This window comes from Mastigoproctus giganteus, chromosome 2 (assembly GCF_048544385.1).
Source record: "Mastigoproctus giganteus isolate SK-2022 chromosome 2, ASM4854438v1, whole genome shotgun sequence".
Lineage (NCBI taxonomy): Eukaryota > Metazoa > Arthropoda > Arachnida > Uropygi > Thelyphonidae > Mastigoproctus > Mastigoproctus giganteus.
The window spans coordinates 191,162,799-191,234,887 of NC_143576.1; the positions used below are offsets into that span (position 1 = coordinate 191,162,799).

Here is a 72,089-nt window from a genome sequence, read left to right on the forward strand (position 1 = left end):
ACACTCTTAATATTGTCAAACGGGGATAGTGCAATTTCTGTACCACCTCCGCGACAGAGTGACCCGTGGGTCGGGCACCCACTATCATCCCTCTTTCAAAGTCGATTAACTCACGACGTTTATCTATACTGACATCAAATTACCGTCTACGTGAATGCAGTGTAACTATATACCTGCCAAGCGGTGGGTTCGTCCACTGGTGAGAGGAGTGACAGCGTCGCGTTGCCCAGGAATCAGGTATCTCATGAATTCTGTCCTTTCAGTGTTTTTCTGCAAATAAATCGTTTCATAGTTGATTCTCTATCATTTCAGTATTTTGACTCTACGTTCACTAACTCAGACTGAATAGTTCTAACCATTGGCGTATCACAGGAGCTTGAGCTCTAGTGCGACGATACGTTATTGACTCTCAAAGCAATTTTATGTTAATTTTATTTTTATTTTTTTGGGGAGGGGATCCCTCTGAGCTTAGAGCTAGAAGCAGCTGCACTACCTTGATCATAGGATGTTACACCACTGGTCCTACCTCAGGAAGCTCATTTTCTTAACTTTAAACTGTAGCTATCACACCTGTGCAATAAACCTCTCCTCAAGGGTCACATGAAATGAATGAATGTTCTGTTTATAAACCAGCAGAACTACACAGGCGAGAAGAGTTTAAAACTAATTAAATTAAATTATTTTATATACAATTTATTGTAAATACCAAAATAATAAAGAACAATTCATTTTTGATTACATATTTTGGCGGCCATCTCTTTTAAAAACGATAGTCTTATCCTGTCTTCTGGGGAATCTCACAACTGTATATAACGTGTACTTCCCATCACTCCCCACTACCTGTTTATTGCAAAAATAAAAAATAAAATGATAAAATGCCGGCATACTTAAAGCTGGCTCACAGCAAACTGTGCGTCGGGTTGAAGCAGAAAGAATTAAAACCGGACAAAGTACGTTCAGTCTTAGAGGATATAAACTGGACACTGGATTATCTGGCCGAAAATTGGACGGTTGGCAAATGTTCCTTCATAACAAATTCCAGATACACATAATTTGATTAAGTTCAATAAACGATTATTGAAAATACATAAAAACACGAATTACTTGAGATACATGGCACTTAACCACATACAAAAGTACATAAAACTGTGCAACATTTTCAGAAAATGTAAATGTTATAGAACTCGTTTTCATCGAACAGAAAACATTAACCTAATCAGATATAAGGATAGTTGATTCACGGGATCTAAGACTTGTTTTTATACCAGTGGCTGCCAAGCTTAGTAACGTCGAAAGCAGAACAAATGATCTTGGAATATTTCCGATTCACATTTCTATATAATATTTCATCCTGCCTTTTAAAAGTTTAAATAAATAAAAATAACTAAATGCCATAAAGTGGGTTGTATCTAAAGAAATCTTTGACCACATAGTTTTCTTTAAATACAACCCATATACTGTATTGTGCTCACTGCCTGTTCCCCTACTGTCAAGTTTTTGATATACAGTATTTAGACTCCTTAGTGAGCACCAGACCTAGCATATTTGAGTCCCTTATAGTCTTCGGACCTGCTGAATTATGCAGCAATCTAGTTTTTTAAAATAAAAAAGGTAATTTTTATTCATTTTAAACTCTACAGGGCGGTGGTTTTTAAAGCTTTTATTTCATTAATGATAAACTTATTTAAGGCTGAATAACTCTTAGCTGAACTACAGTCTTCTCCACTCGAAAAGTATATTTTGGTCTGAATATAGGTGAAAGGAACATGAGTCATCTATCTGAGGTTCTCTTTATGGATCCTCCCCTGCCGTGCTCAATAGAATTAAGTTTCTTAAAGGAATATACGGATAATCTTGAGACGTTTCGTGATACTTCCTATACCACTTCTTCAGTGAGTGAATTGCTGTCTTTATTCCATCGTCAACTTCACACTCCAATTTCATCATTAAATTATCGCAATTAGAAAAGAAAGTTGCTTGTTTCTCCTGATATTTGGTCACCTCAGTCTATACAGATTTGTTAAACAGACACAAATTGAGCCAATGGAAGAATATGGTACAAAATAAGGAAGATAACCGATTTCTTTGATTTAATAATCATTGTGAATTGCAGATTTTTATTCGTTTAATTTTTAAAATGATGTTTACATCTGTTGCATATATTTTCTGTCCATTGCAATAATGCTCGCATCTTTCTATGAGAAAATAAGCACCAAGTTTTAAATAATCGCTTTATAAACAAACTTTGGGACTTCCGGTGTACTTTATTTCCAATACATATACGAGTTCCACTTAATGAATCTTCACGCTTATGCACCTTCCATTCCACAGACTTGATATGAATATAAAACAATTTTTTTTATATTTTTATTGTCTTCCAAAGACAGGCCACACGCAAACTCACTGATCAAGACAATCAGATATTCTACTGAGATTAATTTTGTGAGGAAGCCACTATTTTTACTTTCCTGACAAGATGACATGTTCTTCTATAAAAAAAAGTTTCTGCAGATTTTCATTTGGTCTAAGGATTTGCTACGTGGGTGGTTCCAAGCATGTTGAAGTGTTGTCATTAGTGACGGAGGGGAATGTTGTCACGATCACTCGATCTCTCCGAATATGTTCAAAAGTATGTCGAACAGAGAGTCAAAGAATTTGTAATATGATGTATTGGCTTTAGCCAAAGATGTCATTAGACACTATCAGATAGCTGACAGTGTGAACTGCCTGAGAAGGGTGGGACCCGTCACTCTTTGTAAGAAAAAAAATTTTAAAAAAAGTAGACTGGAGGACGCTCCTTCTGACGAGTGGCTGGTTGACATTTTGGCAGTTCAGATAAAGCCATCAGCATCTGCAGACTCCTTAGAATGTACTGGTTGGCAATATTATTAGAGAATTTGAATAGGAAAACAAAAATATTAGAATCAAACGAAACATAATGACAAAAGAAAGATCTCGAAACGGATGAGCACCTGTTGTTCCGTTTAGTTTCACCAAACCTTGAAAATACAAGTTTTTAAAGTTTTATTTATTAATATATTACTATTATCACTGCCCTTGTGTGGTTAGTTTGCTGTATAGGGACGACACAGACTAACTATAACTTCGTAAATTTTATTCAGATTTCTGTATCTCTACAGACTCGGCTTTCTTTCACTCTTTGGCACGTTTTACGTAACTTGGTATATTATTAGGGTAAAATTAAAAGTATTTTTAAAGTGTACACAACCGGATCACAACATTCCTTACTTAAAAAGCAACAGGTCAAACCGAAGAACTTGAAGAGGAACTTTCTGATGATGTGGATGTTACATTTGGCACAGATGGACTGTTGGGTTGCGAGAAAACCATTGGATAGTTCGGAGACATGCAAGGAAGCATCACGGGATGGTTATAATGGACATTAGAAGGGACGTTTTCTGTCGGGTAGCTGAACAACCAAAGTCTGTCACCTATGAACATTGGCCTGGCTGCATACAGACCGAGGGACTGATAGTACTGCTGGGCCAGAAGTTCCAAGTCGGTGGTGTACTTCCTTTTCCACTTGGTACGACGATTTTGAAACCATATTTTGATCTGAAAATATTAACGTAAGAAAATGTAAACTCAATTCTAATGAACATAATAATAATATCACAGTAACACAATGCTCATGAAACCGAGAATTTTGCTGAAGGTATTCAACCAGCTAACCTAAGATCTACAAATAAGACATTACCTACATTATTTAGCTCCGATGATTTCTCAATGCATATGTACACTGAAAGGACAGAATTCATGGGATACATGTTCCTGGGCAGCGCTTCGCTGTCACCCATCTCGCTAGTGGACGAACCCACCGCTTGGCGGGTATATAGGTACACTGCATTCACGTAGACGGTAATTCGATGTCAATATGGATAAACGTCGTGAGTTTACTGACTTTGAAAGAGGAATAATAGCGGGTGCCCGACGCATGGGTAACTCTATCGCGGAGAAGATACAAAAATTGCACTATCCCCGTTCGACAATATGAAGAGTGTATGGAGAATACGCCATTTCGACAACATCTCATTGTGGACAGCGCTGTGGGCGGAGAAAGATGGTGGATGAACGTGCCCGTCCACGTCTGTCTCGCACTGTTTCAGCCAACAGGAAAGCGACATAAATCACCGCCGACTTCAACGAGGAAGATGCCAGAAACGTCTCCACCGAGACCGTCAGGCGATCATTAGCCGCAATTGGTTATGGGAGCCACAGACCCACCAGAGTCCCATTGCTAATACCACCACACAAGACGCTACCCCTCAACTGGGCAAAAAAACATCGGCATTGAACCTTGGGTGATTGGAGACGGTCTCCTGGTCCGATGAGTCCCGTTTCCAGTTATTTCGAGCGGACGGGAGGGTATCTGGCGGAAACGGCACGAAGCTATGTACCCGTCACGTCAACAAGGAATTGTTCAGGCAGGGAGACGGTCGGTAATAGTCTGGAGCGTGTCAGTATAATCTGGCACACGATGTTGGGACCTCTGGTACGTCTAGACTCTAGACGCATCTCTGAACGGTCCAGGTTACGTATCCATCTTTGCAGACCATCTGCATCCCTTCATGGTCATCGTGCACCCACAGAGCAAAGGACTCTTCCAGCAGGACAATGTGCCTCCCCACAGAGCCGTGGTGACTAGAATATGGTTCGAAGAGCATTCCACAGATTTTTCGGCCATAGAATGGCCTCACTGGACATGAACCCTGTGGAGCATCTTTGGAATGTTGTCGAAAGGTCCATTCGAGCTTTGGATCCAGCACCTAGGAATGCGACGGAATTATGGACTGTGGTGCAACAAGCATGGATGGAATTACCTGTGAAACGCTTTTGTGACCTAGTGGACTCAATGCCTAGCCGTGTGACTGCCCTTATCCGGGCGAAAGGTGGGTCTACACGGTAATAGGTAAGTGTCCCACGTCTATTTCCACTCAGTGTAAAAAAACTTGCTTTCTAAAGGTGTTTCAGAAAACAAATCTGATTGTAAAAAAATAAATGTGGTAAATGTAAGAAACAAATAAAAAAATGCAAATAGGCTTAAATGACTGTCGGAGATGTTTTGAATCAAAAAAGTAAAATTTTATGTAAAAGTTATGTGAACATCAACGGACTTTTACGGAAAACCTTACTCCGATGTACAAAATGCGTCTCAAAAGTTCCCAAATTAATCGCATAAGATATTGTAAAATTTCCTGACCTAATTACCAATACAAGGATACAAGATACTCCTTAGAAACTGTTGATCCCCAGAGACTGTAATCTGTTTCTTTTTACTTTATTGCCGATGTAAAAGTTGAGGGAAACGTCCTTTCAGGAGTAAAACCGACTCCAACTCGTACATCGGAAGTAAACTAAAAACAAATGGTAACCACTATAACACAGTAGTTACGATTTTGTTCTCTCACACACATTATGGAAAAGGCCCGGGTTTCATTGTTATCACTGCCGAATTTGAAGAATAGCTTGAATTCGGGAGGAAAGGAATTTTGGGCTTTCTTTCTTCCACTTCAGTAGAATTGGTTAGCCTTTAGCGAGGGATGCAAACTTTCTTTATGGGATTAAGTGTGTTAAGCTCCAAAAGCAAATAAAGATATGAGGTGTGTATTTTCTTCAGTTGGTTTGCAGTTTGCTGAAAGAAACACTCGAGTTTTCGCGAGAAAACCATGCAAGCTTCGCATGAGACCAACTAACTCAGACACGTTTGAAAAAGTCTATAAAAATTCTTTGCATCATTGAAGGGATTCGAACTCAAGTGTTTTCGATCCGATGTAGGAGAACGTTGGTTATCCACTATACTAATACGTGAGGGACTTTTTCCCGTGAAATTCGCGATTTTCCATCCCAAAGAGGCAGTTTAACAGGAGGATACACGAAATTTATAAACACGAAGGGTACAATGCAGCCAGTTACAGGGTAACCCATAAAGATGACCTAGTTACAGGAGCCCTCTGCTCCCTTAACTCTCCCCATTTAGTTTCATCCTCCAATCATTCATTATCCGTGTAATGTACTTCTCCCTCCCCCTTATTCACAGACATTTGCTATCATTGCTTAAGTTATTGAAACAGCTCACGACATTCTAGTCGTCACAACCTCTATCACGGCTGTTCGAATGGTTTGAAATGTCTAACATTGGTGACTTTTCATTGCATGTTTAAGTTTCATTGCATGTTTAAAATAAATTTTAAACACAAATGCATCTAATATACGTCAACAGAAACAGAAATGAGTAAGTAAATCAAATAGAACCCTTAAGAAGGCTCAGATTCATGCCTAGACAGGTTTAGGACCTGTGACAACTGCCGGCCCTGGAAAATTGCATTAATTACATTTTCGCTATTACATAAGTACTATTGCATTTTTTGAAATTAGTCGCTTGTAAATTAGTTGCAGTAGAACAGTTCACTACAGTCGTTATACCATATTTAAGTAAAATATAGCCTCATATCAATATTTCGAGTATGATTATTTGAAAATCTTCCGGAGGATCCCTCTTTAGGGGCTCGTATCGGAATGCTGATGGAGAGAGAGAGAGAGAGAGAGAGAGAGAGAGAGAGAGAGAGAGAGAGAGAGAGAGACAGCAGAAATTCGAAAATTTAAACATCTGTAATAAATTACAGTAAACCTAAAAAAAATGCCTTAATCTCCATCTAGCGTGAATTCCCTAACAGGATAAAACTCAGAACAACACTCTTTCTTTCCTTACCTGCGTTTCTGTTAATTTTAGTATTTTCGACAGTTGCATCCGCTTAGATACAGATAAATATTTGTTCCTTTCGAATTCTGTTTCCAGAGCCTTTATCTGAGCCGCCGTGAATGCAGTTCGGGGTCGCTTTTTTCTGTCTTCGTGCAACAGATCATTTGTTGTAAGTTCTGAAAAGAAAAGAAACTGATTTAGTCTGAAATTATTTACAACCACACAATTTCTCTTTTCTTGATTTTTTTCATTGAAGAAGACTCAAATGGAAGGTGCTGAATTTTGACCAACTTTAAAACTGTAAATGATTATAAAAAGGTATTCCATACTGCCCTACATTTGAACATTTTAACTGGTGAACTAACCTACAAGACCGCATCAGACCAAATTCTCTCTAATCTGTGGATTTGCGATGACCGACCTCGCAATGCCAACTTATCCCTGGCCATTAGGATCTCTTCTTTCCCTACGCTCTTTTATTCCTACCACCTGGGCGGTTGTCTCCTTCTCCCACCGTGGGTTGCCCCCACACCCCTTTCGGAAAGGACCTCGGTTTTGACCTAAATACAAATGTCTATCTTTGAAAACTCCATACAAAAAGAATAGAATCAACAAAATGTTCGGAAAGGACCTCGGTTCAGTTGACTATGGTCGTTGTCATTTAAAATCAGTGTCTTTAATTACTCTGGCTCCTTCCTTAATTGACTTTCAGGTTACCATAGCAATCGATTCCAAACTGTCTTTGAATTGTAATTTTTAAAAACTACGCATTACGAACACTTAACACTGCCCTACAATTTATAACTAAAGGACCAAGATTCCTTATATCGACGCCTTTGTGCCGTACGTAAATTAAATAGACTGTGACGTTCTGGGTCACGTAATACGTCAGGCATGTGAGAAGAGCTGCAGTTCCTCGATGGAGTCATTGAAGATGAGCCATAGGAAACGCAGGCGACATCGATGGCCACACGAAACGCATGAGCATAGATGCCCAGGCAGGGGATGTATCTTCATAGACAGTAATGGAGTTCACCCATGTATCAACGCAAACAGTGTCTAGTGTTTTTAATCGCTAGGGCTGCTGTTGCCAAAACCAGCAACGAGAAGAGCACCGCCAGGCCAGAAGAAGATACTCCAGAATCGGAACCAAGATATCAGAAACACCACCATGCATGCAGAAATCGAGAAGCAACATTGCAGACATATCACTAAACCTTCAATATCGGTCGAAAAGAACCTATTTCCACCAGAAGAGCTGAAGACAACGGGTCTACGCAGTCTGCGTGTTTCAGAGGAACAGACGAATCCGTGTGCAGTGATGTCGGGTACTAAAGGCGTGTAATATGATCCAGCACTGAAAGAGACCCATGAGGGTATGGAGGAGGATTCATGAAGCAGTGGATTCTGAATCTATCCCTTTGTGCAGGCTGCTGGTGTTGTTCTTGTTCAGCGTTGTTTTCGTAGAGTGGAATTGCTCCTCCGTTATTTTGTACGGTGAGTCCGGACAACCAGGCTCATCCCTAAATGTTGATGGTGTACTGGACAGCGAGGGAGTGTTTCAAGATAACAATAGCGCAGTATAATGAATTGTAATTGAATATAAAGAAAATCTGTGGGATCATATGAACATTCCAGACAGGCCTCATCAACCGATGAATCCGACAAATATAAAGGTCATTCTGTGAATAGCATCAGCAGGGATATCTGTGCACAATTGGTCAAATCTACGCCACAAAGTTTTACCACTGTCAGCACCATTAAAAGTGTGAACCTGCATGCAATTAGGTATTCGGTAATATTTCTTAGGGAATTATTATAATTCCATATATAATGGAGTGAATTGTCTGTGAGTTTTAGCTTGTTAAAAAATAATTTGGTTCTATCCGAGTGTTCAGAGAAGATGAAAAAAAAAAAGTTATTCAAATTGTGATCATGAACGTGTAGGATGTAGTAGTAGTAGTAGTAGGGTTTTAGGAGCAGTAGCAACTGAGGCTATATTGCTCCGTGTATACTGTCTGTAAGTTGCGTGGTCGATTTTCTGTTTGCTGGAGGAAAAACAATGCTACCCTCTCCTGATACCGACTAACCCAGCTACGTTGTGAAAAGACTCATAAAAGTTCCTCGCGTCATTGACGGGACTCGAACTCTGGTCTTTTCCAGCAGGTGTGGGGAAGACGGCGATCCTACCAGCTGTACTACCCACGAGGGCTTTTTTGAAGAGAACATGGTAATGAAAGCGGAGCTCCTATCAGTATTTCATAATGTATTTTATTTATTCATTTATTTAATATATTTTATTATTATTAACTTAGTCTCCGTCCAGGAAGCTCAGGCGACCCCGGCGAAGACCAACTAGAGAAACAATCTCTACTGCCTTGCTCACCTCCTAGTGATGTGTACGAGCAACATGGGACCCACCAGGGCCCCACAGCCAAGTAGCCAGAAGAACAACGGAACACGACACAAAGATATATAAACCACACTTCCACACACACATACAGAGTACTGTATTCCTCACAAGAGTACTAAAGGCGTAGTTGTGGGAAACCACCGGTGGCGCCTCACCCCAAACACTGTAAAGCTGCAATAGTTTTAACTGTCATTCTTATCTCTTCCATAAGATTTTCGAAGACGACTATAGTTAAGAAGGTTTCTTGTGGGCGTACTAAAGTTACGACTATCACACAAAGTCCATTTACTCATCAACACACTGCAGATGATATGAAGGAGTCTGGCTATTTTCCGTCTCCTTCAATGCCTCTAATATGAGGAATATAAAAATTTATCCATTTACAGTTCAGTATTTTAGTACAGAAAACGGCGTATGCCGGAAGATAATAGATTTTTACGAAGATCCTAAAGAAACATCACTCGATATTTTTGATCGTATCAAAATAAAATTGTTGAGAGTATCGAATTTTCCCTGAAGAACATAAATGCTGACAGTGGCAGCAATGCGTCGGTCAACGATGGAATAAGTAATTCTGTATTCAAAAGGTTGCAGAAAGAAGTGAAGCGTGTGGTAAAAGCAAACTGTAAGTGCCAAATTGTCTTAAGAAGGGCAGCAGCAACTCAAAGTTATGATATTGAGTGTCTTGTCCTACTATTGTTTCTTCCATTATCAAATACAGTTAAGCCCATTAGTAAGAACCAGATCTAAAACATTAGAGCCTTTTGTACCCATTCGGACATTTCGAAATAAGTATAAATCGTTCAGTTTTTTTCAAAAAAAAATTGTTACAATATATGTTACTATATATTTCTGGTCTATATATACTGTATTACTATACATTGGCACGTTGAAGTGACCCATAATGAGTCAATTTTACTCGCTAGCCCTTTGAATTGCCCAAAGAGATTTTTGTTATACTCGTTATATTCATTTGGCCTGTGAAATACCTCAACTATCAACCATCCTTTTCTCCAAGTCATCTCACACCATGCTGACTCAGTATCCGTGTTACCTTCAACTGACTCAAGGAATATTGTTTGCCACCTCCAGGTAGTTTTGCTCGCTCTCTCCCTATTTTCCTTATCTCTCCTAAACACACAATATTTATCGAAATGAAAACTTCATCTTGTGTCTCTGAGTGGCATCTGCTTTTGTTGACTTGATCGAAGTTCAAATGTATTTAATTTGTTTACAGTATCTAAAGTATCTTCTTGTATCAAAGAGGGCTGACGCGCAAAATCACTTTGGTACCCTTGTAATTTTGGTTATTTTAGAGTCTAAACCACAGACGCCAATTCGTCATAAGCGCCGAGTGGAGATAAAGAATTAGCACATTTGAATTCATAATTTATTTTAAAAATACGACAGCTATTATCTAAATAAATTATTGTATTATGATATTATATTACTGATTTTATATAAGATAAAAGTCATATAAAATTACCATCTCAATGATAATTTGTTATATAATTTAATTAATATTTAAATTGATCCAAAATAATTAATCTTAATGTATAATTATTATATTTCATTATTTTTATGAAAACAAGGTGAATTTCTGATTTTGGCGACAGGTGTCAAAGTTCGCTTCTGTTCCCATGTCCATCGAATTTGGTAACTAGTTTATCAATTAAGGCAGAAACGTTTCCACAATGAATTTCTGACAATTTAGCGTCACTTCATCAAAAGGATCATCATCAGAAAAAGTTCTGCGTGTTTTTATACATTTATCAGTATTTTTTCTATTTCGCAACCAACCGAAACATTTTGTTTGCTGTTTACAAACGTTTAAAAATTAACTGGTTGCAAATTCACGTGGTCTTGCTGAGATGTCATTACTTCTAAAGCTGTTCCAAGTTCCAGGTTAGTTTTCTGAAGTGACACATTGGTCTTTATGTTCTCTAGTAAATCATTTCACATTTAAATCGAAAACAGTTTATCGAAAAATATAAATGGATATTTTACACGCATTTTTAAGTTTGTTTCGGGAGATTTTCGTACATATATATTACAGTATATTATAATTGTTTATTTGTTATTTTTACCGTATTTATTGAAAACATCAATAAACAGCAAGTGTCTTATGATTTATAGAAATATTCATTTTCGACATCATTGCGAGATTATTGATTTAAACTACTATTATGCCATATGGTAGATTTAAGTAATTTATTACTGAAATGCTACAATTTGGACGACTTAAACATCTCACTCTCAAACACTTGAACAATGTTGGCGACGTTTCGGGAACTCACAGTTTCCAGTCTTCAGGCCTGTAGGATTAGAAAGTTAGTGGGAGGTGCAAATTTCTAGAAAGTTTTACAAAATTCTATTAATAATCAAATTATGATAAATAATTAATTAGGTTAAGAAAGTTAGTGATGGGGTTACAGTTGCTTGCTTTACCTTTGGATTACAGAAGAATTCTTTATGGGCGATTTAATAACATTCGACATTATTATTTATTTATTTATTTATTATTTGAAATATATGATAACAATTGATAATAATAATTATTATTACCAAATTACCGATAAAGAATTATTCCCTAATCCAAAAACAGTGACTCCGTCACTAACTTCTTCTACAACTTAATTAACTTCTTCTAAAATGTGTCCAACCAGTGTGTTGCTGATATCACCATTCGCCGTCGACGATGATCAGCGATGAAGAGAAGCTGTCTATTGGGTCATCCGTTGTGGAAACCCCCCCATAACGTCTGAGTGGGCGGCATATCGTCGTATTCGATTTTGTTTTTTGCATCCCCCATATTGTATTGCGATGTCAACTGTCGCATAAGGTTTTGTCACTGAGTCGTACAACGCGCTGCACCCTTCGCTCAGCACGAACTTCTACCTTGCTTAATCGTTTACAGCTCTGTCTGGGGGGGGGGGGGGTTTGAACCGTTCGACACAATTCTTTGTGCACCTTAACCACAGTACGATATGAGAAACCAACCAACAAGACACGCTGTTTCTGATATGGAAACACCCAACGCACGAGTTTCCACAATTATGCCCTTTTGAAACTCAACGATACCTTTACTATGTCCCATAACTGCTACGTCATCACTTTGACTTGCACGACCAGATACAAATTACCGCTGCTCTAGCGTACGAAGCTGTTCGGTCTTTCATACTGCGAATTAATCAGCATAGTGCATTCCTAAAGGGGTCGTCATAATTCAGTGATCACTGAGTGTATATATATATATTTATTTCTTATTTTCAGAAGAATGATGTTTCTTTGAAGAACAGTATTCTTATAACATTGTTACGTTACCTAAAACAGAACTGTTTTAATGTTTCAATATTTTTTCAGTATACTGGAATTTAGATATTTTAATTTAAATTTTCATAAATTTAATTTAAAAAGTATTAATTTTTTTCTAAATAAAGAACATTACTTGTGGACCTCCGTCAAGGGCTCTGCGATGCCGTATGGGTTCGAGGACCTCACCTTAAGAAACGCTGTTCTACGGAATAAAGATGGGAAAAAAAGTCCCCTCCCAATCCCCTATTATTTCCACGAATTGTCTCTTTTCCATCTATAGTTTCTGTTAGCTTTGTGTCAGAGTGCGGGCCCTACATATTTTTTGTACGCTCACTTCGACTGAAAGATTTATTTGAATCGAATAAATATCTGCATAAATGTGGACAAATAATTTATTACCAGAGAAATGGGCAACTACAATAAAACTAATAATAAGAATAATTTTTCACGGTTTAGATTAATAACAATATTTTCTATGCTTTTCTCTTTGTTGAATTAATTTTTGGGACATCACCACAAGACACTTGGGAGGTGTTTTCACCGGAACAACCCTCTTATTTGTTGTGCCAACCGGAAATCTTCAGCCTTTGTCGTGCGACGGTTTGCATTCAACGCCATCCTGTTGGCAATTTCCAATAGCTCTACAGAGGAGCTTTCTACTATTTCCTGTAGGGCTATCATTGCAGCACGTTGGAAACGAGGTGCTTCGCCATATTTTCTGGTGTAAATGGTACGCGCCAATCGTTGGAAAGTCGCTTTCGGGATGAGGGGATCCCCAGACATCATGTATCGACGTATTTCTCGGCGTGCAACAGTGCCTGGCCTCCATCGGCGTCTACGATGGATACGACGGGGTCTCTGCCTAGCTTTGAATTTTCCTTTCTGTTTTTGAAGTTGCTTGGCTCGAGGCATTGTAAGATGGTAAGGCCTGCAAATACAGAAATGTAATGACAGTTAGAAAACTCAGTGACACCAGAATGTGAAAAGGTAATTCCACCTTTGACAGATTGGTTAAACGCCAGTTGTAAAAGCTATGGCGAAAGGTGTAATGTAAAATGTTTCAAAATAGACGTAGGGCATTGCATTCTGGAAAGAAAAATCTTTAAACGTGGAGGAGACAGTGTTAATAATACTACTAGACCCATATTAAGATATAAATTAGTTCAAGCAAGTAAAAGTCAGCCCATTAAAAAAAGACTTTTAATAAAATCTGATTGGTTACATTTGAGAAAACTTACCTGGTTCAAGCAATGTTCTCTCTTCGTAGAAAATTCTTCCCAATTCAGGGAGGCTTCTAAAGGCGAATGACACTGGCTTCATTGTGAACGATTGGCCTAATGAGGAATGTTAACCAACAATAAATTAATTGTTAAATGGCTGGAATTATTTTATTGTTTGTCTGACGTCAAGCTACCAGTGTTGCATTAGTGACATGAACTTGAAGCAAAGTGACGTAGGTGTGCCTCGTTTATAGACGAAATCAATTTTATGTCTTGCCAATATCAGGCAGTGACCTGAGTATTGATACAAAATTATCAACTAGGTGTGGGCAGTTCATGGTTCGATCCCATCAATTACTGGAAGAATTTCTAATGTTCTCGTCAACTGAGGCTGTAGTTAGCAGATCTCAGGAGGGATAGAGTTTCTTCCAGTGAGTTATTCGGGGTTTTTTAGCCCACAGTTGCCTAGTTGTAAACCGGCCTCTGAACACACAACAACTTCTAAAAACCCAGTAGAAGTGTGTATTCACGCACTTACAGATATGGATAACGCCGGAGACTGTTAAAATAATAATAATTATTATTTTCTGATGGGAAGTATAAAATTCTTCATTCTCAAAGTGGCAAAAACAGCAGGAAATCCATTTGGGTACTCGGGAGGCCAATATTAGAATGTCTAAACTAGGATACCTAAGTGTCTACTAGCTTTACAAGACACAGCACGCGCTCTTTTTCAAGATTTGATGATGTACTCCAAAGTTGAATTCTAAACCTCGCCATTATTAGAGCAAGAGTGTTAGTGTTTGCGTACTCAGCTTACTTCATTAAGTATTACAGAAATCGGCACATTTTATCTATTATAATGAATTTTATTCTTGTTTGAATATGTGAATAATTTATTTGGATTTACTGGAATGCATTTAATATTTTCGATAGTTTATTTTTTTAATAATTGAATTTAATGAAATTTGTTTAAATTTTATTTAAATACTTTATTCCCGAGACAGCAAGTCGGCTAAGTTTTATTGTCGCACTTTTTCTCCCCCTCATAAATGAGTGTTTCATCCTTCCATATAAAGTGCAGATACCGCAGTTAAATTGCAGGGATTCCGGAACTAAACGAAGTGTGTGAGGTTGAGAAGTTTTATGTTTTATTTTTATTTATTGTGTTAAGCGATTCCTGCCAAAATTTGGCATCACAGCTGTTCAATCTACAGATAATTTAGATAATTACACTGTAAAGTTTCCAAGTCCAGGTTATAAATAATGGTCATCCCGTTTCAAAGTCCACAGCATCATCAACGATTAAGATGGATACAACAAACCATAACAAATTACAAATCAAATAACGTTGAGTAAGGAAATCCTCACAGCATCAAGGAGCCATTTCAGAATCTGAATCCCAGAGTCTGTAGGAACCAGGTACTTCGCTGAGAAAAGCATGCCCACAAATGACAAGGTAAGACAGAACTGCCAACACAGGGAGCTGGAGCTCTGTAGTATCATGAATCAGCACCTCTTGGCAATCACAATAAAGCTGACAGCACCATGAACTGCCAGGGAATATCAAGAGAAAACCGAACACGTGAATTATGTGGTTGCGGAAGTGGAAGTGGACTCCCACCTAGATTCGGGAATAGAATCTGAATAAGAGTCCACATCCTTGTCCACTCCCACCAAAATAAAAAATAAATAAAAAACCCGAAATCAAACGAATTTATTCATTCTGTTCCATCATACAGCACAATCCTTCACATGAAAACTAATGGGCTGTGTAAGCTAGCCTTGTGACTACGATACATCTTTCATATCAGCATTCGCAACTGGGTTCCAAAGTGTTTCAAGATTCTCACTTGGAATAGGACCAGGGTATCTCTACAGAGCAGATATCATCTTTTAAGGGCACAAAAGGTGATACATCTTTCATATCAGCATTCGCAACTGGGTTCCAAAGTGTTTCAAGATTCTCACTTGGAATAGGACCAGGGTATCTCTACAGAGCAGATATCATCTTTTAAGGGCACAAAAGGTGATATATTGCACACGTTTGCACTAATGATATTAAGATTAGGAGATCTGAGGATTTACTTAACAAGTACAGGGCAACATTGCCAAAAAGTCGCGAGTTAGGATTGAATTTGAAAGTGTTTGCAATTCTGCCCAGACACGATAGGAGGGAGTACATGATGAGAACCAATCAATTCAGCTCTGGAGAGATTGTGCAAAGCTCTTGGTGAAGATTTTTCCGTAGCGTGGCCGTGCTTATTAACAGAAGAGACTGTTTTTACGGGAATGGGGTAAATTTGAATAGAAGGGATGCAAGGATATTTGCTGATGCTATCGAGACCGTGATAGATGGGTCGGAAACTGCTATCTGGGGATACACAGACTAATAGTTTAACTAGAGCCGCAGGCGGAGGTAAAAGTGATTCTTGTATTGCTACTATTCGTACATGCAGCAGCCTGGAAAGCAATATGTCTGGGATTTCTGGCCCTGCTCTGGGTAATCATGGAACAAATGAAGACATGGGCAGTGTTAGGATTACTAAGAGTAAGAACACGTGCATGCATACGTCCACGTACACTAATACTATAAGCATTGTAAATAAATTTGATGAATTTGAAGTGCTGATTAAGTCATCAAATGCAGACATTGTAGGAATAGGGGAAATATGGAGTCATTCAGACATAAGTGATGCTGAATTTGAATATGGGGACTACAGTGTATACAGAAAGGACATACAGACAGGAGAGGTTGAGGGGTTATTCTCTTAGTTAAGAAGTATATTAAATCTAAGGCAGTGCATCTATCCAGTTTACATAGATGGACAGTGCTGGACAGTTTTTAAATTGTGTGCAGTGAGACCAATTGATAATATTACCAACATCAAATTCTAAATAGGAAGTAATCAAAGAAGGTGATGTACATAGAGGTTTCTGGCAGCATCGAAAAACAGGGTCTGTCAGCAGCACGCTCTGATGATGGGTATCGGTAAGATGCCTGAAATGTCACCTTAAATGTGCAGTGGTTTGAGCGATTATCTTAATAAACTATGTTATTAATTTCACGTTGCATGTAAGTGGTTATTAAATATAGTAATTAATCTTAATGGATATGGGAACAGTTATGCTATATTCAGAAAATATAACAAATTGGAATTGATGTTTTCGCTTTATATGATGAATATTCGCAGCTTTAACTGTGGTTCCCTACTTCAAACAAAGAGAAAACCGATGATAAAATATGGGCTGAGTATTTCAGAAAGAATCAAACTTCGGGTCAGCTAACGAAAATTGTTTTCTTTCATGATGTCTATTCCAGCGAGAAAAGTCTATCCAGAAAGAGTTTTTAGTCACTTGAACATAGTCAGAGCTTCTGTTCCGATCTATCGAGCATAGACCAGACCAGAACAGAATAGCTGACTACTTGGTGGGAGCAGAATTGCAAGTCAGGTTGAATATAACTAAATCCTTTGCCGATTTCGCAAATTTTCTTAATATGGACTCAATTGAGAAGGAATTGGTAAAAGCAACAAAGAGTGAAAAACAATATATATGTATATATATTATTGGAAAAAACGTTATCTTTTCTGCTTGAACATACTTTTACATATTTTGAAGGATTTATATAATACAAGCAAATATATTCTGCAATGTCAAATGTTTTTACAATAAAATATTGCTGTATAAACTTTATTTTTGCAGATTATTTAATGTATCTCAATCCAGGATAGAAAGGTATCAAGGTCGGTTCTCTCTCTCTCTCTCTCTCTCTCTCTCTAGGGAGAAATGGCTTGAGGGCATATATGTACCTCAGGATTGGTGGAGACCGTCCAGTATAATAGAGCCCTCTCATGGGCAGCTATCCCAGAATTATCTCCGAAATAGTTGGAAACACTAGGTACAGACCGTGTATAGCTCAACAGTTGATATTCGATAAGAATTAAAAAGCTTCCATATTGCGATGCTAGATGGCAGCACTTACTGCCCTGTTTATAACGTGACGAAATTAATGAGGAACGAAATTATAAGCCATCCTGGGAAGCACGGTTGGTATAATCATCTCACGCTGGGTGGAAAAGAACTGAGTTCGAACCCCATCAATTACGCCAGGAATTTTTACGTTGTTTTTTTTGTTTTTGTTTTTTTTTTACAACGTGGCTCAGTTAGTCGGTCTCAGGCAACGGTAGAATAGTTTTTTCTCCCGGAAACTCTTGTTCTTCGTCCAGTAAACAGTGAATCAACTACAAGAATACACGCAATTTACAGATAGTGTATTGTAACACGGCGCACTATGGCCTAAGTTGCTGACGCAACTAAAACTCTACGACAAACAACTGAAACAGTAATTTAAAATACACCTGTGACAAAATAAATAAATAAAATTAAAATGCCAAGGGGCGGATCCAATCTTCACATTTGGAGGAGTCAAAGTTCTGTCATCATGATAGGAAAATTGGTCTGTTTACAGATAACACAGATGCAAAAATCTGGATTTTTCCCAAGGAGAAAGCTTTAAAAGTTTCATCTTGACGTTTTTTTTGGTTTTTTTTTTCTTTGTTTTTTTCTCACGGATTTGCATTTTCGTATTAATCGGATTACATTTGCACTCACGTTGCTTCCATACATTTTGTGCAACCAAAAAAACCATAGTTAACCCATAAATTTGAACTACGTAAGCAGCGTAGAAGGCATCGTTTTAATTGTATCTCATATTGTGGTTGCCTTCACAACGAGATAGCGGTATTGCACTACTTCAAATAAATAACGCTTCTCTAGTAGAGAAGACTACTGTTATTTATTTTCAGAGGATACCACCACCCAGACGATCGTTTCGAAGCTATTGGACTTCATCATCATTGGGCGGGCAGGTACCCTGGTAATACAACAAGGCAACCACAATATGAGATACAATTAAAACAATGCCTTCTGCGCTACTTACGTAGTTCAAATTTATGGGTGTATTTACACCGATACTATATACATAAATCACTGCTTTGCTAGTTAAAAAAAAAAAGCTGTAGGGCTGGGGGAATGGAAATTATAGCAATACCATCTATCAAGGAGAGAGAGAGGGGGGGGGGGTTTCATGAGATTTTAATTTAATACATAAGCAATTAATGCATTGTTGGTTAGAACCCTTTCGCACTGTAATGAACAAGTCGATCCCAGAACCGACGGCATGCTTGCTTGGTAAGAGTAAAATTACTGCTTTGCATATTATTAGCAAGGTGGATTTCTTCGATGACTGTTTTCTACAGCAACAGGTTAAACAGGCAACAAGAAAGAGCAAATATCTGATTATCGGCAGTGATTCTTCATGTATTAAGAACCTGCAGGTAAAGGACCCACTAGATGGCAATGATCACAGTGTACATATGGGATTTACTTGTAAAGATGTAACTACCATCAAGGATAAAGGGAAAAGCTTGTGCTTTCGTAAGGATGACTGCAGTGGTCTGGGACAATTATTAAATTCTATGCAGTCAGATCAATTGATGATGTTGCCAACAGCAAATTCGAAATGGAAGTAATTCATGGGAGTAATCTTCAATAGAGATATAAACACCTCGAACAAGGTTTACACCTAAATTGAAACTTATATCTAAAGTCGCTAACAGTTTTCCTCTATGAGAAAGATGAAAGGGGATTTTAATTCATCTTTAGGGTACCAAATATCAAGAAGCATCAATTAGTACTGGTAGAGGAGCTGCTAGAGGAGTTGCATTCATGTTGTGCATTACATTGCTTCCCGATCCCATTGTGCACAGTAACTTCAGTGGTGCGAAGATGTAGCCAGCTACAATGGCTACATGCAACGAATTGTTATTAGTGGTTAGTCAAGGCTCTGTCTGGGAAGCAATGATAGAATGATCCCTGTTCTTGCTCATATTCAGCAAAGGCATACAAGCCGAATATTCAGCGGTGCCATGCTATCAATGCTATCGATACCAGGTTATCAATGCCAGGTAGCTTCACGCTATCAATGCCAGGTAGTTTCTCTGCAATGTCGGAATGCTTCTCTGGGTTGCTCGGTCTGCCGAAATGTCTCCTGTTGAACGTGTTTGGGACATGATGGGACGAATACTCGAAGGAGCGTTGATCATGCTACAACTAGTCAAAATCATAGTGGTTTTAAGGGAACAGTTAACTCAGGCAGGAGAGATTCTTCGAAAGGATGTCAGACGCTTTTTGACTCAATACGAAGAACTGTAATCGCTTACATCGCTTAGCCTAACGTGGCTTGTGTTTCGAACTGATGTATGCTGAGTTTACCGCATTAAATAAAGATACTTTATTTTGTTCAGATATTTTCAATTTCTTGCCTCATGCTTCCATATTTCTATAACAAAGCTCAATAAATACCTTTAGGGTGTGGTAAGTTTTCGATGCTACGTATAATTTTGAACAAAAGAGCATTAACATTATCATCTGTAATACAATTTTTATAGTGATCTCCACATATGAAAAATATCTTGAGTTGGGGAGGTTAAGGTTTTCGATCTGAACATAGCTTTCCACCTTCTCTGAATGGGAGAAGAGCATTACACTGGTTCCTGCAAGATAAGACTGCATGAAATAACAGGTAGACAAACTTTCTATATTGCATTTAAGATTCACGAGCAGAATTTTTTGATGGCTCCTTTATTTCAAGGCGAAATTTTTATTCCCGTAGCATATAAAAAATTAAATTTTCACTTTTTCATATGCTATTGCTTTTCTGTTTATTCAGTCTGCAGTACAACCAAATACGTGTGCGATTTGTTTTTGTTTGATAATATAAAATGTAGCAATGAAACTTCATACTTCACGTAATAACAATTTAAATATTTTAGATGCAAATTTTGAATAAAAAATATTTTATTGCATATATCTGAAACAAAAATTCACAAGTGAATACTAAACAAAATATCAGTGCAGGACGAATTTCTCAAAAGCTCAGTTTAGTCACACTCGTCATTATCGATGTTATGGTCTGAACTTTCTTCAAAGTGTTCATCGTATTCAGTCCCATCAAAGGCACTGCTAAATTCCATATTTCTTGAAAAACTTGAGGTTTCTAGTAGGAAGTAAGGTTTTATTGAGCTTTTTCTTTGCAATCAAGAACAAGTTCTAATACGCTAGGCAACAGCATACACTGATTACAGTGTAGCCTGGTCTAAATAAAAATATCACTGCGTGCACTTAATATACATTCAGACCATAACATGTAGGGAATTTAAGCCACATTTTCCAGGAAAAAAGAAAAAAAGTGTGTCTTATGACGATTGACCTCACTTTACTACTTTTTCGAATCCCATCAAGGCGAAAAGTTTTAAATTAGTCGGGCGAAACTGAAGAAAAAATTGTTTAAAAATAGAAATTAACACCTGAAGATGTTGTGGCATGGATTTCCCAACTCTGGGAAATCCATGCTACAACATGTACAGTGCGTCCTCCACGTTTATTAAGAATGCGTCACAGTCGGAGTTTGAAGTTGCAAAGAACATGCTGCAGCGTTTCTTCTGACACACACACAAAAACAATTTCATCTTCAATTGCAGGAATGGTTTGGGGATTCTTCAGAAATACCCTGTCTTTGAAATAACTCCAGAGATTAAACTGCATGGGTTTAAATCAAGTTACGTTGGAAGAAACGACAATACTTTGCCATACATATCAAGATAGCGGTTAGAAATTACAGTATATATTGTATGAAAAGTAAGCGCCTCAAAGGTATGGAATAAAAATTTTATGTCTCTGTGATGCGACAACAAATTATTTATGCTTTCGTTTCTACTGAGAAGACAACACAATCCAATCCACAAAAACTTTCAATGCGGTTTTATCTCTAATACCAATCGTAACACAACTGGTAACAACTGGTTCTCGCGGAGTTCGTTGACGAGCTGAACAAAAAATACAAAAGAGAAATTCCCAATTAATTTATACCTAAAAAAACTAAAAAGGAAGACTCACAGTTTGGTTTTACGCATGATAAAACGCTTGTGTCATCTGTGCCAAAAAAAAAAAAAAAATAGAAGCATCATTTTGATTTCATCTATGCACCATGCAAATGTGTTCTACCAAATAAAAACCCTGAAATAATTGACTTTTATAATACAACCAAACCAAAGGTGGTGTTGACACAATAGACAATAAATGTGCTTGCTATGCAACTAGAAGGCAAAGTCGAAGATGGCCAGTGGAAAATTTCTATCGAATGATGGATATAACTGTAGTTAACAGCCATTATTTGAAGAAGTGCAAACCCTAATAAAAAAATGAGACGGTTCGATTTCATAAAAAAAAAGCTTGCAAAGTCATTCATTTTGAATCGTGTCCGAAGACGGACCATGATTGCAATTCTTCGACGTGATCTAGGGCCAATTGTCTACAAAATTGCTGGAATTGATAGCCATGAATAATTACCATATGTAATGACCACAGCGGTCACTAAATGCAAGCATATTTTCCAACAGGTATATCTTGAAAGGGGTCAGTTTTGACCCCTACAGTTTTTTCTCCTTCCATTAAAAAAAAGTTTGATAATTTTCAGGTGATTGATCATTTCAGTGCATAGACTAAGTGAACACGCTGTTATCAAACTGTGTGAATTTCCAAAGCAAGAGAAGATTTCTAGTCTTAACTCCTACAATGGAAGAATCTAAATCTGTTCCTCAATCTCAGCGCAGTTTTTATTATATGACCTCATTCTATTTTCTTTTTTTAACATTACTAGTCTTGCGTGAAACTAATAAAAATATTGAAAAGAAGAACAAAGTTTTTGCGCCTTGTTTTTTAAATAAAATCATCGGGTAATTTTGACTCACGGTAGCAGTTACGTATACTTAAAAACAGCGATAGTTGAAAGTTAATATGCAGCGAACGGTCAGGAGATTGCCCACTCCCAAAACCGCCCTTAGGAAGAAGCCCTTGGATAGATTTGGGGACAGAAGCAGTTTTCAAAACAATCAGTGTAAGTGAATACGGCTGCTGTGTATTTATAACTTTAGTAAAAGGCTACTTCTTAAAGATGGTGCTAAGCACTTGATGAAATCGCTAATTGCTACAATTTAAACTTTCGGTCGTGTTTATGCAATTTCTCTCTGTCATCCCTGTTTACGCATGAGTTGCCAAAGAGTTTTCAGGAACTCTTAAGCATCATTTGAAGACAATGAATGGCGCTGACGAATTCGGTGACTTAAATGCGTTATTTTGTGAGATTTGTGTACCATTTCGACCCAGCAGGGCACAGAAACGGTGACAGTGGGGGACATTTTTCACACTGTGGTTAAGTGAGTCATGTACCCATTTGGAGAGCGACGATTAAAAGTTTATTTTAAGGGTGAATTTATTGCTTTTATTTTGACAACCATCTCCGTTGGGCATAAAACTAGTGCGTTGTGAAAAATGTTGCTAAGCTCCTTTCAAGAAGTTCTCTAAAATGTTTATCTTTCCTTTTACCTCGTTGTTTTCTTATGTGCTTGTTTTCTTTACACTCGGTAGTTTCGGGAGAGTCGACTGACGCATCGCACTGCGATATGCTCTTTGTAACGAAAGGAAGGCTGTTTGCTATCCAATAAATTTGTTCATTAAGTTGCCTTCGGGTACAAATATCTGTTCTTCTCCATCGCCAGTGTTCATGCACAGATGTGTGTTAAGAATACAGTCGTAGTAGTGGTAATATTTTGCTGAGGAAGAGTCAAAGAGAATATTATTAAAGTGCCTTACAAAGAGCAGCGATGTGAATGACAATAGAGTTGTTAGGACTTGATGACAATTCTTTACTAGTATGGATGCTATAAAATTTATTGACATTTACACTTAATGCTTGAATTAGAAAGACTTGAGTGGGAATGTTCATTTTTAGCAGGAAGAGTTTATAGGGGGGGGGGGGGGTGGAGGGGCGGCGTGGCACGAATGATGCTATTTGGAATCAAACTTTAATAATATATAACTTTCTGTGAATCTTCGAATATAGTTTTCTCTGGGATTTATAAATTCCTGATTCTAGACTGTACCCTGGGGCAGGAATGGTAATCTGTTTTCTTTTCGCCAGTTGACTCCTGCATTGCTACCAGAGTCTATAGACAGTGATGCCCATTGAAGATAAGGCATAGAATTAACCCTAACCTCACTATCTTTACTATTATTCACAGACAAGCTATACACGCAGAGCAATAAATTCAAGTTTGTGTGTTTATCGTGTCTGATGTGAATTCTCAAGAAAAAACGAAGGTAATTCTCTATATGAAAATTAGAGAAAGAGACAGAGAGATTAACAACTTACAATTTCTTTGTCGGAAGTATTAATATGACCAAATGATGCAAATAATGCAAGCTTTATGTGCCAAAAAAAAAAAAAAAAAAATCAATTTCATTCGTACTTCCCCTCGGCTTCTTCAACGGACAATTTATTCCAGTACATAATTTGGATCACCCCTGCTCAAGGTAAACTTCATGAGATTTAGTTTTTTGTTGCTCTTTAACATTTCATATTTATGCTTCCTTATTCTCGTCTCTCCTACTAGTGAAAATATACCTTCCTCGTTCATATTACGGATTCAGGGTCTTATACCTGTATACCTCAATCAGGTCCCCACCCCTAAGATATCCAGCACCACCACCACGCCTGCAGACTTCCCCTTCTTACTTGTAAGCAGTTCATGTAGATATCGGTTAGCACCCCTCACCAAGCTGATTGCCATTCTTTGAACTCTGTCTAGAAGCTCTATGAATCTTTTTAAACGTGGCCTCTATACCTGAATATCATATTCTAATAATTCTTCAAGCAGTTCAAAACATAACTTGATTCTGGTCATTAACCATCCTTCGTACCTTTAAATCTTCAGAATCAGTAGAAGATAGCCGGCCACATCACCTATAACCGTTGGTTGTATCGTAATATGAAAAAGATACTATATTCTTCTATTATCATTTTTTTTATTCAAAATCATTCATTATTAACACTTATCTGTTTGTATAGAATCGTGAATTTTCCTTCATACATCTTAGAAATACGAAGCATTTATACTTTTTTTAACTGTAGCGAAAACTAAAAAAAAAAAAAAAAACAAGGAAAAGTTTAGAAATTACACTGTGTTACATTTCGACGCGTTCGTTTTTTTATGTAATAATTTTTGGACTAATAATATTTTAAAGCAGAAGCCTCAAACTACGTAAAATTCAAATTGTAACATTAGTTAGTGTACTTACATCATTACTACATAGTTGAATGTTTTAGGGAAACAGAAGTTTGTACGTTGGCATCATTCCCCATGAGATAAGATAAATAGCCTCTAAACAGTGTTGTTTGAGTGGTGGTACCCAAATAAAAATAAGTACAGTAATAGTAGTAGTCTTCCCTAATGGGGAAACATTACTTATTTGAAGTATAAGTAGAACAACTCGTTGTTCTCCTTATACTTCAAAAGGAAAACTTTGGTGGAAAAATACTTTACTGCATATATTTGAAACACAAATACTAAACAAAATATCGGTGCAAAACGTAGTTTTTACTCATCGTATAACACTGATAATGCGTCATCACTAATGTCATGGTCTGAACTTTCTTTCTTCAAAGAGTGCATCATCTTCATTGCCATCAAGGACATTGCTGATTCCGCATTTCTTGAAAGGTGGGGAAACTGTCTCGTGTTTCACTAACTCCCACCAATCTTTCACCCAATCGCACAACTAAGCAATGATTGGTCTTTTCATTCTTCCTGTTGGTGCCAAATCGTGATTTGGGGCGAACATCTTTTTTGTCCACTCCTCGCTCATGAATATTTTAGAGTTTGTTAATTGAGATGTTCAATGGCGATAGTTAGCTACGACCTCCTGGAATTACAGCTAACTCCGTATTTAATTCAGAAATTGTCCTTTTTATTTATTGCCTTTGGTACGAGTAATGCGAAATAGCCACACAATGAAGGAGGCTAGCTTTCGTAGAAAGCCACCAGGCGGTTTTTACCATACTGTTACTAACCACGACTGAAGATAATGACATCATTATATGCACCTAGTATGCCCCAGGACCATAAGAAACAAGGAAATTTTAGGCTACATTTTTTTAAAAAAAAGTGCTTCTCATGGTCCGGGCAACACCCTCATCATACCAAGCCAGGTTCCTCTCCCTGGAATTCTGGATCTTGAAATGGCTAAATAGGGTTGCTGGGCTAACACCTACAATCTCAAAATCTGTTCTGGTCACCAATCTTAATACGCTTCCTTGGAGGTATCACATCATCTCTAGGAACCTTCTTACCCTCTCTCAGCTTCTATCCGGAAAACTGAAGTCACCCGATATTTGGGATATCATCGCCAGACCGTCCGACAGTAGAAGATGCCAGTCCAACACCTCCCCATACAGGTCGAAGCTGCGTAGCATGTCCTCCTTGGACAACATGTTTCCACACAACTCCTTCCAAATATTTAACAGATTAGCCATAGACGCTGAGAAACTTTGCAAGGACAGAACCTACAGATCTTCCATTCTTGCAGACATGTATGCCTTAGTCAAGCTCTAGGTGGACTCTCTGTGATACCGCAATATCCACGCTTCGATGTATCCGGATGCACTTTTATTTGTTGTAACTTTATGTTTTTGTACTTGTTGTAACTTTATGTTTTTGTATTTCTTATAACTTTATGTTTTTGTATCTTCACCAGTGGCTGTTTAAGGCCGTATATTGTATCTGGCTCTGTATGCAATGCATATGTCTGTATTTTATGTTTTTTTCTCTGTATATAACTCATGTCCTCTAGCTGCATGGCTGTAAAAGGACAGTTCTTCGGAAATAAATTGATATTAATAATAATAATAATAATAACACAATAATTGCTAGAGTACCATCTGAACCTTCCACCTTTCGTTCTACTATTGTGCCAATTGCCTGAAGCTGGGGGGGGGGGGACGTATTACCTCGACCAGATAACTACTCAAAATTCTAACTATGAAATGCTTGTGGGCAGATTTTTAATTCTTTTCTAAATAATTTCGACACGCTACAGAAAAAAAATCGGCTGACCTTAAGTATCTAAATGCGACGAGCTTTTGAATTATGTCCAGTTTGTTAGGAATTATTGAAAAATTCAGATTTCTGTTCATAGAGAGACAGAAAGATGAAGAATTTTATTACTCATGTGTTACGCGTATTAAGAAAATTTGTCGAGAAGGTGTCACTGAGGTGTAAGCCTACACCTCAGTGACACCGGTTTGTTTGTTATTTAAACTGAAGTCCCTTCCGGTGTAAGTAAACGGGCGCAATTTACACAATTAGTGTAAATTTAATGTTCAAATTAATGTTAAATGAAAGGGATAGAGAGCTATTTTTCACAAGCTAAGAAAGGTAACTCTTCAGATAATCTCTCTGAGACTATTTGAACTTGCTACCAAACTGTTCAAATCAATGTTACCTTTTGGAAATAGTTAACTTAAGCAGCCGGGTGGAGTCTGTCTAATAATTTCCCCAATTCTTCTTTAGTTGTTTGCTGGTTGCAGGGGATGATTGCAGTTCCTATTCGAAGTAGAGAATTCACAAAGGTCGCAAGCATAGGGATGCCTTAGGGCGATAATAAGCCTATGTTTGGTATTTTAATTATTTAGAGGAGAGGGCAAAACTCCGTCTTGCATACACCAAACTGAAGCCTCAAGAGGGATTTAGTATACCAATAAAACACCTTGTTCTGACACAATGTAAGCATAGTGGAAGTTGAGCAACGACATAGGTTACGTGCATATCTCTTCATAAAATAGGCATAATTTTTTTCCTTTTTTTATATATATATATGGATGAGATCCTTATTTGATGTTTTGATGCAGGAGACTTCGGATTTCAAACTAAACAAAGCCCAAGAAATTGTATCACATATATTAAAACCGGGTGTTTCATTGGCTTCATCCCTCTCCCCACCCCCTGCGTCCAACCCGAGAAGCCACATCATATCTAATTTGCAATGTGATTCTCCGACTGAAAAGACTGAAGATCCTTGCTCTGCGATGTTTTCATTTGCTCTTCTTAAGTTTCGCGTATTATTTAAAGCAGTGCCTACGTGTGTTGTAATGGAACCAGCGCTAATTAGAGAGTCGGCCGAAAATTACAACAGATGGCCTTACCAGAATGGACATCTGTTTGACGGAACTCTCTGGGAGGTAATAAAAAAAGAAGAAAAAAAAAAGAACTGAATTACTTCACAGAATGAAATTCCAGGATTGAAACAGAGATGGTAGTTTATAGTCAATGACAGTTGTCACCATTATTGGTTTATGCCGCGCTAAAAGAATTACGGGGGCCTGCAAACTGAAACTTGTTCAATCGCGTTTATATTCTAATATGTGATTTGCCACAAATTGGGAAAAATGACGATGGAATTTTTGATTATTTCGTAAATTTTATTTAATTTATCCAAATAAGAAATTTGTACTTTTTATAAAAAAAATTTCCAGTTTTGAGTGGTACAGTGTATTTGAATAATCTGCTTAAATGCCAATAGAAATCTAGGAAAACTCTATAGGCCCTATGAAAATTAAACTAGATAATAATAAAATTTAAGAAATCGAGGCAAATTAACAAGATCATTAAAAAAAACACTAAAAAATTAGTGAAGTAAAAAAATCAAAGTCATGTAATATAATCGATATAAAAATTGATATAAAATCTTTAAAGTTAGTGAAAATCGAAATTATGCCATTTAGCTATAGTCGCATGTTGTAGTTTTAAAATACAGTACGTAGAAAAAGTTCTGGGTCACTTAACTGATCAAGCACAAGTGTAGATTTATTTCAGCTGGTAACTGAAGGCATGAGATGACCTTGCATTAATTACGTCACCATATATTCTTTACTGCACGCATTGTATCTTATACAAGAAAAAAACGAAATAAAAAAAAAAGACTTGAGAATACAATAAAACTCCTTACTCTAAGGATCAAAAGATTCCAGCCTTATGGAAAATATTGTACTGTAATGCTTTCGTATGCACAAAAGGCATTACGAAATAATGAGGGCCCATTTTTCTGCAAGTAGATAATCTCGTTATACGAATTCTTTCTGAATCCAGTAAGACTACGCTGGAGATTTATTTTTTATTTCTGTGGCAGAGTGGAAGTGCTGCTTTTTTTATGTTTAAAAAGTCTTTCTGTATTGCGATCTGCAATAATAATCATCTTTATTACACAAGGCTAAATATCTCCCACCAATTATTTATTTTGGAAGGAAAAGGAAAGCTGATGATATCGGTAAATTGATACGTGATCTAGGGATTGGATCCCGGGATCGCGGTTGATTTTTGCTGCTGGATTTATCCCGGGAAATTTACTTTATCCCGGGATTTCCCGGTCTGAATTACTAACTTTAATAATCAATACTAACAGTCTTACACACACACATTATAAATATATATATATATGATCATCGTGCGCTGGCAAGATAAATAGTTCCTTCATAATTCGAGATATCGTCAGCAATAAAGATGTGTATTATTTTAATTTAGAAAAATATTTATTTTCATACATTACATTTGCAATATATAAAGCAGAAAGCGAAAGGCCAGCACTTTCTTACATTTCTCTGTAATGTCATCGTCGTCATTTCTCGAGTCTCGACTCTTCTCGATTATACGTGTCATTTGTCCTAGAAAGATCCTCTTGCAGTTAAGCCGCTTTATATATATTTTATTGTTTTAATATTTTGTGACGATGGAGAGATCAAAAACATTCGTCTGGCAGTACTTCATTAAATGTAGTAATAATGAAGAAGCAAAGTGTAGTCATTGTGGTGCAGTACTGAAATGTAGAGGTTTTTCTACAAGTGGCTTGCTTCGGCATTTAAAAACTAAACATTGTATTGAGAAGCCTACGTCGGCAAATGATTGTAACCTCAAACATTCTGCAGGGAATGAATCTGTAGAAAGCTCTTCGAAATGTTTAAAAAGTGTTCATCCTCAGCCAACATTGTTTAGTTTTTTAAAGAAAGACACAAAAGAAGAAATCATTGCAAAGCTTGTAGCTGTAGATGGATTTCCTATCAGTGCCATATGTAAAAGTGAATTTATTCAGCAAGCATTCAGTGAAAAAGGTTTGCTTCTTCCTAAAAATCCCAATCATGTTATGCAATTAGTATAATATTATAAAAGAAAATAAAATAAAAGAAATCGAACAATCATTAAAAAATGGTAAGAGATTCAGCCTTTCTCTAGACGAATATTTGTCGCTTAAAAACAAACGTTATTTAAATATCAATGTTCATCAAGATACAGACAAATTTTGGAATCTAGGAATGATTGATATTAATGGTAGAATAAACGCCGAAGAAATGGTTGAAGAAGAAAAACAGAAGTTTTATTGGAGTTCAAATTATCAATAGAGCATCGTATAGTTGCATGCGTAACGGATGGGGCGAATGTTATAGTGAAATTCGGACAGTTGATAGATTGTGAACATCAGCTTTGCTATGCCCACGGTATACACCTTGCAATATGTGACGTTCTATACAAGAGACGGAATGATTCGAAGGTGTAATTGAGGTACAAACAACTGAAGACAGCGAGGAAGATTTAGAAGAGGATGAAACGGAAAATTACGATTCAAATCTAAGCTTCGAAAACAATCCTGATAAGGAACAAAAATGTGATTTCAGAGATGACCTATTCTCCGGTGCATTAAACATAGCTAATATTATTAATAAAGTTAGAACGATTGTGCGAATGATTCGAAAGTCTCCCTTGAAAAATGATACTCTTCAGAATTATGTTAAATCTTCATTCAAGCAAGAAAATTTAAGCCTAGTACTCGATTCTAAAACTAGATGGAACAGTTTGGTAACCATGTTAGAACGATTCTTACAGTCAAAATCACAAATTTAAAAAAAGAATGATTGACTATAACATGAAAAATCCAATATGTCAAGCAGAGTATACAGCTCTTAATGACCTCGTACGTGCGTTGAAACCCGTCGAAATCGGATGGCAAAACCTTTGCAGTCGTGATGCGACACTTCTTACTGCAGAGGGAGTTTTTTCTTTCATCATACAAGAACTTTCTGAGCAAAATTCTATCTTTTCGAGAAAAGTTCAGGAAACACTAATTTTAAGGATAAACGAGAGAAGTCAAAAAGCTTTGGTTGGATTATTGAAGTATATAAAAACTGGAAAAACGTATTATAAAAGAAATAGAAAAATAGTAGAAACCGAGAACCATTTCCAAGCAAGTCAGCCTTGTTGGTTACAGCAAAACGAATAATAACTCGTCTCGACACTCTCGCATCCATACCACCAATAAGTGTAGAAGCTGAAAGGTCCTTTTCGGCTGCAGGACTATTTTAACCAAACTTAGAACTAGACTCAGTGAGAGCGAAAGACAGCAGACGCTTTGTGAGAAATTGGCGCGTCAAATCAAAAAAACAAACTGAATGTGTTTCTAAAGACCCTCAACATGAAGCCGAAGGTCAATCACTTGCAAAGAATATATCCAAGGAGTTCGAAATCTTTGAGGCAACTGGTGAAAACACAACAAATGTATTAAAATTAATGGACACTCTCGTATCCATACCACCAATAAGTGTAGAAGCTGAAAGGTCCTTTTCGGCTGCAGGACTATTTTAACCAAACTTAGAACTAGACTCAGCGATAAAAGTGTAAATTGGCTGTGTTTCTTACGTTCATTTTACATGTCAATTGCCAAATCAGTTTCAAAATAAACTAAAGTGAAATAAATTTTTGTTTAACAATGTAGTCACTAGTCTGTCAAGGTTTAAAAAGAACATGTTAAGTTTCTGAAAACTAAGTTTTGATTCGTTTCAATTTGTAGTTTATATATATATATTTTTTTTTTATTTTTTATTTTATTTTATTTTATTATATTTTATTAATAACAAGATACACAACAGGTAACCATTAACAGTGTATCTGAGATCAGATCAATAAACATAATAACAATAATATGAAATCCAACAGGACGATAAACATTGATATAGATTCAAACAATAAAAGCATATGTACAAAAGAGGATTGTATTAAGTTAAGTTACCGGTAAAACAAGTAATAATTAATCCGTTAGAGAATAGAAAAATAATATAACAAATAAAAAGCTACAATAATTAGATGTGAGCTAGTCACTTTGCAGTTTAAATGAAGAGGCAAACTTGTGGATGGAGTTCATCAGTGATTGGGAGTTGTCAAAGAAGTCAATGCGAGAGTCATTTGCTGATTTGCTGATTCTGTTCAGTGGACTGAACTTCATTAAATCCGTGTTGGCAGAGTCAAGGCGAAACGGTGTAAGGTTCCTGACTTGTCTACAAGGAGCATTGAAGTTTATTTTACTCAGGATATCAGATGCTTCGTAAATTCCAGTGATTACTTTGGCTAGAAGGGCGATGTCAGCAGTAACTCTTCTAGTGCACAGAGGCCTCAGATGAAAGTAATCACACAGCGATTCATAATACACTGAGTGATAGAATAGAGGATTGCGGTACGTGAGGTAACGGACAAAGTTTTTTTGCACTGCTTCAATTTTGTTAGTTAAAGTCTTTGTGTGAGGATTCCAGATGGGTGAACTGAATTCAAGGATTGGCAGAACAATAGTTTTATAGAGGATAACCGCATATCTGTAGCTTTTGAACTTGTATGTGTTCCGTTTGATGAATCCCAGTGTTTTGAATGCTTTGCTGGTGATTTTAAGGACATGGGCATCGAATTTAGCACTGCTGGAAAAGAGAATCCCTAAGTCGTTAACTTGGTCACACCTTTCGATGATCACAGAGTTAATACTATACTCCGTATTCATTAGTTGTGGAGATCTGCAAGATGAGAAAGAGATTACTTTGCACTTCGAGGGGTTAGCAGACAAGCCATTCAGAGATAGCCACAGAGAGAATTTATTGAGAGCAGATTGAAGCTGTTGAGAATCGGTAGTCTCCTTCACTGCTGAGTAGATCTTAAGATCATCTGCATAGAGAGCAACTTGAACATTGGAGGTGTACATGAAAGAAGGAAGATCATTTACGAAAACAATGAAGAGAAGAGGACCTAAGGGAGAGCCTTGTGGTACTCCGCTTAGTGGTATAAAACAGTCTGAGTTCACTTGATCTATGATAACGCTCAAGGAACGATGCGTAATATAGCTGCGTAGCCATGAGAGCAAAGGGTCACGGATACCATATAGCTTAAGTTTTTCCAGAAGTTGTTCGTGCGGGACTTTATCAAATGCCTTGGATATGTCTGTGTAGACTGCATCAACTTGTAGGTGGTTATCAAGAGCTTCCGAGGTGTATTGCCAGAAAGGAAGTAAATTTGTGACTACTGACTTGCCACTGCAGAAACCATGTTGATTCTGATCAATAAAAGGCTTGAAGAATTCGAAGAGATGTTTGTGCACTGCTGTGTCGAAGAGTTTAGCCAGGCTGTTTTGCAAGGTTATGGGTCTGTAATCGCATACGTCATTTTTATCACCTTTTTTGAAAATAGGAACTATATTGACCTGCTTAAAGTGCTTAGGATACTTCCCCAGCCTGAGAGACAGGTTGAAGATCCGCAGTATGAGGGGTTTCAATGTAGTGACAGTCCTTTTCCAAAATAAGCCTGGAATGTCATCTGGGCCTCTAGTATATTCATTTCTCATGCTTTTTAATGCCGAATTTAAATCTTCATCAGTGATAAAGAGATTAATGAGGATATCATCTTTAACAGGTGTGAAGTCAGGAAATGAGGCAGGTCTCAATGTATCATTTGTTTGAATTCTAGAAAAGTGTTTGGCAAACTCTTGAGCAATACTGAATTCGTCAGATAAGAGAATTCCATCTGCGTTACGGAGTTGTAACTTTCTACTGGTAATGTTCTTATGCTTCATGAAATTCCAGAATGGTTTGATATCTCTGTGAGTAAGCAGACTATCCTGAACTGACTCTGTATACATGTTGTAGGAGTTTAATATGAGAGTTTTCACTTCTTTGCGGAGTTGGCTGAATATTTCATAGTATTGACTGTCACCTGTTTGCTTATACTTGTTTCTGTAGAATTCTTTGGATTTAATTTTACGTATTAGTTCACTGTTATACCAGTGCGGGTAGGTAGAGCGTGCGGTAAGATAGGATTGAGGAACAATGTCAGATATAACTGAATGGACACAGTTAATCAGGTTGTTGGTGAGCACATCGATGTCATCCATAGCGTCAGCGAGCTGCTTGTCTACGTTTCTTAGAGCTAGGATATATATATATATATATATATATATATATGTGTGTGTGTGTGTGTGTGTGTGTGTGTGTGTGTGTGTGTGAATAAATAAAATGCTGTGAAATTTTCAGTTTTAATTCCACCTACAATAATCCCGGAAAAAGAACATTTTTATCCCGGATCCCGGGATTACCGAAATCCGGGAAAAAGACAATCCCTAACGTGATCTCTCTCGCTCTCTCTCTCTTCATTATGCAAATACGAATAAGTATATAAATAAGTGAAAGACTAGAATTATTATAATGAAAGCAATAAACCTTATAAGAGAGCAATATTTCTCTATGTTCGAAAGCTGGATGGTGATAGAAGTTTTCTAAGTATTTAGAGATGATAAGTATTGCTGAAGTAAAGAATGTTGTGTACTTAGGACGTTTCCAGCGGGATCAGGAGACCAGGAGATAGCAGACAATAACGTCGGGAATCATGTATACCCGCAAATATCGCTGTTTAGCCCTATAGACAGGGGTACTTTCAAGATGACAATGTGACCATCCAGCGCGCCAAATTGTTAAAAAAAGAATGTGGTTCTTCGAGGAGCACGAGGAACACTTCAAACACTTACCCTGACCAACCCAATCCCAGGATTTTAATCCCATTGATTATTTGTGGGAAGAACTGTAATGACTCGTTCATCAGTACAATCCTCTGCCCACGTTACTCCAGGAACTGACGATAGTTTTGTTAAATGAATTTATTTATATCTAATATTCCTCGTGTTGCTTTTCAACACCTTGTTGATTCCATGTCACATCTTGTCAGAGTAGTGATTTCGGCCAACGACGGATCAGAACGTTATTAGCTCATGATTCGAATAAAGTTGTTTTTAATTTTCTTTTAGGATAGAGCAGAAATACTTGAAAATCGTGCGAAATTGAAAACAGAACTGAAGACAGCTGTGAAGGAGAAAACAGTGAAACATCTCCAGTGAAACTACATCGAGAGAGAGAGAGAGTGAAAAGTTGTGAACTCCGGCGCTTGGTAATGTTAAGTAAAGTCTAAGAAGGGGAACAAAATAAAAGAATAATTCGTTTTCAGTACGTACGATTTGAACTGACAAAGAAACGTATTCGTTCGCTCATTTTCCACCAATGTAAAAGGAATGTTGCTACTATCGTAAAGAAGTGATTAAGGATAACACTGGTATTGCTTTATGAAAAATCAGAAAATTTGACTTCTTGGGATTTAATGAATAAATAGTCAACGACTTCAAATTGTTAAATATAATTCTTGACCGTATAAACCTTCCCAGCCATCTCCAGTTAATGATGAAACTGCTGCAGTTAACTTGCATTTAATCAATTGCTGTGAACCGGTTTTAAAGAGCACAAAATGGATATCATGATTGTTTAAAAAGGCGCACAGGCAACTAAGGCATAGTAGCGTCAGTGTTATAAATTGCGCATATTCTATGGCCGGTTTTCTGTTTTGGGAATGAACAAATGGGGTTTAAAAGAGAAGGGAGAGACACCATGTCCCTTGGCTAGGTATCCATTAACTCGTCCACGATACGACAAAAGCTCTTAAAAGTTTCTCCTGTCTGAAGGGGAAATGCTATTCAACATAAGCCAATGACAGGATCGAACTTTCTGCAAAATGCTTTTCAGCACAGTGGAGTTCGACGCAAATTCATTATTATTAGAACACAATTTAAAATAAAATTTTAAATAATTTTAAAATAGAATTTATTTATAGTCATCATTTTATTTTTTAGTCATCACCCTAAACCTAGACTGAAGTAATGGTTAGTAAATGACGGTGTACATACACAACACTGAACATAAGACGAAACACGTGGCCGTCCCACGTGTGGTCAACGCTCTTGGCTGATTGTTCGACCGCCGTTGAACCAATCATGGTAGACCAGTGACACCACAGCATGGGAGCACCTAACCATTCACCTGCACGTCTTGCCCCACAATCGTTCCACGTTCGACCTCGGATAGATCTCGATTCTTCTTCGCAGACGCTCCAAACTGTTCGCCACGTTTCATATTTCTTAATTTTTAAAGTTTTTATTAAAATAGGACCAACTTGTTCATCAATTTTTATTACAATATTTTCTATTATGTATAAAAATCAGAAAATAAGTAATATTTCTAGAATTTCTAGAATATTCCATAATATTCCAGAAAGGTGTAGCAGATTCCTAAATGTGGTACAGCGTTGTAGAAAGTGGGAGTATTGTTTCAATATTATAGAAGCTTCTAGATGATTCTAGAGTGTTTTGCAATAATATAACTCCTCTGAGTGTGTGGTCGTTCCGGAGTATAAACAGAATATTTATTTATTTAAATTGAGTAAGAGCAGCAACTTATAAAATCGAACACCCGTCAGAAAGAAAGAGTGTTTGGTGTACGTTTTCTGCGTTTCTTGATAAAAATATCAAGAAATAAAGAACTGAGTGTTGAAAAAAGAAGTGCTATTATAACTCTGTATAAAGATATTTGTTCCATGGAAAAAAATTAGGTGTTTCTTTTAAAGGAGTACAAACTATCATTCGACGATTCAAGGAGACTGGCAGTTTAAAGGACAGACCACAATCAGGACGATCACGGATAACGATTGAAGATAAGACCATAACACTGATTTCTAAAAGCAATCGACGACTTACTCCACCTGAAATTCGAGCTGACTTCAACAGAAACTCCCATCTCTACGTTCACTGCAAAATTTCGTCTTCAACAAGCAGCGCTTCGTGATCGTGTAGCGGTCCGTAAACCCTTATTAAAACCGGAAAATCGAAAGAAAGAAAGAAAATCGAAAGGTTCGATTGGGCTAAGAGTCATCAACATTGGACAGTTGAAAAGTGGAAAAACGTACTGTGGATGGATGAATTCAATTTTGAAATTTTTTGATCTAATCATAGAGTGGGTCAACGTCAATTCGATACATGACATTTCGTCATATGCGACAGTTTGCTGTATGACAATTTGGTGAAAGACAATTCGTGGCTACGACAGTTTGGTGTGTGACAATTCCGTGTATCACACAGATCAGAAATTATAAATATTTTGGCGACTTAGAAAGGAAGAAAGCGGAAATTGAGAGAAAGAAAAGAGGAAATAATATATTTTTTATCCATTTATTTTGTATAAAAAGCTTCACACCGATCCTTCTCATACACTGCTCTTAACAGTTCTTCCCTCTCCTGTGGAGGATAGGCTCCTTCCATATGGGTAACCCTCTCCCCCTTAACTTCCGTTTTCCCGTTGGAAGTCTTCCTATCACCATCTTCTTTACCATCACCTTTTTTTTTCCAACACTTGAACTATCACCCCACACTCCTTTCCAATAAAAACTTCCAGTTTTGTATTTTTTTAGGGCCCTTCCTGTCACGCTCAGTCGACGTCCAGGGTTCGCCCCAGCCACAGACTTTATTTATACCCTGCCTACCTCGTCGTGGTAGTGGAGGGGTATAATGTATAGTGTTGATGGTCAAGTGGCACCGGGAAGGCCCCTCAACTCCGTATTTGTATACTCTGTGTCGCAGTACAAACCCTATAAAGTCTAGAGGTAGAGTGAGTTTTAGGTCTGTGCAATGTAGTATAGGTAGTGTGAGTTGTGCTGGTCTGTTGTTTTTCCGGTCATTTAGCAGCAGGGACACTTAGTGGGGCTCCACTTTGCCTGTCCAGTGCACGGGAGACAGACCGGGTATAGCAGAGAATAGAAAGGTCTCCTGTGGGGACGAACCCTAGATGACGCCTGAACTTGCCAGGGAGGGCCACAGGACAAAAAAAAAACACTCTGGAAAATGAAAAAGGGAACGGGGGGAGACAGATGAGGATAAAGGTGGATGATAGGAAGATTTTCGACCTGGAAATAGGAAGTAAAAGGGACAGAGGGGGGGCACCCCTGTGGAAGGAGACCATCCTACACAGGGAAACAGTTAAGAACAGGAAAATATTTGCGTTGGTAGAGTCCACCAGGCAAAAAGGTTGGGATGGGAAGCGGGAAAGGAAGACAGGGATCGTAGGGGAGTAAAGTCATAGGGCCAAAGCACCCTATGGGAGAGGAGGAGGAGATCACACTGTGGACAAGCAGTGCCTCTTTGTTAGTAATCGCAAAGCGGCCAGGCCAGCTGAAGCCGAGTTAGAAAATTCCACGTGATGTCGCAGAAGGTGGGGGGACTGACGTCTGCAGGGAAGGGGAGTTCCTGGTAGGTTGCCCCACTGCAGTCTAATTTGGGGGAGCTTGTTAGAACAACACACACACTCTACATGCACTGAACCGAAATTCACACTTGTCATTCTTTCCATTTACACAATTTTAATTTTATATATACAGTATATGCATGCGTATTCTGGGTACAACGGTTAACACTTATAGGACATTCTTAGTCATTTCCCGTTTTCGCACACTTATCCCACTCAATACAGTAACCTGAATAGGGCAGCACACAGATTTTTTTTTTTTTTTTTTTTTTTGCAGGTTTAGTGAACTCATTGGATTCCTGGTAGTGTAGGGGTAACGGAAGGCTCCTCGGTCGGAGGGGGGCCCTAGTGGGACTACCCATCCACTACCACGAGGAGGTAGGCCGGGTTTAGATAAAGTCTCTGCCTGGAGCGAACCCTGACGTCGACTGAGCTTGCGAGGAAATCCCATAAAAAAAAAAAAAAAAACTGAAAGTTTTTATTGAAAAGGAGCGCGGGGTGAGAGTTCGAGTGTTGGAAAAAAAATAAAAGAATAGAGAAAAAAGAAGAAAAATAAAAGAACAAAATAAACAAAATAAAAAAGATAAAGAATGTGTAATTTTCTTTTTTTTTCAATTTCTGCATTCTTCCTTTCTAAGTAGCCAAAATGTTTAATTTCTGATCTGCGTGTGATACACCAAATTGTCGTAGTCACGAATTGTCTTTCACCGAATTTCGCATACAACGAATTGTGCAACGAATTGACGTGATCAAAGCGTAGAGTTTATGTGAGACGATCAATGAATCAAAAATGGTGACACGTTGTTTTAGTACCTACAGTCAAGCGCGGTGGTGATTCCATCACTATCTGGGGCTTCTTTTGTTTTTCTGGAGTCGGCGATATCTTCAAAATTGAAGGAATTTTAAGAAAAGACGTCTATAAAAACATTCTTGAACGTAATTCAATATGATTTGGACTTCAACTTTGTGGAAGAAATTTTATATTACAACGAGACAATGACCCGAAAGTCCCAATGCTGGAACTTTCTAGCAACTAAACGACAGGAGGGCGTGTTGCAAATGATGGTGTGACTATCCCAATCGTTTGGCTTAATCCCAATAGAGCTCTTTCATGCGATCATCTAGAGTCCTAGACCTTCAAGTCCGTGAAGTCTTCCCATCTTCACAAAATATATGGGTAACCTTGCAGATCGCAATGTTAGTCAAACTCACTGTTGTAAATTAATCGCCAGAATGCCATGTGTATGTAAGGTAGCGGTAAAATCTCTTGGAGGACATTTTGATGCAAAATCAGTGTTTGTTAATATTAATCATTTCAATATTTTTTTTTTTTTGTAAATTTTTCAAAGCTTAATAAAAGACGGTAAAATACTTTGCAGTGTGTTTGAAGTTAATTTATATTAAACTTTACATTGTCATAGCTAATTTCAAAAAAATAACGAAAACTGTTATACGCTGTGACTCCAAACTTTTATTAGGCGGGTGTGTGTGATATACATATATGTATATATATACTGTACATATACATATAATGTGTGTATATATGTGCATATGTGCGCATTTTCACAACCGATCATAAAAACATGTGTCTGATTCTATTTATTGAATCTGAAATAATAGCTATGACGTTTTCAATGGTAAAAAAAAAAGAGCACTAGTGTTATCTCGAGTTTTTCGCACAATCATCAAGTAATCACGTCATTCACGTGAACCAGTGGCGTATCATTGTAAGGGAGGGCATGGCGACCATCCAGATATCATCGTGAGGGGGGGGGGGGATGGCGACCAAGTTTTTGAGGTTTTTTTTTTTTTTTTTTTAAACGCCTCCTGCGTTCATTTTCTTTAATTTAGAATTTTTGGTTAGGAGGCATATGCCCTCTCTGCCCACCCCTGAATACGCCCTAGCGGTAAAGCGCGAGGGCGTATGCCCCCTAACCAAAAATTCTAAATTAAAGAAAATGAACGCAGGAGGCGGAACGATCGTCACTAACTGCCTGTTGAAACTCTAATGGGGGGGGTGGGGGGGCTCTTATGATTCCTCCTTTTGTTTATAAGCTCAATGAGAGCATTTTGTCTACTGGAAAACGAGCTTTTTTTTTATTTTTCTCCCCTCTAGAATGGAGGTCGCGCAGTCCGACGGGTCAATACCAACCCCGCTGGGAACCACTACTCAGAATCGTGTGGGCCGTCGTCAGAACATCCTTCGCATCAAATTGCACTTATTTCGGCTAACCTTTTGTAGAGATTTTTACGTGCTTAAGAGTGTTGTCAAGGACCATCTGGATACCCGGTGTGTGCGTGTGTGTGTGTGTGTCCTAATTAGGGTATTTTTTTAAATTTGCTATAGAAAAACATAAAAGTTATTTCAAAGGTTAAGTTCAGATAGTTAAAAAATATTGAAAAATCAGCTGTAAGATTGTATGAGTGAGTAAATAAAACTAAAACCATTCACATAGGAATAGTTTTGATATTATTTACTCACTTATTGATAATGCTACGGTGTGATATATAATGAAACGTTCTGATAACAGACACTCATTCAACCTACAATAATATTTTATACTAAATAATGCCTTATTATCTACCTTAGAATAAAATAATAAATGCTTCATGATGAGTGTCATGAAGGCACTCTTTCGCAATTTTAATTTGGGTACTGGCCATATTTTTCAAGACAACAAATGTCATCAATAACTAGAACTAAAAAAGGAGTATATACATGAAGTAATATTGTACTGCTTATTTATTTTAATTAATAAATAAATTAAATCAAAGAATGGAAGCACAGACGTTTGTATTAGGTTATTATGTAGTTGGTAGTACGTTCCCTAGGAAATTGACTGTACAATTAAAGAGAGAGATGAATAAATAATAATATACGCTACATTTGTAACAGATTCTTGCAAATTGAATTTGCAAGAATCTCTGTTCCATGAGCTTTCCGAAATATCTTACTTTCCCATCATGGCCCTTTACAATGTTTTTGTACTACCAGTCATGGCCTATCCCTCCTGTAATTTGGAGCCTATATACTGACAGAAGAAACAGATGCCGAGAAAGAAATAATATAACGTATTATCATTAATGCTGTACGGTTATTACATCAATGATGTGAAAAATAAATACCACCACTCACCAGTATGGATTTTTTCCCAAAGAGTACCGAACTTATAACTAAAGTTGTAACTTCTAGCATTTATCGGCACAAATTCTCAAAGATCTTTCAATAAAGTAAAATCTTCAAAAATATTTTATTACCGAATTAGAGATATGAGAATATTAACTGTTAATTAATAAACGGAAACCAACAGTTATATTAAAAATAAGAATTAGCAATACATTTCTTTGGTTAAATTAACTGTCCATATATTTTAATCAATCAGTAAATTACCTTCCCAATGATATGCTTTTTGATTTACCCTATCATTTATATCACTTCGTTCAGTTTTTCTGAATTATATAGGAACAGTTAAAGTGGGGGGAGGATCCCACATCTGTAGTTGATCACATACACCCGAAGTTATGAAAATACACATTGAATTCTTTTATCCACTACTAGTAGTAGTAGTAGTAGTAGTAGTAGTAGTAGTAGTAGTGGCACATGATGCAAGAAAGCAAGTGTAGGAGCTTATGCAGCATCAGCCAAAAAAAAAAAAAAAATCATCACGCCATTCCCTCCAAATGCCTGTCCAGTTCCTCCTTAAATTTATTTAACCTATCAACTTCCACAACGACAGATGGAAGTTTGTTCCAGCAATTAACCACCCGCTGGCTAAAGGCAAATTTCCACACATCTATTCTACATCTGTAATTTCTTAATTTGAACTTATGTCCCCGTAGGTTCGTAATCTGAACAAGTGGAAGGATCCCATCAGAATTCAGCGTGCTCAACCCATTCAAGGCCTTATAGACCTCAATCAGATCACCGCGCAGGTGCCTAGTCTCCAGCCACTGCAATTTGCAGAACTTAAGCCTCTCTTGGTAAGAGAATCCCTTCATTCCCCTCACCAATCGTGTTGCTCTTCTCTGTACACGCTCAAGCAAATCTACATCCTTCCTAAAATGAGGCCTCCAGACCTGTACGCAGTACTCAAGGCGTGGCCTGACCATTGCCTTATACAGAGGGACAATCACCTCCTTTTCCCTGCTAGCAAAATTCCTATATATCATTGACAAAACCCCATGACCTGCCCTAGCAGCCTGTCTGCATTGCTCAGAAAACTTCATATCTGACTGCACAATTACTCCCAGGTCTTTTTCATTTTCTACCACCTTAAGTGTAGTACCACACAGTTGGTACGTTTCTCTGGGGTTACTTCTACCCATATGCAGTACTTTGCATTTGTCAAGGTTGAACTTCAGTTGCCACTTCTTAGCCCATCTGCCCAAATTATCTAGATCCTGTTGCAGTAGCACACTGCCATTACTGTCATTAACAACCCTGCCAACCTTTGTGTCATCTGCAAACTTCGACATTAAGCCTGATATACCTTCATCAATATCATTGATAAATACACAAAACAACAGTGGACCCAACACCGAACCCTGTGGGACTCCACTAATAACATTAGTCCATGAAGAGCAGCACCCATTGATTACCACCCTCTGTCTTCTCCCACTTAACCATCCTTTTATCCATTGTAGCAACTTACCCTTAATACCATTCTGCTCCAATTTGTACAGTAGTCTTCCATGCGCAACAGTGTCAAAAGCTTTCCTGAAATCCAAGTATATGATATCAAAATTATTTTTCGCATCCAGTTCCTTTGTGACCACATCATAATAACCAATCAAATTTGTCAGACAAGACTTTCCCTTAACAAACCCATGCTGTGTTTGAATTACTGCTGCAGTCTTGTCTAGATGATCCTGCAATGCATCTTTAACCAGTGACTCCATTATTTTACCCGGAACAGAAGTTAAACTAACTGGTCTGTAATTACTCGTGTCACCCTTCGATCCACCTTTGTGAATTGGGGACACATTTGCACATCTCCAGTCCGTGGGAACCTCCCCTGAGTCCAAGGATGCTCTCATAATTATGGCTAAGGGTTTGCTTAGTTGCTTTGCCGCCTCCTTTAAAATAACTGGATAGATCCCATCCACCCCAGGTGCCTTTCTTATGTTTAACTTCAACAATTTCTCCTCCACTTTGCTCTCAGTTATTACAAAATCATTAAGCACACTGCTACAATTTGATAACCTTCTTCCATTTTCAAACTGTAATAATTCCTCACGTGTGAATGTAGATGCAAAATACTCATTCAGTTTGTTTGCTATCTGAGCAGGATCATCAACAGTCGAACCATCGATGTCAAGTGGACCAATCATATTCAGCCCCTTCCTTTTAGAGTTTATATAAGTAAAGAAATCCTTGCTGTTTTTCTTAGCATCTTTTGCCAAAGATTTCTCGTAATCCGCCTTCGCCTGCCGAACCTCCTTTGTGACCTGATTACAGACTAGCTTATATCTGCCACAGGCTTCTGCGTCACCTGATAATTTATATGCATCCCATGCATTTTTCTTCTCTGTCACGAGTCTCATTAGTTCATTTGATAACCATTTAGGCCTAAACCTTGAACGATATTTCTTAATCGGTATATAAAGTCTAGTAGCTTCCACGATTAATTCCTTGAATGATTACTCTACTGATTCAACTGTTATTGTTGTATTTATAGTATCCTGATTGTCATCTTCGTCTTTGGGATTGTGCAGGCCCTTGTATATTCTGTTACTTTCTTTTTTGTCTCTTATTTATTATTTTTTTCATTGGGTAATCTGAATCTTTTGTGCTTGTACGCAGTTAGCATTATATGTTGTAGTTTGCAACAATTTTGTACGCTTTCTTTTAAACTTTTGCCTTCTTCTGTTGTAAAGTTTTAAATTGTGATGTTATTTCAATTACATCTTCTATATGATACAGCAATTAATTAAATACGTTTAATGCCTTTAAATTCTCTCTTTCATCTTAATTTTAAGAAAAGAAATCCATCTTTTTCTAAACTAAACAAATCATATTTATTTCCACAAGTGGTTTTACGTGAAAGTGATTGAATTACACAGACACGAGTGGACATTAATAAACGAAAAAACACTCGCACACGTGAGGTGCGGAACCAGGCCATGATAATGCATCGGGTCCACTGTAACAAAGCATTACGGAACAACTAACAGACTACCGAAACTTACCTTCCTCACCACAGTGATCGGCTTCCTCGTCGTGGCTGCAACCCTCCGTCCTCATCGCCAGGTGTGCGTGACACCCTGGTAACGGCTCTGAAAGGTCACCTCTCGCTAATGGAGCACGCATCACTTGACTGTCATCCTCCAGAAGGACAGGAGGCGGGAAGAGATACCTCGCCACCTGACTGCTGCTGTCGGATGACCCCGAAAAGGTCACTTCTCCGGGTGCCTTTCTTTCTAAACAACGAGGCTTTGGCCAAAAGTTCTGCGCGCCATCCTTAATGGGTCTGTGAGGGCTGCTGAGAAGACTGTCTATGCAAAAGTCAGTTGGCTTGAGAGGTTTGGCGGGAGTCTGCATGGTCGTCCTCGGCGGGTGGTCCTAATGACCACTGGACGTTCGTCCTGTAGAAATCCTAACGACCATTTGTCGCTTTCCCCTCGCAAGCTGATCTCCAGAAGAGCTCGCCTTCCGACATTAGCACCTCGTAACGCATCCGGAGCTAATCTAAGGAAACATCACATTCATGTGCTGATGTCAAAGCTCCTCCCTCCGCCAGGGGACGGCCCTACTGTCGGCAAGTGCCAGTGCCAGTATATGTGGTAGCACTTGGCCTATTTGCCTAAGTTGCGGACACTCCGACTGCCAACATGTCCCGCCTGATAAATCGCCTTTAAGCGGTGATTAAGGACTGTCAGAAATATGAAATGGGCAATTAAACCCAGCTAGTCACTCCCCTAACTCGTTAGCAACGCTGTAGCTTCAGCGTTTCGCAACCTTTTAAACGAATGTTAATAAACAGGAATTTTTTTTAATCCTTCCCGCCACATCGTACATCATTAGGCAGCTATTTTGGCCCGTGAGGAGGCTCCTCGCGGTTCCAGTCTGTCAGCAATTTAAAACCGCTTACAGTTGGTAATTAATCACTGTTGTCGACCTGCCTGAAACTGTAGCTTCCTTGTTAGTGCGTTCTTAATTGGCCTGTCCCTCGTTCTTTACTCGAGCGAGGTTCATCCTACTCTCCCTGTTTCCTTCGCCTTTTCACCGCCGTCCTGGCTTTCTCCTTCTGCCGCCACCAAATGAGACCCGTGCCGACATCATCGAAGTGCGAAAAGGCATCTGCTCCAGAAAGGGGGGAAAAATGAATAAAAATAAAAAAAAAAAAGTCGGGTTACTATAGTAACGGATGTCTTTTCTAGAAATTAGATAAAATATGGGAGTCCGGCAAATCCCATTGAAACACTACGTCCGGCCGAGCTGCATCTTCTTCTGATTTCTATAACGTGCCTTATTGGTTGAATACCATCGAGGCCAAGAAAGGTTTAATTTTTAACTAGGAAACCTGGTGGAGTGGATATTTTTAATTGCCATAAAAGAGAGCCTCAGTTCTTTTCCATAAAAGTGAAATTGGGTTATCGAGTGGTCATTAAAATTTGAAGTTGCTTTCGTTCTTGCATATCCTTCTAATTCTGTTCTTATATACTATCTTATTTCTTTGTAATTGAAATAAGCTACAGAATCATTGAAGTTTCAGTTTGTTACGAAAGAATTAAGACCAGTCAAATGAAGCAGAGGAAAGCAAACAGTTTAGTTGTAAGATATCAGGCAGACTAACAGAACACTTGAATTAATAATGAACATTATAGATAGCATCAAAAATTCAGTCCCAGTTACAGTTACGTTACCATGACAAGCTTAAATTATACATTTTAAAATCCCGAAAAATAATATTTGAAACAACTTCTTAGTCTTCCCACGATTCATTTGGCCCATATCACCTTTTCTTTGATTAAAAAGTGTACGGGCCAACCATTATTTCGATAATAATTTTATGTGCAGATAGACAATTCTGGTTGTAATCCGCATCGTACTGACAAAAAGGCCGGCAGCACTGTGAACCCTTCAAGTTCCGTTGATGAAGTTGGTACAGGTATTCAAATAAATAAATAAATAAAATTAACTCATCTACCTGAGTATTAAGAATCAATTAACTCACCTACCCGTATGTATTATGTTTATAAACTAGATGTGTTCGCTGATCCGTTTGCCTGTTTTGCTGGACGAAAAACCTTGCTAACCTCGTCTGAGACTGATAACTCGCCATGGAGTGAAAAAAAGACCATAAGTTCCTCGCATGCGTCATTGATAGTATTCGAATTCGGGTCTTTTCCAGCCGGTGTGGGAAGACGGTGATTATAACCACTGCCACCCTCAAAGAGAGATACAGATGACAAAATAAAGTCACCTGTACCTATCTACTTTTTTTGGAATCTTTACTTATCAAGGGCTTCTGGCTGGCACGTGTTGGGTAGACCATCAAAAGAACTGGTACGCTGCCAAAAGTATTTCACCATCAGGCATCCTTCGATTATTGATAGCCAAGATTTATTTTTCCTGACATTCCACTTCTTTTTTTTTTTTTTTTAATTTTCTTGTTTCTTGTTTTATACACGGGAACGACCAGTTGGTCAGAGTTCAAAATTAATTATTTTGAATAGAATCGTTAATCGTATTTAGTAGTTATGCGAGCTTAAACCACGATCCACTCAAAACAAACGTGCATTACTGCACTCTCACGTAACCACTCCGCTACCTCGGAACTGTTCATAAAGGCCGCATAACACACAACTTAGTAGTTTCTACACTTAGTAGCAGAGGCTTCCTTCACGTTCTCGTCATAAAAACGAGGGGAAAAGATGTTATTCTGGTAGACTACGCAGAAGAGTAGTGATAAAATGGAGGCCTGTGGACCACGTAGGGCCAGCGGACAATTTCCATTCGCTCTTAAAAAATAACAAACACAAATATCAAAATATATATGTATTTTTTAAGTGGAGACAATGATGTCTCTGTCTCTTCTTGCCTTACGGCCTAGCTACAGGCTTCAACTTCGCCAGCAAAATACAAAATAATAATAAAGTAAAATATACTTATCTGCACAACCTAATGCACTCAACCCACCGCCTAAAAACACCGATCCAGCCATCCCTTAAATTCCGCCAGATTGTCCACATCAGTTTATTCCACACTGTCTCCAAACGTAAATTTTCTCAAATGTAGCCTGTGTTGTTTTCCACAATATTTTTATGTTCCCTGTAGTTTTGTGTCCATTTAATCTTGTAGCTAGTTCAGTTGCTGTTATAATACAACTGCAGCCTCTGAGTCCGCTCCCCTCTCCTGAAAACATAACTAGAAAAGAAGAAATAATTCTCTCCCTGAGACTTCTGCATGGACAAAGGTGTGCCATGCTGTAAAACTTATTTTGGTTTTCCTCCGTATTTCGATCATTTTAAATACTGAGCGAAGCGGGACCTCCGTGCCTCCTACTCTGTCATTCGGGACCCTTTCACTTAAATACTCATTATGGTTTCACCCAAGACAACGAGACCAAAATTTCCTTAGAATGGAATATATGACAAAGACAGTTTCTGCAGAACTACACTACCCTGAACAATTTTTTTAACATGATTAAAATTAAAGTGCGAGTATTTTCTTGAATATGATGTGATTGACATCCAAAGAATTTATCCGACAGCCTAACAAATATAGCAATTGTAACTAACTGAAGATGTGATACAATTAACCGATGTAACTTGTCTTGTACATCTATTTCCTATTGACTGACCAAATGCTGTAAAGGGGCTAAGCCAACTTGGTTCAATAAACAGATTTAATAATAATAATAATAAAGGTCAAGATATTGACCCAGTACCAACGGGAAAATAGGAGTAAGAAATTGATTGGAAAGTGAAGAGCATCCTCAAGAGAGAGACAACGTCCACAGCAAACACGAGACCAAAAATCAAAAAATATGAGAATACTCAGCCACATTGAAGCAGAACCTCCTCGCACTCAGCAAGAGACTACGCTGATACAAAGAGTTCTCAAAAGAAAAAAAAATAACCGAATCTTCCCTGAAAACCAAAGAGCCTTCTACAGGCATATCGGAAAAGACGGAAAAGACCGAAACGAACCACCCGAGAAGAAGACAATTGAGGAGTTCTGGGGAAACATATGGAGTAGTGAAGTAAGACACAACAGCTGAGCACCCTGGATAGAGCTAGAACGGAACAAATCCAAGGACGTACAAGAGACGAGAGAGTGGAAGATTTAGGAGGAAGCAGTACAACGGTCGATCAGAAAGTCCCACAACTGGAGAACCCCAGGAATAGAAAACGTCCACAATTACTGCTAAAATAAGCTCACTTGCACAAACAAGCACCTAGCAAAGCAGTTCGCCCGAATGATAAAGCACCCAGAGACAATCGTAGAGTTTCTTACTCAAGGAAGAACATATCTAAAGGCTAAAGACCAAGATACAAGGAACCCGGCGAAATGCAGGCCGATCACCTGCCTCCCAACGATGTATAAGGTCCTGACCAGCTGCATAACCAAGAAGATATGAGGCCCCTTTGAGAGCCAGAACAGCATGGCCGAACAGCAGAAAGGATGCAAACAGATAGCAAAGCATGCAAGGAGCAATCGGAAGAACAGGAAAGGATTAAAGAGAAAATCCTGCCTGCGCTAGAGAACTCTCATAAAAATGACTTGAAACCTTGAAAGGTCAGGATAAAACATAACCCTAAAATCATCTGAGAAATAAACAAAATCATAAATATAACTGGCACACAAGATCACCACAAGTGCGAGATCACGAACATGGAACTGAAATGTGTTCCGTTTTCAGTCTGTTTGCCGGCTATATCTTTTAATGCTTTGAGCGAGAAAGTTTTTCTCAATATTTTATTTTTTTTTCGAATTTTAAGTAATGTTCTACAGATCATAAGATCATACAGCCTAAGAGAAAATGCATTAACTGACAACAGCGAATAAAAGGAAACGGGTGCTTAAAAATGGTCGTATCCAGTTGGCATTTCCATCATTTTGTCTGAAGGGATGACAACGGAGTTTTATTCAGATTTGACATGTCTGAACTATAAGGAACGAATTAAACAAATATTAACTTAGATTAAAAAAACGAAAACACGCGCGTAATTACAGCTCTTCATACATATATATATGCTGGAGGTCTGGATGGGCTGACGATGTCAACCGCCTGTCGTCTGGTGAGTTAAAGAACCAATAGCAACGGTAGCAGCTACTAATGCCTCTTATGACATAAACACTCTGTAACTGGGTATCGAAAGGGGTAAAAGGTCACCGGAAACCAAATGTCACTAAGATGCACATGACAGTCTGTAACTAACACTCGAGATTGCTGGGAAGGGAAGGGAAGCTTGGAACGAAATCCGTTATCTCATTATATCATCTAAATTCGTCCATTTGTCATTCCGAGACGTGTCATCGTTCTAATTCCACTCGTCTACATTTTTTCCTTCAAAGTCGCGTGTATGACGCTTTTTCTTAACACCTTCCAAGAGCTAGTAAAGGCACGCATTGGTATTTGAGATGTTAACAGAAATGAACTTAATTATTTAAATACCGATCTATACCTGGAAGTAATGAGGTCTACGTAGCACGACGCGAATAGTATGATTGGTAACCTTACTGATAGCCTAATGTCAGTTAAGCATCGAAAAACATGGTAGCATCGGATTATACTTTTTTGGTGCGAGAATGTGACACCGAAATTCAAAATTTGACGTTAAGTATCCTTACTCTGACTTTATCCCTAGTGTACAAGCAAAAAGTCATCTAGAGCGGATGTCTGTTACTCGTCTATTGCTAATACCAACTGGAGCGTGAATGAACATCACGGTTCAGCGTCAGTCATATTTCATTCAAGGGATTTTGTTTTTAAGTATACGAGTAAATTAAAACAAACTCTCTTTTTATTAAATTAACCATCAGGGGATGATTGAGAAGAATAATAGTTCTGCTTCAATATTACACAGGCCATATAACCAGCATCAAAGCAGCCGCTGAATTCAACGGAACACGTATCGTTTCTTGTGTAGGACGACTCCTGAATGTCACTTAAAACCGCTGTTTGTGGTGACACAAAGTTATGTAAAAGGGTGAAAATGTGAAAAGTGTAGTATTATGTTGAAAGTGCTGTTTCTGTCCACTTTACTACCAGAAAGTACGATCACCAGGAAAGCTGCTTTCCGGTACACGTTCATGTCACGAGGAGGCGAGTCACGGTTACTCTTGTGTCTTATTCAAAGGCATGATTAAGACTTGTATCTGTAGGAGGAAGTACAAAACTTATATATGCCAGTACCATGGAGACTGAACAAATGGTGGCAGCACAAAGGAGAGAGCGGAATAGGGTACAGTAAAAGATATATATGAGAAGAAATCCTCTGAAAACTTCGTCCGTAGGAGCTCCTGTTTCCAAGTCTTGGTCTAATCCAGTGAGGTAGACCAATCAGATGATTAAATGAAATTGCCCAAAAACAAAGTCCACTCATGGATATAGGAAAAGTTCAAATGTTCATTCAAAAGTTTTGCAACAAATCCAATCCGGAAGTCCAGACCAGTCAATTTATGTGGTGAGTAAAAACAGGTTTTTATTAACCCGGAGTCCAGATAATATTATTCAATAACCTATACTGTAATTTTTAAAGATTGTAATTATAATGGTTGATAAATCTGATTTCCACAGGAGAATACGTCAAACATTAACTTCAAGTGTGCTTTACCAAAGAATAAAAAATAAAATATAGAAACACTCACACCGTCACGGGGATCGAATTCAAACCCATCGACGAGATGCATATGAAAATATTGTGTGTGCTAAAATTCTATTACTCCCATACAATTATTTCCCTGATTTTCCGCTGTTTTCAAATATTTTTTCAGAACAATGTTTTATTTATAAATATTTTAAGTCCTGTACGAGTAAACTGAACTTTGGAAATTTTATTTTTTTTGTTGATATAAAAAAATTAACTTTAAATCCATTTGCAACTACGATATGTAACTACCAGTAACTACGAGCTCAAAATTTTTATAAAGCAATTAATATAATATTATTTTCTAGTTGCAACGTTACAGCCGCTGCAGGTACCATAAACCTTGATGCTGACTTGCACACTTTCATAAAGGAAAAAGCATAAAGAAGAAAAATCCTTTCGAACAGTCACTTAATGACTTCCTCGTCTTGATCTCATTAATACTTTGTTGTACTTTATCTTTGTTCACATCAGAATTTGCAATGAAATCCTGATCTCATAAATCATAATTTGATTATATATAATCAGTTCATTCATTTTTAGTACAGCTAACAAAGTTGCTCTCATTTACCCACCTCTCAGCAACAACCACATTAACTTTAAATATTCATAGCTCTGTAAATCTTGAGAATGAGATTCGTGTTCATTCAACATTTTCGACTCAAAATCACTTAGTTAACAACCCAGTTTGGTATCGTGGAACATTCTGTACATCAATTAATAAGTACATTTTTTAATACATTATACTATATTGTTTAATGTAAGTGATAGGCACCATATATCTTCTACCCTCCCCGGGACATTTTGGTGACAATTCTTCAACGCGATTTGAGGCATTGTCTTCTTTCAGAAAGTAAACTGTGTACAGACAGGAGTCGGATGCTCAATGGAAGTCATATCTAAAGTTACTTATTTGCTACTTCTATATAGACACAGAGAAAGAGAGTGAGAGAGAGGGAGAAAAATCAAGTTACTGCATCAGTGAGATGGACGAGTCAGAACGCTATAATGAATTACTGCGGCGACGCTGGTGACAGTGCAGTGTCGTAAGAAGCCCACTCCGTTGAGGTTATTGATGGGCTCTGAAGATGAAGAAAATGAGGTTTCACCACACAGAAAACTACAGGAAACTAATGAGCGGAAACGCCAGCCCATTATCAGCAGACTATGCTGCCGTATTACTGACAGCTCATGTGTCACCAGGTCATCTAAACATCCCGAGTAATGTGGAGTTTACATTTCTGCATGTGTTAAAAGGTGAACTATTTATAAAGTAGCGAAGATAAACAGGGATTTCCCGCTGATGAACTGTTGAGATGACAGTCGACTCACAATAGACCACGGAATGGCATTGCAGCCATTGTTTTCTGGGACGAATCTCCTAAATTTTTGTCCCGGTGATTAATGCGTATAGTCCAAAATCTTGACGTTCCTTGGCTCACAAGTACGCCAACGTATACGGTCATTCTAGACAACGAACACTGTGCAGCAATCACTTTAAACTCTTTAAACTTCATTTACAGTCCGAAGAAGTTCAATTTTGAAAGACAAATTCGCTGAATCCACAAAGCAATAAAAGACATTTTAGACAGAAACACAATAACAACGGTGAAAACAGAGCATTTTTTGATAGAAAAACAACAGTACTGGTGGAAATGAAATTATAAGCGCTTATGTGAGGTTAACAAAATTAAATTAATGGTCATAAACACGTTTGGCTCATCCTATGTCAGGAATAGAATGGCGTTACCATCTCTGATGGCCCTCGTAGGTAGCACAGTTGGTAGGATCGCAGTCCTCCCCACACCCAATGGAAAAGACCTGAGTTCGAATCCCGTCAACAACAGGAAGAATTTTTAGGGGCCATTTTTCACAACGTGGCTGAGGTAGTCGGTCTCAGGCGAGAGTAGCATGGTTTTTTCTTCCGGAAACTCGGGCTTTTAGTACAGCAAACAGAAAATCGACCTCAGAACGCACGCAATTTACAGACAATATACACGGAGCACATGGCCTTAGTTGCCGATGCTCCTAAAACCCAATAACAACCAAACTTTCTGATATGTCTAGAATATTTCAGTTTTGCAGTTGTAGCGTTATATGTTATTGGAGATGTGGAATTATTTTTTGTCAGTACTAAGTTGTAGGCGTTTTTCCAGTATCACTACTAATCTGCAATAAATCCAGATACGAGATAAATAAAATCTAATTTCGAGAATGACATTAGATTATATATAATGATAACTGCTTGTAATATTTCAGGATTTTGGTGATGTCATCAGAAAATGTTTCAGGAATGTATGTCTAGAATGTTTTGCTGCATTAGCTCTCTTTCAACAGCAAGTTAGGGAGCTTATCTTGCATTAGAAGTGCTATATGTGTTTTACATCTATCACTTTATTTTATGTCTCTCTATTAATGGTCAGCAGAGTTTTATGTATTTTAAAATTTCATCTGTTTTCCTTTGAAGTTTAAACTGCAGGGATTTATGAGGTTTAATCTCCCCTCAAAGCCAGAATTGCCATGTTTAATCTCAAACCATCCATGCGTATCCTGGAATTTAGAATATGTGGGAGGGGATCGAAATTCATGTGACGTGGTCGTATAACAAAAATGAGTAGTTTCGGTTGGCTTTAGTTTCAGTATGTATTAGCATTCGTAAAGGTCAAAAGATACAAGGAAGCAAAGCTGTTGATGAAGAAGAAAAGCATGACAAAAAAAAACAAAAAAAAACTGTGCATAATTTCTTAGGAGAATGACATACGTCGTATGTCATTCGTCGTTTTCTTAGGAGAATGACATAATTTAATGATAATATGTTATTAGAATTAATTAATTACTCTGTAAATTACTAATCTAATAACGAATTAATAACGAGCCGACCATTATAACCGTCCATGTGATATCACGGTTGTTGTTGTTTAGTAGTAGGGCATTACGAGCATGAGCGACTAAGGCCATATTGTCCCGTGTATATCGTCTGTAAATTTCGTGGGTTCCGAGATCGATTTTCTGTAAAACCCGAGTTTCGGGGAGAAAAGAACCATGCTACCCTCGCCTGAGACCAACTAACTCAGCCACGTTGTGAGAAAGGCCCATTAAAATTTCCCACGTCATCGACGGGACTCGAAAACGCAAGTCTTTTCCAGCCGATGGGTCAGGTGCGGATCTAGTGTTTTTGGTGTCCCTAGGCAAAAATATATTTTGGGCCCTTGAGATACTTTTATTAAATATTATTGTAATAAAAATTTATAATTTCGTAGGCTTTATCCTTCGCTTCTTCCCTATCTACCTAATCTGGAGGACGCCTTTTTCCTCGTCCTCTCTTCTTCCTTTCCCTTTTTACTCCCATTCTTCAGCTATCTCCTTCGCTCATGTTTTTTTTTTTTTTTTGTTTGTTTTTTTTGTTCTCTGTCAGAAAGCTCAGGCGACCCTTGATGGAGAGCAGCCAGAGTACTGTGGACAGCCTGACTCAACTCCAGTGGTGGTGACGGGCAACATAGAGTCCCACTAGGGGCCCTGAAACAAACTTCAGACTTTCGACCACCGATGGACACAAAAGAACATAACTGGCCATTGATGACCAGCTGAGTGACTACAAGACTTGAACACAAGTGGTGGGGACAACCTACAGCAACTGAAAGACAACTGAGTTCTAACTGGATGCGACCAAACACTGGGACCTAGAGGTAGCTGGACTGTCACGTGCAGGTGACGCATCCTGGCCTCTGCCGAGACTAAGTCCACCACCCGGAGAGTCAAAGTCAAAGATTGCAGCCTTGCTGCCAACTACCCAAATGGCGACCCAGGTCCGACACCTTTCCGGGCCTGCTTTATCTCCTTTTCCCGGCGGGGGGACACCCCTGTCCCCTCCTCTCCCTGCAAAACCCACTTTCCCTCTGGTGTGGCATGGGCATGCCCACTGAAATTTGGGGGCCACTTTCTCTATCGGTCCCTTTCTTCCTTTTCTGCCCTCCAGTCTTCCTTCTTCCCACCCAAATCTGTCTACCTTCATACCTTCACAGCCCACAGCCCCACATGTCAAAATTGTAACTACACCAAAATTGCTTGCCCGAGCCTTTTCGGCCAAAAATAAAACTCATCCAGCGTACAATCCCTTCTCGCTCGTAAGGCAAATATCTATGACCAAACAAAATCACCAACAGCGATTAAAGCAATGTTTTTTTATTTTTTTTTAATAGGTCCTAGCCACTGAAATCTGAGAAAAGTAAGTGGCAGGACCTGCCAGAGTACTGATTCCTTACTGGTAACACCTGGCTAGCCTCTACGTGGCGCGGTATGGGCAACATCGGGTCCCATCAGGGGCCCGATGGCCAATAAGCCAGATGAACAATGGGCACAACAGACAACACTATACAAGCACCAGGTACAAGTCTGTCACTAGCCAGGTCTCCCGAGGCTGTCCCCAGGGCTCGGTCCTGGGGCCTTTCTTTTCGTCCATCGTCCTGGACGAGTTCCTTGGGATGGACTTGGGGATGACTCAACCCCTTGCGTTTGCTGACGATTTGGTTTTAGTGGTGCATGGTGACACAAGAGCTGATTTAGAGGAGAGAGCAAATTGTGCACTAACTATGCTCCAGGATTGGACAGCCATTCACCGACTAAAGATCTCGGGAGAGAAAACCAAATCTATATTGCTCAAGGGAACGCTCCAACTACGAAGACCACCGGTTATCAAAATTGACAACACCTCCATAAAATTATACCCAGAAATCAAGTATTTAGGAATCGTCTTAGATATGAAGCTAAATTTCCATCCTCACTTGAAATATATGTCACAGAAAATAAAAAAATACTCGGCCATAATCATCCGTATAAGCCGTGCAGGCTGGGGCCTTGAGCGCCGGGCTCTGGCCCTCATCTATAATGCCATATTTGTGCCAGTAGCTTGCTATGGAGCCTCAGTATGGTGTACTAGGGCCTCCCTCGACCGAAATCGCCGTAAACAAGACTCCATACAGCGTTCTATGCTCCTTGCCATAACAAGGGCGTGCCGTACAGTATGCATCCCAGCTCTACAAGTGTTAGCTGGATGTATACCCCTACACTTAGGGGTAATAAGAAGAGGATTGTATCAGTGGTTGAAGAAGAGTATTCCCACCGAAACAGCAGGCATCACTCTTAACCTTGATAACAACCCCAAACAGGAAAGGAAGAGAATCTCTGAAATTATGTACAGGACCTGGGAAGAGACATGGGACACCACCAACAAAGGATTGATAGCCAAAAAGTTCATTCCCTCTGTGAACCTCATCAGTCCAAACATGTATGGAGGCCTGGTGAGTACCAGGCCTCCATACTACATTTCTATTTACAGGCCACGGGCCCTTTAAAGCGAAGCTAGCATCCCTAGGCATTGAAGAAGATCCGCTGTGTCACTGCGGGGCTGAAGAAACGTGGGATCACGTGATGTATGATTGCCATGAATATGCCGAGTTCCGGCTAAGGTTTGCCACTAAAATGCAAGAAAATCCCCGGCACTGTGAGCACCTGATTATAATGGACGAGCAGCGCTATGCCGCCTTTACAGAGTTTGCGCAGTCTATCTTCACTGCTAGACGGGTTAGACACCCAAACACCACCCATTGAAGATCAAAGTAAGAAACTTCTTGGATATGACAGTCCTCTCAGGAGAAGGGAAAAAAAAAAACACTCCTTCCTTCGTCCCAGGAGTGACAGAACCTATACCAGCACAGCTCAGCTGCTACCTTTAGGCCTCCCTAGCCACGCTCTCTTGCGTGGTCCTTTGCCTCCACTCCTTGGCGGGGGGGAAGTTCATCCCTGGTGTCCTCCCCCCTCGCCACCCTTCTTTTTCACTCTGGGGCATGAGCCTGCTCCACTGACTTGGGGTCATCTTCCCTATGGACCCCGTATCTCTATCTTTTCCCCCCAGTCTTCAGTCTCCCTCCCCTTCTCTAACTTACAACTAGTGTCTGAATCAGCTCCAAATTGCTTGAGCCCTACACCCAAAAACTTAAAATCAAATCGCCCAACTAGTACTCCCTTTGTTTTGGCTGACCCCTATCTATAGCGTTTTTTTTTTTTTTTTTTTATAGGTTCTTGCCACAGAAATCTCAGGAAATTAGGCGGCAGGACCTGCCAGAGTAAATAACTATAATAGTGGTGTACCTGGTCTGCCTCCACGGGGCGGAGTGGGGCAACGTTGGGTCCCATTAGGGGCCCAGCGGCTAAATGACCAGATGAACAACGGTACACGACACTACACAAATACAAAATCCATATACTTTTAAACCTCTGGCATTGACAGTGTTCTGTTTCACACCCACAATGTATAGCACGCGGAGATGGGGGGGGGTACCCCTGGTGCCGTTCTACACTAAACACACCCTACACTCTACACTCTGCTCTACGATCCACACACTTTAAATCTCTGGCTTGACAGGGTACTGTCACTCGATACAGAGAATACCGCGGAGATGGGAGAAATCCCAGGAGCCGCTAGACCCTCAACATACCAAATACCAAATAGGGGCCCTGCTGCCAAGAAGCCAGCACATAACAACAAAAGCCAACACTAAACTATACATGCAACAGACGACAAAGTGTGGACAACGGTGAGTCCCAACTGGAGCCCAACGGCTAAATGGCCAAAGGAACAACACAACACAACACTACACATACAACAGTTTTCTGGCTTTTGCAGAGGTTCTGTATTCATCACAAGCATTGGCGTATCCAGGTATCATCTCAAGGGGGGGGGCGGAATGGCGATCAGGCTTTTGAGTTTTTTGTAGAACGCCTCCTGCGTTCTCTTTCTTTAATTTCAAATTGTTTGTTAAGGAGGGAACATTCCCCCTCTGCCCACCCCTGAATACGCCCCTGATCACATTTCGTTTTCATTCATTTATTTACACACACAAATTTTATGTACATTCTCAAGATAATTTATATACAAGATTTACACAAATTTTATTTACATTCAGATTTATATTTATCTTAGGGGGGCGTACATTCACGCGCGTGTGTGTGTGTTCTTGTATCGGGGTGGCTCCTGGGCAAATGCCCATCTCCAGCTTTGTCCTCTGTGTTGGTACAGAAACTCTGTATAGCGAGGCTGAAAAAAGTGTTAGTGTTTGGTGTTATGAGTAGTGCGTTCTGTTGTGTTGTTACCATCTGTATGTGCGTTTTATTGCACAGATCCCGTACCCACCGAAAGTACTGCAACACACGTGGGTACCAGCAATCCCGCTTCCGGGTTGCTCATGTCTGGAATCCAGCAAAAATAAATAAATAAATAAAAAAAATTTAAAAAAAAAATGTTACTAACAGACTAACCACTATAGATCTACTCAGAACTCCTGAGAAAATTACTTAAATTTACACAGGATTTCTACAGTGGATAATCAATTATTAAGTATGTCAATCTAATTTAATATTTACAAAAATATATAAATAAATAAATAAAATAAAAAATACAAACAGTTGCCGCAATTAAACTACTCAAAGGGATACTGCACAGCCATTGGCCACAGTGAGGCTTCAATTGCCGAAAAACTTAACTTCTGGAAGGAGTCTGGTCCATGAACGTTTAGCACATAATAATGCAGCAAGCAGTCATCATGAGATTACCTCCACATATTTTGTTCTTGGATGAGCCCAACTTACGCATCAGATGTTTTCTTCATTTAGATAATTACATCCTCACTTCAATACAGCAAGTACACTGGTGTGCAAAATTTAAGGATCAGTCAGGTTTTCACCTGTAGCTTCTCATAGGAATGGCCTGGATATGGGAAAAGCATACCAAAGGAACCTCGTGAGGTACAGATTATGAAGGAAACAACGCCGACACAACAACGGAAACAAAACGTGTGAGTGGTCAAGTCCAGATAATGACTCCAGTTTAAGCCAGTGGTCAGATCCACGTTAAGTTAATGATTAGTTGTTTTTCAGATTGTAGCTGTTAGGTTTTTGTTTGGTTGATGCATCTAAAGATCTACAGAGGGACTTTATTCAAAAATGGCAACATAGCACTGGCTGTCATGATACAGATGCATCACTGTCAAAGATAGAACAAAGGGGAAGAAGTGGTCCTCGTAGGAGATATGGCCACCCCTAATGTCGATGCAGGCTTTGCACCGCCTGTCCATACTTAGAACGATGTTGTTGATAAGTTCTTGCGGTAACATCGTCCATTCCTCTGTCAGCGCCATCTTCAGCTGGTGAACATTTTCTGATGGGTGTGGACGTGCCGCCAGGCGTCTCCCCAGAAAGTCCCATATGTGTTCAATGGGATTAAGATGGGTGGAACAACGGGCAGACCAATCCATACGAACAGGGACACGGCGCAATAAGAGCAAAACCCTCCAGTTTCGGTTTAAGTGACAACCCTCTCTGCCACTGTGGACATATTATTATTATTTTTTTTTTTTTTTTTTTTTTAGGATTACCCGTAATTAAATACATTAACCCGTATTTGTGTCTGTAAATTGTGTATGTTCTATGATCAATTTGCCTGTTTTGCTGGACGAAAAAACCCCAGTTACTGGGGAGAAAAACCTTGCTATATCTACGCCTGAGACCGACTAACTCAGCCACGGAGTGAAAAACGCCCATTAAAGTTCCTCACGTCATCGACGGGATTCGAACCCAGGCCTTTTCCACCCGGTGTGGGGAGGACGGTGACGATACCACTGTGCTACCCGCACAGACTGCCACTGTGGGCAGCCAGAGACGTGGGAGCACCTCATGCACCACTGCCAACTATACGAAGAACTCCGCTGCCTCTTAATAACCAGTATACGTTTCTCGCCAATAAACCAAGAACAATATCTCTTGAAGAGCGAAGACAATTATAAAGCCTTAACGCAGTGTGCGCAGGATCTTTTTACTAGAAGAAGGACATACCCACAACCTTAGCAGGAATTTTCCTACAAACCAACCACTCGTCATCCAGAATAAAGATCCTTAGATGCGTCAACCAAACAAAAACCTAACAGCTACAATCTGAAAAACAACTAATCATTAACTTAACCTGGATCTGACCACTGGCTTAAACTGGAGTCATTATCTGGACTTGACCACTCACACGGACGGGACAACATGTCCCAGGAATGGCATAGGAAGACTAGACAAAGACATTGTGCAGTTTGCTGCGGAAACGTCATTAGGCGACCTGAACCGGGTACCCTCACTCGGTCCACTTTCCATCCCTTCCCTTGGCAGGAGGATGGTTACTCTGTACCCTCCCCCCCTGCCACACCCTGTATTCAGTCTCCCTTCTCTCTCTCTCTAGCTATCTAGCGACTAGCGTTTGACCCTTGTCAAATCTACATAAGCCCCCACACTCAAAAAATATATATATTTTTTAACTCTACCCCGCATAACATATCTCTTTCGGCCTGACCCAATTTCTAGCGTTTCAACCCCCCCCCCATCTTTTTTTTTTTTTTTTTTTTTTTTAGGTCCTGGCCACTGAAATCTCAGGAAATTAGGTGGCAAGACTTGCCAGAGTAAATAGTAAATCTCTAAAATACTAGTGTACCTGGTCTGCTTCCATGAGGTATAGCGTGAGCAACGGTGGGTCTCTTTAGAGACCCAACGGCAGAAAGACCAGATGAACAACGGTACAAAACATTACACACCACAATATCCATACACTTTTAAACCTCTGGCCTCTACAGTGTTCTGTATCACACCACAATGTATACTACGCGGAGATGGGGGAACCCCCTGGTTCCGTTAGACCCTAAACACACTATACATTATATACACTTTCCAAAAGCATATCAAGAGCTGCAGTGCGATGGGATTTAGCGTTATAATCCATAAACACGAACTGGGGGTCAATGTCACCTTGTAACAGATGCACATGGGGAAAGATTACCTTAGTAATCCACATGATGCACATGGGGATGGATTACCTTAGTAATCCATCCCCATGTGCATCAATGATATACTTAAATTCCTGTATATCATTGACAAGACACCATGAGCTACACTTGTAGACCGCCTGCACTGCTCAGAAAAGTTTATATCTGCCTGCAAAATTACACAATTACCCCCAGGTCCTTTTCATTCTCTACCACTGTCAGTATAGTACCACACAATTGATACGTTACTCTGGGAGTTACTGCTTCCCATATACAGTACTTTATATTTGTCTATGTTAAACTTCAATTGTAACCTCTTAGCCCATCTGCTCAACTTTTCTAGATCCTGTTGCAGCAGCGTACTGTCATTAGTGTCATTAACAATCCTGCCGACCTTCGTATCGTCTGCAAAATTAGACATTAAGCTTGATATATACCATCATCAATATCATCAATACAATCAGAAAACAACATTGGACCTAACACTGAACCCTGGGGGTACTCCCCAAATAATATTTGTCCACGAAGAGCAGTATCCATTGATTACCATCTCTGTCTTTTCCCACTCAACCATCCCTTTATCCATAGCAGCAATATGCCTCCAACACCACACTACTCCAATAAATGATTCTTTGCATCCAGTTCCTTTGTGACTACATCATTGTATTCACCTTTGTGAATTGGGGTCACATGTGCACATCTCCAGGCATGGGTACCTCCCCTGAGTCCAAGGAAGCTCTCATAATTATGGATAAGGGTTTGCTTACTTCCTTTGCTGCCTCCTTTAATATAACTGGATAGATCCCACCAACCCCAGGTGCCTTTCTTATGTTTATCTTCAACAATTTCTCCTCCACTTTGCCCTCAGTTATTACAAAATCATCTAGCTCACTGCCAGAGTTTAATTCACCTCTGGCATTTCACTCTCTTATGTGTGAATTAGATGCAAAATACTCCAAATGTGTGGATTAGATGCAAAATACTCATTCAGTTTGTTAGCTACATGAGCAGGATCATCAACAGTTGAACCACCGATGTCAAGTGGACCAATCTGATTCATTCCCTTCCTTCTAGAGTTTACGTAAGTAAAGAACTGTTTTCTGTTTTTCTTTGCATCCTTTGACAAAGATTTCTCGTAATCTGCCTTCGCCTGCCTAACTTCCTTTGTGACTTGGTTACAGACCAGCTTATATCCATCACAGGCTTCCGTGTCACCTGTTATTTTATATGTATCCCATGCATTTGTCTTCTCTGCCACGAATCTCATTAGTTCATGTGACGTTCATTTAGGCCTAATCTTGAACAATATTTCTTAATTGGTATGAAAAGCCTAGTAGCTTCCAAGATTAAATCTTTGAATGCTTCCCACACAGTGGGATCAACTGATGATGTTGGTGTGCGTAATACACGCTTCTTGATTAGACCGGGGTTCGATCCCGTCACCACCAAATACGGAGGATGCGGAAAGGTCAGGGAATGACCACCGCATATTCCCGGAGCAATATGGCCTTAGTTGCTAATGCTCCTAAAAAAACAAATAACAAATAACAAACAACAACCTTTATTTGCAGATTCTTAATGCATAAAGAATCACTACTTAAAATCAGATCAAGAGTATTACTCCCTCTAGTTGCCTCCTAAACATGCTGCTGTAGAAAACAATCATCCAATAAATCCGCGAAGGCCTTGCTAGTGTGTAAGTGACCAACCTACAAATTCCAGTCAGTATCTGGAAAATTAAAATCCCCCGTTATAAGACACTCTGATTTACGAGCCCACCAAATTGCTCTGTACAGTTGTTTATTATACTCATCAGAGTCATTAGGCCAATAACGAGTCAACATCAGTCCTTTTCACTGTTTTAGCTCGTTTTCCATCAGCGCTTCTCCGTCATCATAAATGTAGATTTGGCCGAATTGCGGAACGTTTCTAACGGACATTAAACTCGTACCTTTCACCATGGCACCTCCTCGTATTCGCATAGTATAAGGGGCCTCCGCCACCTCGAAAGTCCGTGTTTTCGGCATTAAAAGACGCGGAGGCGTAAAGATTGTTATAGACCCGAACGTTTTCTCGGAAGTGTCTCCCTTTTTCCGTGTTTTCAAACAACAGAATTTGAGTCAGCAAACATACCTCCCCCTCTGTGACAACAAGAATGTGCAGCTCTTCCGAGTTCGCCATGAAAAGATTATCCGCCGTAACGTTATCAACGGTATTCAACTACATTATCACCGAAATCATAGTATAATACTTCAGTGGTTTCTTCATTATCAGGACCTTCTGAAGCTCTTATGTTAAGTCTGAGCCGTTTGACGGTTCGCCAATTTCGGCCTGTTTTTCGTTCATATTAGCTACCCGCTTCCTGTAGCGTTGATTTTCCACTTGCTGCTTCATCTTTGAACGTATTCTATGATTAGTTTGTAACCTTTCTGCATGTTTCTCTTTATATTTCCGTGAAGATTTATGAGGGCGTCGTTTTCTTTGGGAATCTGTAACTGCCAATCTTGGTCGCGTCATCGTGTTAATTCCTACGTTAGTGTGTATAATTAGCAAATTAAATCTCACGGATTCCAGACCCATTTGAAACGCATTGATCGACATCTAATGAGAAAATGACCTATGCAATGCATGAGCAATATTTTTGCATCCGAAAGAGCAGGACTAAAATATTTATAAACTATACAAATATTTAAAATACATATTTACAAAATACTAAACTATTTACAAATATACAAACTATATCGGGTACATCATAGAACATCAAATGTAGTTCACTGTCTAATACATGACCATGCCCGGCATACAATGATTCCGGGCATGGTCATGTATTAGACAGTGAACCACATGCATATGGTTTGTGAACGTTATGGGGGCAGTTATGGCTGGAATAAGGACGTAATTGTCTCGCCGTCTTCTCCCATTGGCTCGAATCACTAAGGAAAACTTTTTTTAATGTATAGAGAGATGTAACAACCTGAGAATACTGTGCACTGTAAGAAGGGTGGGGATGGGGTAGAAGTGTGAACGAGGAGAGAGAGAGAGAGAGAGTGGGGGACTTGGATGTAATCAGATATGAAGATTATCATGTAGCCTGAGAATGTAACCAGGAAGGTACACGGCATATTATCAATAAGTTATTGTACTTTTACATCTTCAGAATATACAGTATATCATATGAGTTACACTATTGAATTCCTTAACTGTTGCGCCCCTTCAAATCTTGGTCCCGAGTCAAGTGCTTCCATCGCTCTCTCTTTGGAATTGTGTTGTCCCATAATACAAGCACAAGTGATCGAGAAGACTGCATTTGGAACAGGAACATTGCATTTCCGTGCAGCAACTGCATCTAAAGAAAGACGTTGAGCTTATTGAAAGGGGCCAAAGATTCATCCAGTATGAACAGCAGAGGCGCGTCCATTGCAAAATGAATGACAATGCATGTTTCACATTAAAAAATATAAAAAATCAGGAGCGTAAAACAAGCTATTGGGAGGAAATAGTAGAGTGGACGCCAGAATATTTACACCTGGATAATGTGTTGTCGACCACTAGATTAAACTACTTTCCTGTGTGGTTAAGGTCGACAGTGAGACAAAATTTAAGGCTTAGCTAGATCAGCTAGACTATGATAAGAGTGGATACAGCATCTACAGAATATTCTGATGACAGATTAGACACCATTCACTTACGTAAATTTTTATGGGAAAGGTGATCTAGTTTGTTGAAATTAGATAAAAAGAAAACTTTGCGAAAGTCATTCCAAGAACATAACCAATTTTAGAACAATTTTGACGAAAATTTCGAAATTCTTGTGAATATCGTTGTCCAGTCTGCATTTGCAGGGCAAGAGAGCTCAGGAAATTAACGATAATATGAAAGCTATGTATGGGCAGAATTGCCCGTCCTATGACACTGTAAAAGAGTGGAAACAGGAGTTTCACTGCGGTTGTACAAGTGTCTTTGGCAAGCCAAGAGAAGGCCATCAACATCCACAGACAGTGAGATGGTTGCAAAGGTTGAGCAGCTGGTGCAGAGTGACAGACGTGTAATAATTCAGTCATCGAAAATGGAGGTTTGCCCACAGCATTTTATATGACCAAAAAAAAAACAACTAAATTATGATATTAGGGTCCACCGTGAATGACTACATCTACCCATATATTTATTTTGTTATTTTGTCTGTAAATTGCATGTTTTCTCTGGTCGATTTGTTTGTTTGCTAGACGAAAAAAACCCAGTTCTGGGGGAAAAAGCTTGCTATCTATGCCTGAGACCGACTGACTCAGTCACGGAGTGAAAAAGCTCATTAAAGTTCCTCGCGTCATCGACAGGATTCGAACCCGGACCTTTTCCACCCGATGTGAGGTAGACGGTGACGATACCACTGTGCTACCCGCGCAGACCATTTTACATGACCATCTGCACATGTCTAAGGTCTCCGCACGATGAGTTCCAAGATTGCTGACGTCTTTGCAGAAGCAATATCGAATGCAATGTTCTCGCCAACTGTTGTATTTGTGTAATGCAGATGTTGAGAACTTTTTTAGGGTGAATCCACTCTATTCCATGACCTGGCACCGTCAGACTTCTTGTTTCGAGAAATGAGAAAACCATTGCGTGGACACCGCTTTATTCGTCTCAACAAGTCAGCAATGAAGTGGAACCATGGTTTCCGACAAAAAAGTGCAAACTTCTATGATTAAACAACTGATCGACAGATGGGAGAAATGTGTTACTATACATGGAGAGTACATAGAAAAGGATAAAAGTTCCTGTGAAGTTTCACCTTTCTAGGGCTATTATTTATAGGTAAGGGTAAACACTTTTTGATACCCCTCGTATATTATTTAAGGCTCTCTTTGTCACCCTATTCGATTCTGCTGCCATGAATTCACTTAGGATCTTTTTGACTTTTGTCAGAGCTACATGCACTGTAGCTCCATCGAAAAGGTTTTCCGTGTGGCTGCCTGCAATTCTTCATGACAGTGCAGAGGTGACATTATTTGATTTATCTTTAGTATTTACATCCTCATCCCTGCCCACGTTTTCTTTCATGAGTGAATCAGATCCATCTTGATTACTTTGTTCAGTATTTACAGTTGTTTTATCTACATTTGGTGTAAAATTTTCATCTTCAGTGGCCTTATCGCACGTATCCGAACATAGGACCTTGCACGGTGAAGAAGTGGTTTCAAACCCTCTTCACCTGTAATCTGATCAGTTCTGGCCAAAGTTACTTTAAGATTTTCGTGCTTTGACTTCAACGCTGTGACGAACTTACTGGATGACTAGTCAGGTGACTTTCTGACTGGTTTGAAATAGGTACTGATAAAGGTTGAAAATCTTCCTCACTAGCCTCTGGTTCAGCAGAAGACGAATGTTGAGTCTAATTCTTCAAATTTTAGGCATTTACCAATTTTTGTATCTATATTTTCCTGTTTCAGTATATGTATTTAAGCAATGTACGATACAAGAACATCAAGTATATCACGTACAAGTCCACTTAAGAGTTGGTACATTTGAGGTTGTCACAGACATTCTCTCAGTTATTCCAGACAAGCTGTACTTGCTACCTGGGAGTATGAAACGCTGACGGAACTGATATTCGGGTGACACTCAAGTCAAGGGGACTCAATTTCTGCGACGTCCGGACAGTCTGTGACAGCCAAATCCTGTGCTTGCACCTTCACGATGGTGAGACTGTAAGTAATTCTGGGTATAACCTCCATGCACAAGTACATGGTGAGTGACCACTCAGGTGTGAATCAACGTAAGCAGGGGTCGAGGTGTGGCGCTCACACCACATGGAGGAATGCCGCCCCCTTTATGTTACCAGGCAGTACTAAGTGGTAGATGACCCTCATCAACCGGTGCAATTCCACCACTTTGCTTATTGGAGGCTTGCAGTCGTGGAGCCCATGTTTAGACTCTAGAGTTAAGTTCCGGTCAAGCCTTCCCTATCTCTTCCATTATGCAGTATGATTGATGACTTCTGAGGTTATGATGAACATCGTGGCAAGATCCAATATTCTTACATTTCGAGGGTACAGCTCTAAAACGGTGTTCGCAGGCCGGCTGCTAGTTAGTACACCGGACCGAACATATTGGTAACCCTCTAGGAGGATTCCGGATCACATAATGTATAATCTTGCTACCGCTACTCTGCCAGATAGTGACTGGAGGGAGTTCGAGTAGTGTGTATGCGGGGAGCATTGTCGAGGCCACGTTATGTCAAAGATCTGGATATATTCTTACCATGTGTACGCCCTATCCAAAAATTTCATTACTTCATACAGCATGTCCCACCCACTTTTTCTTACTATTGAATACACCATGAATTGTCAAACTAATAGAGAAAGCTTATCTGCGAAAAGATCTACACCTCCCAAACACCTCCTAATTAATTTCACAAATATACGTGGTCTCAATTCTAATCTCTCTCAATTCTAACGATGTTCATTTCCACTTGCAGTCTGCCAAACCCCATGTACTTTATGTGACAGAATCTCAGTTATCGGTTGATTCAACAACTGCTCATCTCAGATGCCCAAATTGTTCGCTGTATGATTCCTTTCACCTCAAAGGTGGTCCTTGTGCATATATCCGTTCTGATATTCCCTGTCAGATACTTGGCAATTTGGAATCTTCTCTCTTTGACTTTCTGTGGCTTAAAATCTCTCTACCTCATTGTGTCAAATTCGTCTGTTGTCTCTAGCGTTCTCCCATCTCAAATAATCACTTCGAGCTCTTTGAATTCCTCTCTTTGCAATTTGGCTTTCTCCAGTCCAACTTTACTAACAATGAGGTAATTTTTCTTGGTGATTTCAATGTTCACAACTCCCACTGGCTTCCGTTTTCCAGTCACACCGACCCAGCAGGTCGAGATGCTGAGGCTTTTGCAATTACTAATGACCTAGCACAGATTGTTCATTTATCTACAAGAATACAGGACAATCCTGATCATACAGCCAACACGCTTGATCGTTTTCTCACAAACAACCCTTCTAAGTACAAGGTCGAAGTGAGAGGTCCTTTAGGGACTTCAGATCACAACTTGGTGATTGTCTCTTCTCCAATGGAGCCTTTATCTCGTGGCTGTTCCCAACCTAGTGTTGTTTGGAATTACATGAATGCACAATGGGATGACCTGCGAGACTTTTCCTTGGTCGGATTGCTGTTTCAAAACTTCTGATGTCAACGTTTGCTCAGATCGTGTCAAAGAAATTATTCTTGCAGGAATGGAATCCTTTATCTCACACTCCACTTTAAAATCGCATCCTTTATCTAAACCTTGGTTTTCCCATAAATGTGTTCCGGCTGTTCAAGAGAAGAATGTTGCATATCGTAATTGGCTTGTTTCTAATTTTTCAGTTTCATTTTTTGCCTACACCAAAGCTCGCAACAATTGTAAAGTAGTTATTAATCAGTCCAAACTAGAGTTTGAGCAAGCTAAGAGTAGAAAACTTGCTTCTTGCCCTAATGGTAACTGAGCATTCTGGTCTCTTACCAAAGCTATTGGCTGCAACTTTTTCCCATCTCTGCTCCCACCTCTGTCCAAACCAAACGGTTCTGTTGTAGCTTCAGCTAAGGATAAAGCTGACCTGCTAGCATCCCATTTTTCCTCCAACTCATGTATTAATGATCATGGCAAAACACCTCCCACCATTCCCAACACGCTCCATTCAATACCTCCTGTGGTCTTCTCTCAAAAGGATGTCAGAAGGATTTTGACGAATCTTGATGCGAAGAAAGCTCCAGGTCCTGATGGTATTTCTCCACTTGTTCTCAAAACCTGTGCTCCTGAACTTACTCATATTCTTTGCCACCTTTTTTCACTTTCTTATTCCAAAGATGTTTTTCCTTCTGCCTGGAAATTTTCTAATATGCAGCCAGTTCCTAAAAAGGGTGACAAATCCCTTCCATCCAGATATCGTCCCATTGCAATTACTTCTACTCTTTCTAAAGTAATGGAGAAATCAATTAACCGCCAACTCTTAAACTACCTAGAAACCTTCCGTCTGATCAACGATCGCTAGTATGGATTCCGTCAATGTCGATCCACTGGTGATATTCTGGCTTATGTTACCCATTTATGGACTAATTCAATGGAAAGGTTCGATGAAACACAAGTAGTTGCTCTTGACATCTCAAAGGCTTTCGATCGTGTTTGGCATAAAGGTCTTCTAAACAAGCTTCCATCTTATGGTTTGCCAACTGTTTTTTGTAATTGGTTATCCAGTTTTCTTTCTGATCGCTCACTGAAGGTGATGGTAGATGGCTCCCTGTCTTCTAACTTCTCCTCTGATGCCGGTGTCCCCCAAGGTTCAGTTCTATCCCCCACTCTTTTCCTCTTGTATATTAATGACCTTCTTCAATTGACTGGAAATCCTATCCATAGTTTTGCCGATGATAGCACATTGCATTCAACTTTCCATTTTGAGAAACCTTGCCCTGCTCAATCAGCTTCAACTTCTCGAAAATCTGCTACCAATTCCTTAAATGCCGATCTTCAGATAATTCTTCAGTGGAGTAAAGACAACTTAGTTGATCTCAAGTCTTCTAAAACTCAGTCTTGTCTTATATCTAAAAAAAAGGATTCTTCTGCTGCTATGCTTATCGTTGGTGACACTCCGATTTCTAGGCAAAATGATATATCTCTTTTGGGGATTACTCTGACTTTTAATCTCTGTTGGCACAAGCACATTACAAATATTGCTTCCTCTGCATCTAAAAAACTTGGTTTTCTCTTTCGCTCTCGGCGTTACTTTTCTTCAAAACAGCTGTCCACTCTGTACAAATCGGAAATCCGCCCTACCATGGAATATTGTTCCCACATCTGGGGTGGTTCCCCCAAAACCTCTCTCAGGCTTCTTGATTCCATTCAGAAGATGGCAGTTAGGTTAATTAATGATTCATGTCTAACAGAGTCTCTCCACTCGCTGTCTCATAGACGTACTGTTTCTGCTGCATGCCTCTTCTACAGATACTTCCATGGTCACTGTTCTTCTGAATTGGCTTCTATAATTCTCGCTCTCTCTTTCAAAACAGTCCGAACACGTGCAACAACCAGCCAACATCCATTTACTGTCCAACTTCAAACTCACATAACCAACTTTTCATCTTCCTCGTTTATTCATTCAACTGCCGTTTTCTGGAACAACCTTCTTTCATACGTATTTTCTGAAAATTACAGTCTACAGAAGTTCAAGTCCAATGTCAACAAATATCTTCTTTCGTCTCTCCACCTCCAACCCAAGCACGGTACTAAGTACTATAGGGTCTAATACCTCTCGTGTTTGGGGTTTACATAAAAAAAAAAAAAAAAGAGAGATATGAAAGTGACAAATTTGCTGATTTTGTATCTGCCAAACTAGCTGCTGGGGGAATATTAAAAATACAGTATCCAAAAAACAAGTAATTTAGAGAGAGAGAGAGAGAGAGAGAGAGAGAGAGAGATAATCTTTAATGCCCTTCACGGCCAAAAAGCCAGGGGTTTACATTTTTACAGAATCCCGAAACGTCCGGGAAAATAGAACAATTAATTTACAAAAACAGGTAATTTTACAAAAGAAAACATATTTTTATACAAAGGAGAGAACTCCTTACGAGAGTTAGGTCTGATTGAGCTGGCTTAACATCGAGATAAGAGCACCAGCTCAATCAGACGGGAACAGATGCAAGGTACACATGTCATTGCTGATTAGTCCTAGTAGACGTAATTTTTTTCCTGTAAGTCCGGTCAACAGCGAATTTGTTCAGGTCGGCGTCAAGTGCCTGGGTTTGCTTGAACATCTGCTGAGGGAGGAACCTGTCCGAGAGATGGAGTCTCGCTGAATGTGAGTAGAGCTCGGGATTGGCCCTAAGGGCAGCAGGGGGAATCCTCCAGCCACAGGTATCCCAGAATGAAGGTGTTGCGATTATGCCTGTTATCATCTTGACTGTTGCTAGGAGGCGTTGGTCGTCGATTAAGGTGGGAAGCCGTGGAATCCCGAGAGAGTTGGCAAGCTGCGTGGTATGAATCAGAGCTGGAAGGTTGTGCTTCCTGTTGGCCCACTTTAGGAGCCAGAATTCTGTGGCAAAGAGTGGTTTCTTTATTGATGGTGCCGCTGACGCCCAAATTTCAGCAGCATAGAGTAAAGGTGGAAAGATGATTGTTCTTATGTACCTCACGGTTGTCTTTTTATCTCTGATATGAAGGAGATGTTGTTTTGCTATCCACCGGAGTCTTGAAGCACGTGTGAGGAGCATGTCTATGTGGGCGTTGAATCGAAGTTTGGAGTCGAATACAACGCCCAGATCACGATGGCTGGATGCAATTGGGATGAGGGTGTTGCCGACCGAAGGCTGGAGAGAAGAAGGAGTTTGCTTCAATGAATACACCATGATTTCGGACTTAGCAGGATTGATCTTGAGCCCGAACTGGCAGAGGTAAGATGTGACTGCAGTGAGAGTGTTGTTAATTTCCGTTTTTACCAGATCAAGGTCTTGACCAGGGATGATGGGAGTAAGTATCTTGATATCATCTGCATAGCTCAGTAGACATCGAGAATGTGCAACCAGTGGGAAGATAATAGATGAGAACAGAAGGCCGGAAAGGACCCCTCCTTGTGGGACTCCTGCGGTGACGGATCTAGTAAGGGTGCGATCTCCTGTATGAAGCTTTATAACTCTGTTATTCAGAAGAGAGGAGAGAAAGCATAATATATTCCCTGTGATCTGGAAGTGGCATTCCAGGAGAGTGAGTAGTTGGTTTACTTGGACGGCATCAAATGCAGCCTCAATGTCTAAGTAAGTAACAGCTAGTTCGTGCCTTTTCTCGAATGCTGACAAGATAGTATTCGTGGTGGCTAGCAGATTTGTGATCGTTGATCTGTTTGGAAGGGAATAGTGAATTTGGGCTGGATTACTGGGCATGATCTGCTTAGTGAGGATCGGGAGTAAGGTCTTCTCCAGGAGCTTCAGCAGGCTGGAGGAGTTGGAGATGGGTCGGAAGTGTTTAGGTGTCGATGGCGACTGAACTTTGGCTAAAGGTTTGATGAGATAGTTTTCCCATTGCTGTGGAAAAATCTGGTTCGAGAGTAACTGGTTGAAAATAATTAAAAGTGGCTGAATAATGTACGAACTTAGGCATTTGAGCATGAATTGGGGAACTCCATCATCACCAGTGGTTGACGAGGCAGGTAGAGAATTGATGGCGACGATCAGCTGTTGTTTTGTGATCTGAATAGTGTTCAACACTTCTTGCTGGGTGGGCTCTGTTAGTAGAGCCAGATCTGAGTTTGGCATAGGATTACGATTAAATCTTGTGACGAAATCGAGCCACAATTCAGGATCAAGTTGCAAAGGAAAATGAAGATTCACTTTCTTGTATGGAATTTTTCCTTTA

The 72,089-nt window shown here is 39.2% G+C and overlaps 1 protein-coding gene across 1 annotated transcript; it reads right to left on the reverse strand.

The window, feature by feature from the left end:
• Positions 1–3,098: 3,098 nt before the first annotated feature.
• On the reverse strand, positions 3,099–44,786 carry LOC150089859 (homeobox protein HMX3-like). The gene is made up of 3 exons (XM_090368866.1): positions 44,223–44,786; positions 6,731–6,897; positions 3,099–3,576 (listed from the first exon to the last, which is right to left on the reverse strand). Exons 1-3 carry the CDS (start codon positions 44,572–44,574, stop codon positions 3,265–3,267), a joined length of 831 nt encoding a protein of 276 aa, XP_090224992.1. The 5' UTR covers positions 44,575–44,786; the 3' UTR covers positions 3,099–3,264.
• Positions 44,787–72,089: the final 27,303 nt, after the last annotated feature.

Coding starts and splice junctions, on each gene's coding strand:
- LOC150089859 (XM_090368866.1), bottom strand. CDS start 44,574: ATGCAGACTCCCGCCAAACCTCTCAAGCCAACTGACTTTTGCATAGAC. Junction 6,898..44,222: donor CGATCACTGTGGTGAGGAAG/GTAAGTTTCGGT, acceptor TTTTCTTTTCAG/AACTTACAACAAATGATCTG. Junction 3,577..6,730: donor TAAAATTAACAGAAACGCAG/GTAAGGAAAGAA, acceptor TAATATTTTCAG/ATCAAAATATGGTTTCAAAA.